Source organism: Gossypium hirsutum, chromosome A10 (assembly GCF_007990345.1).
Source record: "Gossypium hirsutum isolate 1008001.06 chromosome A10, Gossypium_hirsutum_v2.1, whole genome shotgun sequence".
In the NCBI taxonomy this organism is placed as follows: Eukaryota; Viridiplantae; Streptophyta; class Magnoliopsida; order Malvales; family Malvaceae; genus Gossypium; species Gossypium hirsutum.
Genome location: NC_053433.1, coordinates 104,865,722 through 104,921,580, shown reverse-complemented (window position 1 = coordinate 104,921,580; position 55,859 = coordinate 104,865,722). Strand labels below are relative to the sequence as shown.

Genomic DNA, 55,859 nt, shown 5'->3' with positions numbered 1-55,859 from the left:
CAGAAAGGTGCACCATCCGTACTGTATCGCCACATCTTCCCAATGACAAGCTGGTCAGCCCCTACTGTGATGATTTTACATGCATCGAAATCAAGTCTACTTCGGCTAATCTACTTGAAGAAACCAAATATTGCTTTTCTTCAATTGCTTCATCATGTATACACATGATATCCCCACAACATGTTTTATTCTCATTTGACGACTTTTTTTTATTTATAATTAAACTGGTAGGGTGAATTGAAGGACATCAAAGACAATTTAACGAAGAATTGGCCCAACCTTTATGTGAAGAAAAATGAAGAAATCCCCAACCATTTGGAATTTTGGAAACAAATATGGCAACAACATGGAATGTGTACCATTCCCAATGATCCTCATTTCTATTTCGGGGCTAACATGATTCTCTACAAATAGTTTCGTGATATACAAAGAGGTAATTGATTTAGTATGGGTTTGGATGGACGGTGCAGTGCGTTTAATTTACTTTTTATCTCACGCTATAGTATCATTATAATATCTACAGATATTGGAATTACATCCGGAAACTCTAAGTATCAAGTAGGCGATATCCTTACAAAATTGAAGAAAACGTATGGAGTATATCCTCAAATTGCATGCAACCAAAAGCATGAGCTACAGGAGATCCGTTTCTGCTTCTTTCTCGAAGGATCTGCTTTCTACAAAGACTGCCCCAACAAACTGGAGGTGTAGCGACGTAAAAAAAATTAGTTTCGCTTGGTCGCTAATTGTGGCGATTTATTAAATATTTCAAAAACAACTTTTGATTTTATTAGCAAAGGGAGTCGCGACCGATCCTTTTTTATAGGTGTGATCGGACACCTAATAAAATTATTTTAAAACAAAAAGAAGGCCAAATTTAGGTCTACGTGAAAGTTCAGAGAAAAATTGGGGTTCGGGAGTCAGTTACGCGCGAGGAAGGTATTAGCACCCTCGCGACGCCCAAAATTGGTATCTCATAAACATTTGTTGACTTGATTTTCAAAAATACGAGTTCAATATAATATTTAATCGTGATCCGATTGAAAAATGAAAATTTTTAGTTTTCGATTTTTTTTTTAGAAAGGGTGTCCCGTTTTTTAACACAAGCCGACGAATTTCACCCAACATAGCGATGAAATCGATGGCTTAATATTAAATCGGTACATTGCCTTATTTTTGAAATTAATTAAAACATGAGAAAAAATATTCCTAAAGTGAGAAATTAAAAATAGATAAAGGAAGCAAAAAAATGATATCATTAATGAAAAATATTAACATGGAATACTAGAATATTAGAATAACAATAATAATGATATTTACAAAATAAAAACAAATCATGTACTAATAATAAAATAGGAAAAATGATATATTTGGTAATAATAATATAAAATAATAATATGTACATAAAAATACATATATATATATCCATATAATAAAAGTATGTAATAATAATAATATCTACAATAAAAGAAAATATTAGGAAACGTACATAAAAAATATATACATAAAAAATTTACAACAATAATATAAAATAATGATATGTGCAAAAATATATATATACATATGTACATAAAATATACACTAATACAATAATTGTTATAATAATACTAGCAATAGTAATAATTTGTAATAATAATATATACACAATATGGTATTTAAAATATAAATATATGTATATAATAGTATTTAAGAATATATACATAAGAAATATATAACTAATGGCATTAAAAATATATACATAATATATATAAAATACCTAAAAACAAGAAGGGGGAAAGAAGAGAGAAGGGAGGGGGGAAAGGAAATCCGGCCAAGGGGGGCCGGTCACCGGTCGATCGTCGGTCGCCGCCCGTCGTCGGCCACCGCCGGCCACTGCCCACGGTGGCCAGAAAAGGTAAATTTTTTTTAACAATATATGTATATATAAAGAAAGAAAAAAACAACACAAAAAAAGAAAAAAAAGATTCGAAAGAAGAGGAAAAAAGAAAAAGATGCAACCTTTTTATTGATGTTTCTTTTGTGTTCAAAATTTGAAGAGATTTTTGTGTTTTTTTTTTAAATCTTTGTAAAATCCCCCTCATCTTTTACATGATTTTTGAATGGCTTTTTATAGCCATCTTTTACATGATTTTCTATTATTTCTTTTTCTATTTTGTAAGTGGTGGTGGTAGACAATGGATATCAAAAATGGGAGGAAAAATGGTGCAAGTGGGAAAGTGGCTAGGTGGCTAGGGTTTCTTGGTTTTTTTTTGGGGTTAGGTTTTTTTTTTGGGGTTAGGTTTTTTTGGGGGGGCTTAATGGGCTTTTGAATTGGGTTTAATATTTGGGTTTTGTAATGGGTTTGGGTAGATGTAAATGGGTCATGGGTTAAGGGTTTTAGTGGGTTTAGAGGATTGGTTGGGTTTTGATATAATCGGGCCCGGGCAATTTGGGTTTCTATAGGAGGATAATAATTATTGTAACAAAGAAGATGACCAAATTACTTTCCCTTCTTCTCCAGGAATGGCAACCAAATGGAACAGTGAATTATAACTAATTACCAGAGGCGAATCCAGGGGGTTGACAGGGGTCCTGACCCCTCTAAAATGGAAAATTATTATTTTGGCCCTTTAAAAAATTTTAAAATTTTAAATTAGTAAAGGTGAAACTACACTTTGCCCCCTAAAATTATGAAAATTTAATTTAATTTTTTAAAATTTATAAAGATATAGACTATTAAAAATTAAAATTTCATTTTCGCATCCTAAAATTTTTTTTTGGCTCCGCTCTTACCAATTACTAGGGGTATTCAGTCGGTTAACCGACCCGAAATAACATTAACCGAATTAACCGACCCTTCAAAATTTTTAACCGTTAACCAAAATTTAAAAAAAAAATTAACCAAACCGAAATTTTTCGATTAATTCGGTCGGTTAACCGAATTAACCGAAAATTATATATATTTTATTTTTGGTTAAAATAAGTATAAAATTAACCGAATTAACCAAATTAACCGAATTACCCGAATTACCTGAATTAACCGAATTATTTGTATAAAATTATATGTTTTTTATTTTTATTTTTAGTTTTAAATTTTTATTTTTATTTATTAAATTATTTATAATTTTTATGATTGAGTTGGGTACTTGGGTTAATATATATTAGATTGAGTTTGAGTGAATAGTGGGTATTTATATATTATAATTTTATTCATTATTTTTTCGGTTAAACAGAAAAAATTCGGTTAACCGACCGGTTTCGGACCGAATTAACCGTTAACCAAAAATTTAAAAAATTATTAACCGATCCTCGATCGAATGAATTCGGTTAACCGACCGATTAACCGAATTCGATCAGTTAATCGAATTTTTTCGGTTTTACCCAAATTTTGCACACCCCTACTAATTACCAAAGTAATTCCAATGGTCTAAGTTATGTTGACATAAGGTTTAGGGTTATATCCCTTTTCCTCTTACTTTTGAATGTAATGTAACATTTAAATAATTATGGATCTGTTTATGTTGCAGATTTATATTAAGCTTTGAATATTTTCAACTAATTTGAGTTAAAGTTGCTATTTTTAATTATTAACTTTTCTTTTAGTTTTAGTAAATTATTAAAATATAACAATTTGAATTTATATAAAAAAATTGTACAATTTTAATTAAATATATGTTTTATTAAATATTTATTATTTTTAATTGCACCAATAAATGAAAGTGTTACCAGGTTTTTAGAGTTTTTTAGACAATTTCTTTATAATTTAAACTTGGAGGATTCCGGGGTTACTGTTCTTAGAAGGGTGCAGCGTATCATGAGAGCAGAAGGATAGTGGAAGATTAATCATATTTCTAAAAATCGGAATTTGGTGGCAGATCGCCTCGTCAAACTCAGTCTGAGTTGGAAATTAAGTCTACAAGTTTTTAATGAGGCTCCCAAGGAAGTTATTGAGTTACTACATGGGGAGAAAGGAAATGTCTGTTTTATATAGTTGATTTTGTTCATTTTCTCTTTACCAAAAAAAAATATATATATTTTTTTAATTTTGTGAAAATTATAAATTTTTTATGAATTTTTTAAATATTTTAAAAAAATACTTAATTTCGTCCCATGACACAATCTTAATGAACAACGTGATTAACTTAAATGGTGGTAAAAGATTATATGGAAATTGATTTTTTGATAGCTTAATTGATTGCTTTTTTTCAATTAAGATTTCAATTCAGTACTATTTTCAGTTGAAAGCTCAATTGAATATCGAATTATTTTAGAGAAATTTTTTGACATATTAAATATTAGTATTGTAGTAAGATTTTTTTTAAAAAAAAATGGGGTGTCTTTTTCAACTTGCGAAGAAAATAAACATATTTGGCTCTATCTCCTCAATTAATTCCGTTATTTAAAAAAAGAAAAAGAAAAAGAAAAGTAGCATTCAACAAAGCCAAATCCGAAGCATGATTGCATAACAAGACAAAAATTCCAAGTTTCCTATAAAAACCCTTGCATGAATACGAAACTAATACAAGAAGAAAAAACTTGAGAAGTCGTAATTAGAAAAAGTAGAGAAAATGCAAAAGACGCAAATATTGGTGGTAGCTGTAGTGTTAGCCGGAGTAAGCTTGGTAGTTTCAGACGAGGACCTGAAACCCTTGGATTTCTACAAATACAGTCTGCAATGGGGACCATCTGCTTGTTTATATCCTCCTCCGGGAAAGAAGTGTGAAGGGAGACCCGAAGTGAGGTTTACCATCCATGGTTTATGGCCACAATATAATAAGGATACGCCGGTGCCTCCGTACTGTGATGATCTAACATGCACCAACACCAAACCTACTTCAGCAAATGAAGTTGTGGTAAGCAACCCATTTTGCTTTCAATTTCTTTATGTTTTACACACGAGTGTCAGATACAGAATATAACTTTTTGCAACTCAAAGGACGAATTTAAGGGGGGAGTAGGGGTCCAAAAATAGTAAAAAATGTTATGCAGGCCCTTCAAAACGTTTAAAATTTATAATTAATTTATAATAAAATTTCACTTTGGTCTTCCTATAAAGGAAAAAATTAACCCTACTAATAAATTAATACATGATAAAATTATATTTTGAACTCTTACAAATTTATAATCAGTTTCGATTATCCTAAAAATAATTTTAGATTCGTCCTTACACCCTCGATAATAGCAAATTACTATTATGCACACTACAAGTAGGCAATTCACTCAAACTCATAAACCAACACTTATAGCTTAGATTGACAATTCGTGCGTTTTATATTTTTGTTGAATAATAAATAGACCTATTTATGGACCGATTTACTCGAAAAGTGAGAATGTTTGTGCAAAAATATAAGTCCGAAAAATGGGATTGGACAAAAAAATAAGACTCATTTTCTAAACAAGGCGGACCTCAATTAAGATTTTTTACTCGAGCTTGGCCTGACTTGAATCTTCCTAAAAAAATTCTCTACTACCATTTTGCTGTCATTTTGTTGCTGTTTTGATACTATTATCTTGTTTTTGTTTGGATATTATATAACTCTTATTTTATTGTTAATTTTGCTATTATTTTAAAGACATTTGCTTGTTAAGTTGCAACTAACTTAGTGTTATTTTAGTATAAAGACTTTATTTAATGTATTTTTAATTTGTTGGGAAATATTTATTTTAATATTTTTAGTGTATTTTATGTATTATATTTTTTAAATTTAATTTTATATAAAATAAATAATATAAAAAAAATTAATACAAGCCATTCAGGTCAGGGTCAAGTTTAGCATTTTCTATCTGAATCGAACTTGAACAAAATGTTAAATTTATTTTCAGGTTGGACTAGGTCTGAATCTAAAATATAATATTAACTTGATCCATAATCAAGTCTAATTATAAATCACATGCATCCTATTTGACTTTTTTTATTATTTCATAATTAAACTCGTAGGAAATGTTGAAGAAGAGCACATCGCAAAAAGAATTATTGATCAGTGATTGGCCAAATCTTTATGCAAGGCAAGCAAGAAGAGAAGAGGATAATTTGGAATTTTGGAAATACTAATGGAAACAACATGGAATGTGTTCGGATTACCCCAACAAGCCTTCTGACTATTTCAGTGTTCCCTTGAAACTACTAAAACGATTCGAGAATTTAAAACAAGGTAATTACTTACCAGTTACCATACACAATGTTTCATTTCCATTAAGGGTAAATTCTAAAAATAATTATTTTTGTTTACATTAGGTTAAATTTTAGTCACTTATGTTTGAAATGTTACGTTTTAGTCATTTACGTAATCGCGTTGTAATATTTTAGTCACTGAGCCGTTAATTGTTATTAACAGTAAAACGGTAAGCTAGTGTGGTACGTTAAATCATCATTTCAAACAAAAATTTTAGGTTAATTTATATAATCGATCCTCATATTTTTTTCGTTTTAAGCAATTTAATTTTTTTTATATTTTTTAACTTTCTTTTTTTTTCTTTAGTTTACATTCTCTTATGCTTCTTCCTCTATTTTCTTCCCTTTTCTATTTCTTTTAACGTAGTTTTTTTTAATGTTTTCCATTTGTTAAAATTAGTCCTTAAATTTTTTTTTTATTTTTTTGAACAATTTAATTTTTTCGAGTGAGACAAGCTTGTGGATTAGTTTTAACAAATGAAAAACATAGAAAAACTACGTTAAAAGAAATAAAGGGAGAAAAATAGAGGGAGAAGCAAAAGAGAATGAAAAAAAAGTTAAAATAATATAAAAGAAAAAAATTAAATTGCTTAAAATGAAAATAATATAAGGACCAATTATAGAATTTAATATAAAATTTTCATTTAAAATGGTGATTTAACGTGTCATGTCAGCTTACCACTACACTGTTAACGGCAATTAACAGCTCAGTGACTAAAATATTATACCACGATTATATAAGTGACTATTTTAAATATAAGTTATTAAAATATAACCCGAATTAAGTAAAAGTAACTATTTTGATGGTTGACTCTCAAATTAAAGGAGATCAGTGATTAGAGGTTTGGTTTTTGGGCCTCCAACCAGATTTGGGATTTGAACGTCGTAGCAAAGTGGGCGACATTCTGAAAAATCTGCAGCGCAAAGACTATAAACGGCCTCAAATTGTATGTAACAGTAAAAATCAGCTGCTGGAGATTCGTTTCTGTTATAAAGAAAAAAAACCTTTCGACTGCCCCAATTGGGTGGGGAGTAAAACTTGCAATACCCCAACTGCCGACATCTTTTTACCCGATGGTGCTGGATGGACGGATGCTGTGAATTACAATTTCAGTCATGATGGTGGTAATTACATAAAACTAGTTTAGTTTTTTAATATCTACCATTAAGTTTATCCCCCTTATATATATTAACTATATGAATAATGCCAACAAGCTATTCGTTGGATGGCTATAATTTATATGTTGGCACCAGAGTCGAGGTTGGGTCTTTTCCCTTTGAATGTAATGTGATGTATAAATAATTATGAATCTGTTTATGTGCAGATTCAAGTCTGTTGCTCGTCCCTTTTGAATGTAATGTGATGTATAAGTAATTATGAATCTGTTTATGTGCAGATTCAAATCTCTAATGTCCAGATTGAACATATATCAATAAATCTTTAATTTATATCTTAATAACTCTTTAACATATATCAATATTTCACTTGAAATAATAGCCTATTTAGGAATAAAATCAAATAATAAAGTCTTGCTTTAAAAAAAACAATTTTTAATAGAATGATAAAGATTATTTAATTTTCCTTTTAAAAAAGAAAGATTATTTAATTTAAATTTGTGTATAAAAATTTCTTCAACTAAACTTAAAAGTTAAATATTTAAACATTAAACACGATATTATTAAAAGTGGCAATTATAAACTCTAAATATAGACCATAAAACATGTATGAAGAATAAAAAAAATAAAATAATTACCAAAAAAATTATTTTTTAAAATGTAATTAAGTAACTCTTAATAATATATTCTCATTAATTTAATCCCTCAAACAGTTATTTTTACCTAATTGAGTACACCAAAATTGAGGGGGTAATGCTCTTTTTCATTATTATAATCGCTATTCAATACTATTCAAAATTTAATTAATACCTGACACTATTCAATTTTCATTTTTTCATCTCTTTTAATGGTCAATAATAACAAATCATGGTTAATTTATAATTAATATAAATATGTTATATATTGAATTATATATATAATTTTATATATATAACAAAACATATTACTTATAAATTTTGTCTATTTTCAAAGTTGGCATATTTTAAAACAAAAGCACTAGACTATTTATTTTGAAGATATTTGGACAAGATAGAACTCAAAGTTGAAATTGAGAGACTTAGAACTTGAGAGAGCATAAATTTGTTCAAGTTAGAAACGTATATGTGATTATTTTTGAAAGCAATCGAGGGAGTCTCTTGAGTTGCAAAACTAATATTTTGAGGGAGAAACTTAATGGAAGAATGATATACTCTTTGTACAATAGTGAGGTTGTTAAATTGGTGAGTTCTAGACCAGTGTTAGGACTTAAATAATTAATGAGTTCTGGGCAAGACCCTTGCAAATGTAGATTGAGGTTGAATTGAGTAAATAATCTTGGTATTCATCTTTACTTTTACACACTTTTAATTTTATAGTTGAAATTATGACCACAATTTCAAGCACTATTTCAATCACGGTTTATGTTTGCAAATTAAATACCCTTATCTTTAAAAAAAAGAGAATGTCTAGTTGTGTTCGGATTTTAGGTGAGGGAAGGGGAGAGAAATAATAATAAAAAAAAAGGAAATAAAGGAAAGGAGAGAGAAAAAAAAGAAAAAAAGAAATTTTATTTTGTATTATTTTTAATATGTTTAAAATATTATAAATTTATTGTTTTATATATACAATTAAGTTTTTTTAATTGGTGCGATGCATCGTGTAAATTAAAACATATTAAATTATTTTATATTTTCAATAAATTTTATAAATAATATGAACAAATTTTATGATTGTATGGGTTTAGTGATATTCTTAATTATTTTGATTTATTTATTTTGATTTTAAATTTATAACAATATTTTGATTGGTTTAAAAACCTGTTATAGAAACAATATAATAATTTTAAAATTTTTAAGTATTTAAATATGTTATTAAAAAATATTCTTCTCAAAACTATTCTTAAATTTGTAAAATTTTAAATTGTTTCTATTTTTATTTTGCTTTTGCAATAGTAGTTATATTAGTTTAAAACATTATTTAATTTAAAAATTAAGATTCTTATAAATTACGTTAATACGGATTTTAATAATATCTTAAATATTCTTTTTAATTTTTTATGGTTTTATAAACATTTTAAATACATTTTAAAAATATTTTGATAATATTTTTTGGGTTAAAAAAATGTTTTGATAACATATTTGCAACTTTAAACATTTTATTTACAAAAATTATTGTATTTTAATATCTCTCTCTTTTTTTAATGCATCGTTTTGATTTTTTTTTAATATTTTAATTTTAAAATCTATTTCAAAGTTATATTTCATTTCTCAATTGATTTTAGATTAATTTTAAAATATTTTTCAGTTTAATATTTAATTATTTTTAGTATTTTAACCGTACATACAAAATTTAATTTTTGTTTTTTAAATATTTTTATAAGAATTAAAAAAATATTATTATATTTGACTATAACGTAATATTATATTATTTTGTGATTTGTGTTGATATTTTAATTTTACATTTTAATTATAACTTAATGCAGGATTTTTAAAAATTTTTATTATTTAAAATTATTATTAATGCCAACAAAATAATATTTAAAACTTAATTTGAGACCACTATAAATAATTAAAAAGGAGATATTTTAAAATTTTATCTAGAACTCAAAAAAAGTGTTTATATATACTCTCATACATTCTTTTATATAATATATATGATTTCTTCTTTCATGTTATATTATATATATATATATATATGATTTCTCTATCTATTATATGTTGTGTTTAAGGCATGTATTAATTAACATTTCATTTAATATGTTATCATGATTTAATTTAAAGAAAAAATATTTTGTTGGTCTTTGTGATTTATAATGATTTGATATTGAATTATTTAAATAATTTATTTTAATAATTAAATTTTTTTATACAAAAATTAAAATTATTTATATTTTTCCCTAACCCTTAAATAAAAAATAAAAATGTTTCAGTGCACTCAAATCCACGAACTCTTATAGTAACAATAATATCGATGCCAACTAAACTAAAACTCAATTTGCATCTTAGTAATTAAAATTTAAAAATAAATATATTACTTAATTATTTTAATTTTAGTATTAAATCATGTTATTTAAATGGTTTTAACTACACATTCAACATAGTGTCATTTTTAATTCCTTCATATTGTATTTTGTCTATGTCAATTTAATTCATATTTTTGCAAAATTTGTTATAATTATTAAGTTTAATTTTGAATTTTCTACATACAATATTAAAATATAAAATATATTTTTTTAATTAATTAAACTCTAACCTTTTTGTAAGGGCTTAATATTTAATTTATTATCGAGTTTAACATTTTTTTAATTTAGTACATGCATTTTTTTGACCAATGTGTAAAACATAATCTACAGAAACAACTATTTTACATTTGTTTGTAATTCTTATAAACTATCATAAATTTAATTTTAACAATTAACAAAATATAATAATATTAGTAGTAATATTTTTAATTTATACATAATTTGTTTACAATTTTTCAAAAAAATTAAAATATTTCTTTTGTAAGTCTCTTTAAAGTTTCATTTAAAATAAATTTAATTTTTTTATAATTAAAAAAATAATATATTAATAATATTAATCCAAAAACAATTACTTAGAATAATAATTTAAAATTGATTATTATTAAATTAAATAAATTATTGCAAAAAATTTGTAAGGTTAACGCTAGTTATCCTAATTTCAAAAGACGGCTAAACCCTCTAAACCCAATTACCCCAAATTATTCTCTCCCCTTTCTCCTCTCATTTTATCCCTTTCGAACAACTGCCTTTTGAGTCGCCGGGCAATCTCGTAGAGGAAAGACCTCCGTAGCACGGTGGGCCCCTAGGGCGCGTTCCGCCGCCAGGTGGGTTTGCCTTTCTTTCGGAAAATCATCAGGTGAAACAAAATAGTATGGTTTAGTTTATGCAATTCATTTCCTGTTCTTATCATTATTTTCAGAGTCCTTTCATTGTTTTTTAAACTGTTTTTTTTTTTAAATTTAGGAACCAAGAAAGCAAGAATAATGGTGTAGTTTGGTTAAGATATGAAATTTTTTAATAATTCAAAATTGGAACTATAAAGTTTTAAAATGATTAAAGAAGTGTTCTAATTTTTATTTACATGTACAGTTTTTGTTTTTATTTTTAATTATTTGTTCTTTTAGGAATCGATATGCTAATAGCAAGACTATCAACGAAGGAAACACAGCCTTAAGTAAGCAAATACTTAGTAATAATTAGTGGGTTACGGCAATTCCTTTAAGCTCAATATTTCTGATGGTTTTGAGGTATTTATGTTGGAATTGTTTATTGATGATGCTCTTTAGAAAACTGTCTAGCTGTAATTTCTAGCCTATATTTTGAACCATGTTACTCGGGTCTAAAGTACACTTTCTGTGTGTGACACATTCGGATATGGGGGTATGATCCACCAAATATATGAAGATAGAATACCAATATTTGACACTCCCTTTTGAGTCCAAATAACGAAGGCTTCGAAAATGTAAAGAAAATAAAAGATGGACTTGCCCATATATTAAGAGCACATTTGTCCCTTCTTTTGGAACTTGAAATTTCATGTTGGAGGTGTCAAGAATCTTGATGTGGGCAGAGTGAGCCAGAGGGCCTCCCATTTTTGGGCAAATATAATATAGGCGAGATAGATATCTTTTCTTTCTTAGGATGTCTTGGTTTATTGTTTCACTGATATTAGCCTGTTGCTTCCATCATTCTAATCATAAGGAGAAAAAGTCGCATGATTGTGTAAGCGCTCTTTCCCACTAATTCTGGTTTTGCTGTTGCATCAGCTGAACTTAAAAAAAAGCTTGTAAACTGAAATGTTTGCATGTAATAGTGTGAGAAACAGAGTACCTGCTTAGTTCCCAGGATGATTTGCCATTTTGTTTTTCCCTTGCTCGACATTAATCAATTTCCTACATTATTCTTAAATGTAGCTGGCCATGATTCTGCATGGATCCTGCATGCCCTTTGGGGGTGTTTCGATGAGTTCAAGGTTGTCTAAGCCTTTTCCATGTACTTCTGTTTTTGCATCAATTCCTCGTTTTTCTACAACAGATGCATTATATACCCGGAGTTCGTGGAAGCAAGATCAGGATTCAAAGTCCTGGCAAGTTAAAGGTACATGATCATCACTTATGGTAAAACCAAACAATGTTTTCCTACAAAACTCGGCATATATGTATGGTTGATTCTAGTTTGCTTCAGAATTGCCTCAAAATGATTTGTTATTTGTCTATTTTGTGATCTTTGATTTATAGGTTTGCCTCCCTTGCACCTTTCTGCTGCATCAACCCCTCTATTAAGTGGGGATTTAGGTGGTTTGGCTCTTACAGTACCCTTGTTTCGTAGGCGTAGGAGCTCTTCTTTGGTGCCTCGAGCATCAAAGGATGTGCCATACAGTTTCCGCTATCCCCCTATGACTAAGAAGCCTAAATGGTGGTGGAGGAGTTTAGCATGTCTCCCTTATTTAATGCCTCTCCATGAAACATGGATGTATGCAGAGACAGCATATCATTTACACCCATTCTTGGAAGACTTTGAGTTTTTGACGTACCCATTCCTTGGTGCAATTGGGAGGTTGCCAAGCTGGTTCTTGATGGCATATTTCTTTGTTGCATATCTTGGAGTTGTAAGGAGAAAGGAGTGGCCTCACTTTTTCAGATTTCATGTGGTGATGGGAATGCTATTGGAAATTGCCTTACAGGTGATTGGGACTGTGAGCCGCTGGATGCCACTTGCAATATACTGGGGTAAGATTGGTATGCACTTTTGGACAGCTGTGGCATTTGCCTACTTATTTACTGTTTTGGAGTGCATTCGGTGTGCTCTTGCTGGTATGTATGCTGACATTCCTTTTGCCTGTGATGCTGCATACATCCAAATTCCATATGACTAAGGGTGGAATGTAGTGAAAATGTTTTGGATTCAAATTTTTGTTGGTTCTTTTGTATGGAAAACTTGTTGTGGAAGAACAAGGTTCTGAGGATTGGTTAAACTTTTTATAACATGATTCTTGAGTCGCATGTTATTTCATGAGCAGGATTTACATACATGTCCTGCCCTACCTATTGTCCCATCTCTGCTGTTTCGATCTTGATAAGAATTAGTGTAATGTTGTTCCTACGGATATTGCTTGATCGGTGAGTGGTGATTTTAAGTAGTTCAGAATCCACTTTTCTTAACATCCCGTTCAATGTTCTATATGCAAGCAGGCATGTCCGTGGAGAAGTACTAACTTGCAAAATTTGCAAGTATATCTTGCCCAAGCGTGGGAGACATATTTTTCTGACACCCATGCTTTTTTTGCTAGTTTTTACATACATTCATGGGATTATATCCTCATACCCTGCCCAAATGTGTTGGACACAGATACTTGAAGTTTAGGGCAACTTCAGTTTGCTGTGAACTAAGCACTTTTGTCTCCCTGATCGAAATATTAAATCTATGCCCCTACTAAGAACTTGATATAGGCTCAGCTCGGTTACACTTTCATTCGTTAATTTGGCTCCTAAAACTTGATAACATTTTTGTAGTTTTTATCCTTCTGAAAGCTCTGATCAGTCTTTTCCTACAGAAAAACTACTTGATGATAAAGCGAATAGAACAAAATTGTACAAAATGAGTGCAGGTAATGAGTTTTTATGTTAACATTCGAGTAACTGAAATCAACTAAGCTATAATGGAATCAGGATTCTTCATTTTTCCTAAAAAAATTGTGTTTGAATAAGGCCATAACCCAATGCAGCAAAGGATAACTTCCAACAATAAATTTTAGCCACTGTTACTAAGCCGAAAAAAGGGGAGGGGGAATTTGAACCACCACCGTAATCCAGCTAACAGTTATAAATCTTCAATTTGCTCTTGGGAGGTGAAATGTGCCTCAATTTTGTTGAGTGTTTCTTGATCAATTTCAATTTGTGTAAGCATTTTTGGCGATAGATGATATGCTACTTGCCTGGAAATTACCGTAGTCGCTGTACTTTCTTCGTTTAATGCTCCGGGATCTTCTATTTCTGTATCGGTGGACATAATGCTCTGGTTATAAAGCTGCGCTTTCATTTCCAAACATGATTTTAGATCCTCTTCATTTCGAGCTTTGTTCAACTTGTCGACAATATCACTTAAAACTAAAGCTCTTTCAATCCGTGAGCTTTTTACCTTGTTCAACCTACTGTCGAGTTTATTTTGGTCATCTGGATCATTAGCACCATCATTTGCTTCAGCTTTATGAAGCTTTTCTATTCCCTGATCAACAATTTGTTTTATCCTCTTTCTGGCATTATCGGTTCTCACCGGATCAGATTTTTGTGTCAACTTCAGACCTGAAATCATCACCGAAGTCTCATCTTCCTTCAAAGTTGAGCTAGGCTTAGATCCTTCATCCTCTTCAGATCCTTCATCTATAGATTTTACAGAAAAGACTTCCTCAAGTAAACTAATATTTTGTATGTACCGATCAAAAGCATCGTTTTCAATTTCAATATTTCTATCCTTGAATTTCTTCAACTTGGAAAACCTCCAGTCGTTTAAGGCTATAGCATCCTGAAATAGCATACCTTTAAGGCTTATATAGTAATGAACAGAAACTTGAACAAGAGTATCTGTTTACTGTGAACTAAACTTGTACCTTTCGGGTCAGGTGTTTCTTTGATCGGACCTGCAGATTGTCAAATTGTGCAAAAGCATTTGAAAGCTGCTTAAATGAGGGAACCCTTAAGGGAGTCCTGAATAACATTCAACAGGGAAGGAATCAGCAACAAGCCAAACGAAACAAAGTGGGAACCCTGAATATTTTAGGAAAACAAAATGAAAAGGTTTTGAATGGATAGGAAACAAAAGGAATTCTAGAGCCAATTTGATTTCCAAGGGGCCTTAAATAATCAATTATCAGTTGGTTTTAAGAACTTATGCTAGTTAAAAATTCTCAAAACAGTGTTGGGATGGTAGAATAGCAATACATAAAACATGAAAATATATCTCCAGCTAGGCTCATTTTGACCAACATGACACAGCCACGTTTTCCTGCAAGGAACATTACATGCATGCAATACCAAAGTTCAGGAACTGTAGGCTTCCTTGCAGTGACAGTTTCGCATGGAAACTGAAGTTGTCCAGACAGATGTGTAGTTTTCTGCTTTTGTTCATGGTTTCAAATGCAAAAGGAAATGCACATTTTGAACATCTGATTTTTGCAACTTACACTTGAGAAGACGCCTGTGTTGACTTCTGGTCTGATGAAGGAGTGCTTGAAGTTGGTGACTTCTCTAGAAAGGCTGAATTTGACTTTAAAACTGCAATTACAATATAAATCAGGAATTGAGTCATTTATTTTGTTCATTGCTTCATTCCTTAACAATATTTACTCTCAAGTATTAAGAACAATTTCTGCGTTTTTATCCCGATCAAAGGAAACTACTAAACCCCTTCAGTGACAATTCCCGCATAAAAAATATCCCATTTTCCTTTAAGTTATGGACCGGGTTTCATAATCTGGTCAATGAACACCTTAACTAAGCATGCTTTTAGAACAAACTTAAACCTAATCTCAGCATATTGTTAACCTTTCAATAGAATAAATTACCATTCCAACAAAATTAAAACATTTTATCTTGTGAAATAAGCAGCTCATAATAGTGAAAGTCACCCCCTGGAATCGCAACATGCCCAAAAGGAGTGAATCAACTAGACGATTACCGAGAATCCTGAAATCTTTATAATTTGTTTCAAGATGATGTCCATTCTAACTATGGCCAACATAAAATTTACTTTAAATCACCCATTTACCTTAAAACTTCCACTTCTTTATAAGTAACCACAAAATTAGATATCGTCAGGTTACCAAAATAACTGACATTTGACGATAACCAAAGTAGACTCGTTTTCAAGATCATATCCGTAGTAAACATGTCCAACATGAAATTTACTTAAATATCACCCGCTGACCTTAAAACTCTTCTTTATAAGTAACCACAAATCCAGGTATCATCTGGTTACTCAAATGACTGACATTTGACAATAACCAAAGTAAGCCCATTTTCAAGATCATATCCATTCTAATCATGTCCAACATGAAATTTACTTCATATTACCCACTGACCTTAAAACTCTAGTTTCTTCTTTATAAGTAATTACAAAAAGGGTTATCATCCGGTTACCAAAATGACTGACATTTAACAATAACCAAATTAAGCTCATTTTCAAGATAAATTCCATTCTAAACATGTCCAACATGAATTATACATTTTTACTTTATAATCACCCAATGACATTAAAACTTTCACTTCTTTGTAAGTGACCACAAAATCAAATATCACCCTATTACTAAAATGACTGACATTTTAGACAATAACCAGAGCAAAACTCATTTTCAAGATAAAATCCATTCTAGCCATGTCCAACATGAAATTTAGTTCATATCACTCACATTAAAACTCCCACTTCTTTATAAGTAACCACAAAATGGGATATCATTTGATTACCAAAACGACTAGAATTTAACCAAAATAAACTCTCATCTTTCAAGTTTGCTCGGCATACCATGAATATGACACGGATTTTGCGCTTTTGAGCAACAACTCTTGCACGAACGATAGGGGCACCTGCAAAAGAAATCAAAATAATAAGATTGATTTGATGGGAGAACTTTTCAAGCTCAATGAACCACTAAAAGGAAGTACTGTTTTCAAACACCAGCAATGAAGTTTTTAGAACTTCCTCAAATGGATTAAACTAATCAAATATCTAAACTTATTTACAGAGTTAACAAAATTTACCACGGTTTATAGCATATATTTTCCGGGAACTTTTGACCAAACAAAAACCAGATAACAACAATTGACATCCATATTATAATAAATTTGGAGTCTAAATTCGAACTAAGTGTATCCTGCTATTTCATTGGATAATTATAACATTTGTTCTTTTGGGGGGAAATTTTCCACAAAAAGAAATGAAACAAAAAAGAACGAAATCCCATAACTACACATGAAGATAAATTTTAAACAAAGAAATAAAAGGAGAACGAAAGATATTTTCTCCTTTTACCTGGAACGGGCAACATTGCCACATTGAATACATTTAGGCTTATTAAGCCCACGTTGTGTCTTAGGCAGCGTATCCATACGCTGAAACGGCGGAGAAGGATGAGGCAGCGGCGTCGTCGCTGCAGCCGTCGTAGTTGTCGTGGTGGTGGTTGCGTCGGAGGTGCTTTTCGACGCCGATGGCGATGAGGCTGCCATTTTAAAGCATGTGCCTTTCGTTTTCACTCGTCTTCTTCTTTGATGAATTGGAAGTGTGTAACTTAACTGCACTGCACTTCAATTTTTATTTTATTTTTAATTTTCAGAGAAGAGGAAATTGGGGGGATTTTGGAGAGCGTTTGAAATTGGGATTTTTCAGTTTTCTGGGGAGAAACTTTATTTACAAGAGAGCGAAATTAAAATCAAATTAGGGCTTAAAACATGGGCTGGGCCTTTGGGGATTTGGGGATTTGGGTTAAGCTTTTAAAATTGATTGATTCTTCTACCATTGAATTAACCAATAGTAGAAACTTTTACATATATTTTTTATATACTAAAAATTCCTAAAACCTTTAATATTTTAATTTTTACTTTAATAAATTCTTAACTTCAACTTATATCCATGTTAACCTTTTTTTTTTTTGTAATTCATACCTAAATGGGCTTTTAGTTTTTTAGAAAGCTTTTTTATTTACATGTTAAGTTCATGTGGGCCTATATAAATGGTTTGTTTTTAGTAATTTAACATTTTACAATTTTTTTAGGGTAAAGTATATCGACAGTCACTCAACTTTGATTAAAATAACAGAATAAATATTGAGCTTTGAAATGTTACAATTCAATCATCAAATTTTAAAAAAATAAGAAACCTGTAATTAATTACCATTTTGGTTAAGTCTGTAACGGAAAACTGACCTATCATTCCACGGTGTAAACGGTTCCAGTTTAAGAACCCTAGCTGGGTTGGATAGTAAAAGAAGGAGAGAAAAAATGAAGATGTCGACCGTGATTATGTCACTATAGCTTCAGAGGTTCGTTGCAACACCCACCGGTCACAATTCTCAAATTTGACAACAATATTCAAATCCCAAAAGAAAAACCTTAACTCACTGCCAGAAATAGTGTTCCCTTTTCCCTTTTCTTTCCGCATTCATATGTGTGAGTATATTCTATTGATTTTTTGTGTTTAATTTTCTAGAAGGAAGGGGAAGGAAATTTTGAAAAAAATGATGTTTAGTTACTTAGTTTATTCTTGTGATTTGTTGTGAAATTGTGACCGTTTCTGGTTTCCATTGTTGATGTTGGTCATAAGAATTTGTTTCTATTTTGCTTTGTTTAAATAATGGGTTTGTCATAAATTGATGAAAATCGAATCAGCCAAGCAAGTCATTTCTTGGTTTTAGTTCCTTTTTCTCATTTTAATTTCTTGATCCTAAGTTTCCAACTTTCTCTATGTTAGTGGGTGATTGATGATTTGTCATTTTTCGATAACGTTAATAATTATTTTGTTATTTTAATTAAAGTTAAGTGATTACGGGTGTAATTTATTTATTTTTCCTATTAATCAAATCAGAAAATTATTTATTAATCAGTTAAAGCGAATTAAATTTTATTTCAGAGGTTAATTCAGCTAAAACTGAATAATTAGCTATTTTTAGCTGATTTAAGGGTTTTGTGAAGACTTTCAGCCAATAGGAATCTTTTTTTATAGAAAAAAAGCATAACTGAATAATTTGTGGCGTAGCTCAAACACCTACATTAATCTTTTTCAGAATCATAAGAAAGCTGCGATTATATACAAAACGACAGATATTTGTGAGCGTTGATCAACGATAGTTGAATTAAATAATCTGAAATTCCATAATAACAAGGGGTATAAAGAAAGAAGGCACTTTGTAAGATGTAAATCTGCAATTTCTATTCTCTAAATTGATTGTAGGTAGAAACTAGATTTTCAGGCATTAAACTTAACATCTTTCAATTCATGTATTTGATGCATGGATAAGCAAAGAGAGCTTGCCCCCCCCCCCCAAAAAAAAAAAATCAAACCAAGAAATAAATGAGCAGAAGACCCGTAAAACGTACCCAAAGTAACCGATCTACTGTCTATTACCACAAAATAGAATCAAGGAAACAGCCCAATCACTGCTCTTTCCATATCCTTCCTGTTACTCTAAGCTTCAACTCCTTTCTGTCTCCTCCCGAGAAGAACAATGCCATGTTGCGTTGGATGATGAGACCGTCGAAACTGTCACGAACCTTTCGATGACTGTCTCGTATGCTTCTTGGAACCCCTTGCCAAATCAACTTCCTCCCATTCCCACCCACCTCAAGGCTGTAGCTGTAGTTCTTTGCCTCATTATCATCACCCATAAACCGCAAGAATGCTATATAAACGGGAGCCATCCCAAGTTGGAAGGCTTCGAAATGCAGGCAAAAGTACTGACCAAAGCAACTGAAAACCTGAAAATCCAGAAGATATCCAAAAATCAGTCCCCTACCTCTTACAAAATTGTTAAATCAAATCTTCTAAATAACAATATTCAGTCTATTGAAAAAATCATGGCCATTCAGAGCGGAAACCAATGTCATAACAATCTTCAATTTTGTATATTGAAGCCGCTTTGGTAGCTTCGGATCCCCTCTATAACTGTTTTCAATGGTTGAACAATATGACAGCACATTGGTAATGATCATAGAAAATCCTTATCCTTTATGAACGGGATGGACATGCAAGAACAAATTTGCAGTTCTTGTCTTTGCAGAAATGGTAAAATAATTCCTCTTCTAGAAGGTTCTGAGAGAAATGAAATATGATAAGAAGTACAAAGCAAGAAGAAGGTAATAATACCGTCAACATCCATGTAGCATTTTCAACCTCATGCGGATTTGATTTGACATAACGATGGTTGAAGGTGCTGCCACTGTGCATGTCAACTTTGTGATCATCTTTCAGGTGAGCCACAAGAAAAGGAATATCACCAACCACTGTGCATTCTGACCCAGCATAAGGGCAACTATATGGTCTATATGAACACTGGGACTCATGTTTTAGTTTGCTGTAATAGGGATATATGCCTACGCACCCATAACTTTGATATTTACAGGGAAGCTCAAGAGATGCAGCGACCTTCTCCAATGCAAGACATCTAATATTCCCAAGCTCATGTCTGCATGTGGGGCACCGATTGTGCACTCTTGGCTTGCAACCAGAACACAACGTGTGCCCATTTAGGCACTGCACCAAGCAAGAAAACCAACAGTAAGTTTACAGTGCTCATGTTCACTACTAAAAAACAACAGAATATGATATATATATATTTACAACCAAAAAGAGCACGCTAATGCAGTAAGTTCATGCATGCAATATAGCATCATGCCCCAGTGTGAAGCTTTGATTTTCAGTGAGTATTAACATCAACATTGATTGAAATTTCCCTTTCCCTTTTTCATATCAAATCAACAGAAACTACGTTTTAGACATTTATCTAAACAGATTAATTACATGATTCAAAACTACAAATAGCTTAAAAGGTAAAGAAATAATCAATAACTAGAAGTAAAGCAACAAAAAGATCAAGCACACAGGATAATCAAAACACAATACATTCAGCCCTTGTGACCAGTTAAGGTGTGAATATGCTCAATGGCAAGTACGTGCTAAATAGATTAATCTAGTACATATATAGGGTTGGCTAAAGATATCTATAATGACAAGTACAGCTGTGCTATGATGCTTGACAAATGGATAAGGTTATGTCAGATGCATACCCATATCTGACACTCAAATAATGCATCAAGTAAGGTTTTCATGGATAGCAGGAGACTCCCCCGGACACAAATAATAGTACGTAGAAGTCAAACAATTTCTTGAAGGTTTCATCAACTATAAGGAGTCATATGAACAAACCTGATGAATTGGTGGGTACATCGCATTTAAGCAAACAGGGCATTCCAACAGTTCACGAACATTGCTAGACACAATCAAATTCGGTTTTGTTGTAGTTTGAGTAGGTTCGTTCACGGACTCACTATCCAAACGGTCTTCGTTCTGTGGAAGATCAATAACCTCAGGCTTGCTCCGCAAGTCATCAAAAAAAGGATTCCCAGATGCCATGCTAGTATCCACGCACGATTTAAACTGAAAAGGCAAACAAAAACAGCACAAAATCCTTTCAAATTATGCTTGCTATAAAAATGTTTTATCTGAATCCAATTTCAAGAGATTCTATTATCTTAAATGGTTACTCAGAATTGATAATTGGAAAGAAATACTTTCATTTAAATGCCAACAAGTAAACATACTTCTAATACTTCAGCTTAATTTTTCCATCCATTATGACTAAACCCTAATGAAACAATATTCCACTATTTACAACTAATAGGTAAAACTAAAAACAAGTGTGCTTCCTTCAAAAAGCATATGATTGAACAAATATTTGATCATCCATAGCAACTATCTGATGCAATCCCCGAAAACACAAAGATCAACGGTTACGTTTACTTCTTAACAAGTCATGAATGAATCAATAACATAAATGTAATTAGACAAAATTTGATTATTTGAATTAAGCCAACTTATCCCTCAATGCATATCATCAAGATTAATATACAATTAAAAGAAGAAGAAAAAAATACTGATAAAGAAAATTACCATAACTCAGAAAAAAATAATAATCATAAGGGATAAATGTTCTTACCACCCAAATCTTTTAAACTCCCAATCCTTTCTCCCTTTCTCTCTTAAATTCACCGACTGGCTCCGAATTCCTCCTAATCATTGAAAAAGGGAACAGATATTCAGTTAAAAACGTTTGTTTTCGAAAATATCCAACTAAATAAATCATAACTGTCACAAATTACGACAATGTAGGTGGAAATAATGGACAATTTGTTTACTAAAATAAACATCAAAAGAAACCCTAAAAAAGAGAAAAGAAAATTCTAAAATTCCCAAAAATAAAATTCCTAAAAGGAATCAAGAAGGATCTAGAATATTCTAAAAAAGGAAACTTTATAACCAACCGCAGAAAATCCCAAATGAGAAAGAAAAAAAAGAAAACTCAGAAAATCTACCTTGAATTCAAACTCAAAAACCCATTTGAATAAAGAAGAGAACAAATACAGGAGGAGACGGTCAGAAATCAAGAAGAGGAGGAAAATGGTAAAATTTTAAAAAGAAATGGACGAACGTTCCTTTTTTTTCTTTTCCATTTTTAGATTTTTATGGGAAAATATGACAGAAATGGGGCCGGAGAATTTAAAATTAAAGAGAGTGAGAGTGCGTGCGTTTGGGTTTGGGAACTGGATTGGAAGAGAGAGCAATTTCTCGAGAAAATACAAAGGAAAAAGAGAGTCCTTTTTTATGTTTTTTATTTTGTTTTTAAAGGTTGAAAATAAACGTGGAGAGGAGGGAAATTTCTCTGTGGGTTCTACGCACACGTAGGCATTATTAAGAAAGTAGATATTTATGTTTTTGAAAATGAAATGGGAAGTCGGCGAGAAAAACTGTTCTTACATCAGTATTTTTATTTTTAAAAAATTAAATTTAAATAAAAATTTAAAATTAAAATTGAAATTATTAGTATAACATTAAATTATTAAAAATATATAATATTTATGTTTCATACTATCTTTTCTCTAAACATCTTTAATTTAATTTCTTTTTCATAAAATAAATAAAATCCGAATTGGAGTATCAGATCCCACTTGTTTAACCCATGCTTTGGTGAGCTTTGGGTTTTGGTTTGGTAGAAAAGAATTGACGAATTCGACCTGGTGAGGACATCCTTTTCCATGTTTTATAACCGATGGTCGAATTAATCGGTTTTTGATTAATTGTTTAATCGGGGGGAGTTTGAAGTAAATAAATTATTTAAAAAATTAAAATATAATAATAATGAGTTTAATAATTGATTGAATCGATTTTTTTAGTTTAATTCAATTATCTATAAACTATCAATTTTTTATTTCTTATTAAATTAGTTTTCTGATTAATTCTTAATTTAATCAGTTTACACCGATTCGGACAATACTATTTTCTTTTCTTTTAATATTGAGGTTGGGAGTAAGACAAAATAGGTTTTTTTTTTATTGAGGGATCAAATTGGGCTGGATCGTGATCAAATTTAGGTGAAATTTGTCCACTTATACATTTCACTAAGAAAACTATCAACATTTCATAATTTTGTTCTAAGTTTCAACATTTCAAAATTTGAAAATAACAAATAATTTCTTATTCGAATAACCATTGTTCACAATTTCATTAATCACCCGGTTAATATTTAACCTCTATTCTTTTATAAGTTTCTCGTTAAATTATGTTATATTAATTTTTAAATTCTAAACTCTAAAAAAGGTCACTAAAAATCAGTTACATGTTTCACTAAGAAAACTGTCGATATTTGACAATTTTATTCTAAATTTGAACAATTTAGATTTTGAAAATAGTAAGTGATTTCTTATTCGAACAATTATTCATAGATTCATTAATCACCAGATTCAAATTTAACCTATGACATATTATTAGTATGATGTTGAATATTGTTATTTTAATTCTTAAACCCTAAAAAAACACCAAAAATCATTTATATTGTTTCCTTTAGAAAACTGTCAACATTTGAAAATTTTATTCTAAATTTGAACATTTTAGAGTTTGAAAAATAACAGCGATTTCTTATTTGAACAACTATTTTTCACAGTTTCATTAATCACCAAGTTAATATTTAACCTATGACCTATTATTAGTTTTCGTTAAATATCATTATGTTAAGTCGTAAACCATAAATCCATAAACCATAAACTATATTATCAGTCTAAGATTAAGTAGTATCATGTTAACTCTTAAACCTTAAAAAACGTCACAAGAAATCACTTTTACGTTTCCTTAAGAAAACTGTCAACATTTGACAATTTATTCTAAATCACTTATATGTTTATAGGTTGAGTCTAGATTGGGCTTAAGCATAATATTAACATGCTTTATGCTTGCCCAAGCCCAACCCGATCCAAAACATGAGCCTTAAATTTTGCTCAAACCCGCCTATATGATTGATGACAATATGATTGGCAAAATCACTGTTGCTTTGCATGAGGTTTCTACTTCTCTTCCTCCTAATAGTCCCATTTGTAACAGCCCATTTTCAGTGAAATCAGAACAGTGGTTTTGGGACCACAAATCCGAAGAGTAAATTTTATATTTTATTATTATTTTAATATCTATGGTATGTTAATAAGGTCGTATTAAAATTTCGTTAAGAAATTTTGATGTTTGCGTGATTAATTAAGTAAAAAGGACTAAATTGTATAAAGTGTAAAAGTGGAGTTCTAATTGCTAAAAGGGTCATATGGCTATGAAACTTTAAAGTGGGTGGACTTAAATGGTAATTGTACCATTCATAAGGTTAGCGGACAACTATGGACATAATTTAAGTTATTTTTAAGGTTAATAAGTAAGGTTAAAAGGGTAATTTAATAATTAATAAAGTAAAATAAGGTAAAAATTTAGTGTCATCTTCTTGGATGCATTTTCCCACCGAAATTAGAGAAGGAAAACTCCATTTATGCACTTTGAATTTTCGGCTAGCTCATTCATTTGCATGGTATGTGATTTGAATCTCGTTTTTAATTATTTCTATGTTTTTGAGGTCGTTTTAGCTTAATCTAGCTAGCCCAGAGGTCAATTTACAAAATTATTAAAGGTTGAGGGTTATACCATAAATGTATTTGATGGTTCTTGATGTTTAATGGTAGATTATGGATCTTTTTTGTTAAATAAACAAGTTTTGTAAAGTGATTTTTAATGAAATTTACATTTAGGGATTAATTTGTAAAAATAGTAAATTTTCATGTTAAATTTATGAAATGATGGTTTGCATGAGTTGATATAAGCCCTTTATAGTTTCGATTAGCTTGAATAGAGGATTAAAATGTTTAAATTCCAATTTATGAGTTTAAGGACTAAATTGTAAAAAGTTAAAATGTTAAGGGAAAAATTGTAATTATGCATAAATGTGAATTATGGGTTGAATTGAATGCTTGTGATTAATTTAAATACTTAATTGAATATAATTATTTATTTAGATTAAGATAAACCTCAACTGGATTTAAACTAAGGAAAGGCAAAAACTACGGATTAGCTCAATCATATTTCTACGCCTTAGTCGTCAAGGTAAGTTCGTAGTATTTCAATATGTAAATGATTTTTTATTTGTGTACTTATATTATGACGCTTTAAGTATTATGATTTTAGAAAAATATTGTGAATTGCACATACGTGGCCCTGTTTGTATTTGGTACCCCTGAATTGCACATACATGCCCTTATTTGTATTAGGTACCCCTAAATTGCACATACGTGCCCCTGTTTGTACTTCAGTACCCCTGAATGCACTTTCGTGCCCCTATTTACACTTTGGTAACTTGGAATCAAATAGTATACGAATCGTATTTAATTATTTATAGATTAAATGCTATACTATGTTCTTACTAACCTTTAAAAGATTATCAGTTCATGTGGATTGTTTTGTAGATCTTTGTTGCTGAAATTTTGGATGCATCAATCAAACGGCTCACACTATCCATCAATGTTGGTAGTTTTTGTGTCTCCTAGGGTAGTGGCATGTATAAACTTATGTAGATAAATTTGTGGTTGAAATGTATAGAATGTTTTAAAATGGTGTTTTGATGAATATGTAAAAAGTAGCTAAATGTGTTTGTGTTTTGGTGTCATGTATGCATAATGTGTTATAATACTTACTTTAGAAAGTACTTTTGGTCACTTTTGATAATGGACTAGAATGGTTTATTAGTATCATTTGATGGTTTGTTTCATTGAGCTACCTTATGTTGTATATTTTGAATGGCTCAAATGGCATGTTTTGTGATGGTTTAGTAATGGTCAAATTGAGGTATGTTTAGTAAGTTTTTGGAACTAGTAATTAGTGATTGGTAAGTGGCAAAATATGCATGTTTAGGTAGGTCTTGATGATTGCATTTGAGGTGTCTTGACTGGCATATTGGTTAGTTGATTTAGGACTTTTGAATTGGTCATTATATGTATGTTGCGATAGGGTTTTGATGCCTTGATTAGATGTACAAAAGGCTTTAAGGATTATGCATGAATTGGTGTTGGGAATTGCTTGATTTTAGGCAAATTTTAGGTCCACACGGTCTGAGACATAGGTGTGTGACTCGTTTGTCTCCTAAAGGGTCCTTTGCATATAAGTCAGTGAGTTATACGGCCTAACACACGGCCCGGCACACGGGCTTGTGAGGTAATTCCAAAAGTTACATGACCTAGCACACGGGCGTATGACACAGAGGTAATTCCAAAATTCCAAAAGTTATACAGGTAAAAACACAGGTTGGGACACGGCCATGTGTCCCTAGTTTGAAGGTTACACGGCTTGAGACACGGGCGTGTGTCTTAGCTGTGTGAGGCACATGGCCATGTGGCCCCTGTATCTAAATTTTTGTATCTTTTTCCTAGACTTTCCAAATAATTTCAATTTAGTCCCAATTCGTTTCTAAGGTATAATTAAGGCCTCAAGGGCTCGATATAAGGACAATATGTATGTGAATGAATGTTTATTAATATGTTTATGATAATGTATGAATTGTATGTTTAAATGTTCTGTTTGCATGGTAATGCTCTGTAACCCTATTCCAACAATGGATTCGGGTTAGGGGTGTTACACCCTTGCTTCAAAATGATATATTGGACGATAAAAATTATTTCAATTTAAGAAAATGTGAATTGATGTTAGCAATGTGGTATAATACACAAGCTGATCGTGTGTCCCGACGCTTGGTACTTGGATGCGGCCATTGTAAACAACGAAAGCCTTTTAAATACTTGTTCAAAGGTATATATTTTACCCAGACTTTGGTACCTTGGAGTTAACGTAATTCAAACATGAGATTTAGTCCCCAGAGTAAGGATCGAAATTTTGAAATTTATGTTAAGGCTATCGTTGAGGATGTGATATTGAGGACTAGAGTTTTCCCAGATAAGAATATGAATCCTAAATGGATGAAGATTTGGTGTTCGTTGTTGTTGAGCCATTTTTCAATACTTTGGTTGTAACAGTTGAGGATAGACTCGAAAATAGTACCAATGTTTAGGGAAGTACATAATTCGTTTATTCCATATCGAACAGAGGATGCTACCATTACTAGCTAATCTGTTGTGGTACAATCTTGGTGAAATTGCATTTGAAGAAGGAATGGAGAAAAATGTGAATTTCTTTAGTAAGCTTAACATGAGTGTGAGTCTTGAAGGTAGATATCATGTGTTCGATGAATCTATTCCGATTGGAAGCGATTATAGGCCTATAGCAAAAATGTTGTGGACAACTATGATCGAAGTTTTGGAGTTGGGGATCATAAACATTTCTGGTTTGCAACCAATGAACAGGGCCAACCTTAGGGGCTATTTTGAGGTGCAGCCGCCTAGGGCCAAAAGATAAAAATATCTTTAAAATTAATATTTATTTAAGATAAAAAGATTCGTAATATTATTTGTTGTTTGGTATAAATAATAGATTTTTAGTAGGGTAATTATTCTGTCCAATATTAATGGAGTAAAAAACTCAACAAGCATATCTAAACTAATGCCGAGTGTTTTTTAATTATTATTTTATAAATTATATCAATCTAGATAGAATTTTTTTACTCCAGTAACAATATAAAAAACAATTATCTTTTTTAAGAAATTCACAATTAACTTGAGGTTGGATTAATTCGTTGTATAGTTAAGTAAAATAATAATAGTACGTATAGATTTTTTTCTTACTTGAATACATAATTTATGTTTTTTCGATGCATTAAAATCGAAGATTGTGATTTATTGTGATAACCATCACGGCATATCCACTCATAATTGGTTTTTTATATAAAAATCTAATATACAATATTTGTACAACGATGACCTAGGTGTAACTAAAATAAATACTATATATATAATAGCTTAAAACATGCTTTTAAATACTTATACTTTTTGCATATTTGAAATTTAATCCTTTTATATTTCATGTTTTAAAATTTGGGTTCAATTGTTAACTCTGTCCAATTTTTCTAATAAGTTCACTAATATGATATTTTAAAATAGAAAAGATACTCACTTAATAGTCATGTATAACATTATACATTAGACCAAAATTCATACGTAATTTTGAGTTTTGTCCCTTTTATTAGTAGTAACTAATTTTAAAATAAAAAATCGAGAATGTTTTTTTGGAAAACATTGATATTGATGTTATCATTAATGATTTTGCATCTCAAAATGCTCGTAGAACCCATTTTTTATGATTTTTTGTATAACACCCTAGACCCGGTCTAGACGTCCAGACCAAGTTAGAAGAGTTATGTCACCCGTATTCAAATTCATATTATCATATTATCATAACATAGTCGAACGAAACCATTCATTACGTAACATTCGTAACAACAATAATTTAAAACACATGATCTTCATAAATTCCTTAGAACATAAATCTGTAATGGTAATGCTTGAAAGTAAAGATAAAAGTTTGATCGAGCTCCCGCGACACCGACCCGATCAAGATTGAAGTTCACTTGAAATTCAACCGGAAATGAAATGAGTTGTGAAACTCAATGCATAACAGAAGTTTAAGTTATTCAATTGGTATTTATTTACAAAATAGTTCATACTCAAAGATTCGGTTCGATACAAAACTATTTACAATTCAGACTCAGAATAAATCAGTTGTATACAGATATTTACATATGCGCATGTTCATACTTATATTGCAGATCAGTTTCAGATGTAGATATTCCTAAATCCCGTCCTCTACACACCATCTTCGACCATCCCAACACACCGTTAAGGACATTCAATGCCCTCCATCCCTACACACCACAAAGTGTCTATTGACACGTTTACAGTAACACAGCTTAGCTGCTGGATCATAATGCGTCAAAGCGCCTGAGTCGAAATTATTTACATAGTGGCTTAACCAATGATTTAGAGTAGATCACTTCCTTCTTCACAACATCCCAACCCATGCAAATGCAAAGTATAGGTATTCACAATACACTTACAATTATAATAATCATGTGTCAGTTACAGAGTATTAGAGAGTTCTCATTCAATCAAGTTCAAATTATTCATACAATAGGAAATCATCATCAATCATAGACCATATTTACGGCCTTAAAAACGGGTTTTGGGCCTATTTTATAGTGCTACATGGCCTGGACACACGGCCATGTCCTTGCCCGTATGGCTTACACGGCCTGGGCACACGCCCATGCCTTCTGCCTGTGTAGTTCAAACATGTAAACAAGGAATTACACAGCTTGGACACAAGGCCTAGACACACGCCCGTGTGTGTACTCGTGTGGTCCTAATTCATAAACAGTGAGTTACACAGCCTAGACACATGCCCGTGTCCCATGCTCGTGTGAACCCTGCACTAACATGGCCATACATGGCCTAGACACACACCTGTGTGCCAGCCCGTGTAGCCCTAAGTCGATGAACAGTGAGTTACACGGCCCGTGTAGCCCGTGTGGCTCACAGGTCTAGTCACACGCCCGTGTGTTTGGCCCTGTGGCGTCGATAGCCACCATTTTTCGGTGACCAAAACTTGCAAAAACTGAGGTTTTTGGCACGCACCTGGTTTCATTTTGATTGAGAGACAATACAGAGACTACCCGGAACCTAGTTAACCATTCAACAATTAATCATTTGACTAATCAACCAATTATCACAACATTACTACACAATCAATTATGTCAAATAATTCAACACGAGGAAACTTCAACGACTAATGCTTACCAATGATTCAATAGTGTTAAGTCAACACAACAAGCGAAGGGTCGTTTCTCTCTGCACTCATGCCTAAGGGAACAAAACGGCTACTTAACAAGGAGTTTAAGAAAAGTAATTCGACAATTCCCAATTTAACACCATAATAAAAATCTAACCAACCTCGCAGAAATCGAAAGATTCTGACAGAACTTACACAGAGGTTTTTTAGTAACGGAAAGATTTCAGTAATTCTCGATAATCCCGTGTAGAACACACTCGACGAGAAGAATTCAAAGAAGTAAACCCAAGAAAGAAAAAGGAAAATAAACATATAAAAATAAAAATAATAAACGAAGAAGAAAAACTCAGACGTTAACCAAATTCTAATAAATCTTATCTTAACCACTAGTATACCTCTGACAACTAGTAAAAATTCCTTTTAACGCATATAATAGGGTTCGAACTCGAGACCAGATAGAATACAAACAGATGCTTAACTAGTGAATCAGCAGGCTCATTCTGATCATAAGTTCTTACAGAACTACCTTCACCCATATACCACATGGATATTGGGATTGATCTGAAAGAATAAAAATTTTAACAACACAACTCGAACTTGAGACCTTAAACCCAGAAGCAGAGCACAAAACCAGAGATACAGAAATTAATTATCGTAGAATCTCACAATTAAACTCTTAAAATTTTAGGGTGTTACATTTTGTGTTTTGTAATTGTTGACATAGGAGTAGATTGAATGAAAAATATATATTTTTTAAATTTTGTTAGAAAAATATATTATTCAATTAATGTCATAAAACATATTATTTTAATGAAATTATTAGTATATGGTTTTATTTTATTGTATTACATTTTATAATTTTTAAAAGGGTCTGATTTATTGTTTCATCTAGGGCCCAAAAATGTCAAAAATGAGCTTACCAATTAAATTAAGAGATGGTCGTGAAACATGATGCTTATTACGTGGCCAAATATGGGCCTAAGTGGGTCAAGACTCGAACAGTTGTTGACAGTTTCAATCCGAAATGGAACGAACAGTATAGTTGGGATGTTTATGATCCGTATACCATGCTTACCATAGGAGTTTTCGATTATTGTCTCTTGCATGGTGGTGATGTGGCTGGAGATGGAAAAGATACGAGTCTCAGAAAGGTACAGATTCGACTTTACACATATTCTTATCCCCTTTTTTGTGTTGCAACCTAAATGAGCCAAAATAAAAATGAGGGAACTTCAGCTAGCAATAAGATTTACTTGTTCATCTTACTTGAATTTATTTCTGGTTTACACCATGAATCCCTTGTTGCCTCACATGCATCATATTTACCCTCTTTCGATATATCAACTCACTATTTTAAGGAAACAAGTCGTTTGTATTCTTTATGCAAGTCCATGCTAGACTGAACCACCATTAAGGCAAGAAGTTGTGGAGTACATGTTGGATGGAGGTTCCCAAATGTGGAGCCTAAGGAAAGCCAAAGTTATTTTTCGGCTACTTTACTCATCTAACCTTAAAAATTTTAATATTTACAAAAATGACCCTAGTTAAAAAATATTCACCAAAATGACCTGAAATGAACAGTAAATTTAGGTTTTGGGAACCCAATGACTGACATCACCTTGTGTTTTGGCCCCATTGTTACCTGGTGATTGTGCCAGGCTTTAAAAAAATAATTTTTTTTAAGTTTAAGACATGAATGGTCGACACTAGGGTTTTTTTAAATCATATCATATTGGTATACAAAAATACTAGTATTTGAAAAATAAATTTGGTTCTGGACATGTAATGGTCAGCACCATAGTCATTTTAAAAAAAAATTTGGGTGTTGACCAATAGATGGCTGGCACCAAATACATTTTTTGGGTCCCAAGACATTTTTTTTTACTTTAGGCCACTGATGGCCGGCACCAGTGTCATTTAAAAAAAAAATTTTGGGTGCTGGCCAGTAGATGGCCGGCATCAAGTACATTTTTTGGGTCCTAAGACACTTTTTTTTTTACTTTGGGACACTGATGGCCAGCACCCCTTTTTCAAGTCTCGAAAATACTTTTTTTTATTTTGGGACACCAATGATCAGCACCAACTTTATCAGATTATAAAATTTATTATTTTTTTATTTTGGAACACTGATGGCCAACGCCAAGTATTAAAAAGTTAGTTTTCTTAATTTTGTAAATGGATGAGAATTTTTTTTTTGAGAGAGCCATCAAAATGAGAGTGTTTTATAGTGTATCATCAAATGAGTTTTTTGTAGTGGATTGCAAATGAGAGTTTTTTGTAGTGTACAACCAAATTTCGGGGTTGAATCATATACTGTCATGTTTTAACGGAGTTGAATTATATAATGTCATGTAAATCGTAAAGGTTATGCCATTAAGAGTAAGATGACATTTTGCGCCATAGATGGCTAACCGAGATGTCCAACGCAGATGGACATCATCTATGGTGCAAGAGCGTTTATTCTACAACTTATAAGTGGGGTACTGATGCAACGTAAACCTGATTCAAGCAGAAGACAACTAATTGTGAAGAAACTACTATTCAAAATAATTGTTTTATTTCTTTAGAATGTTTGTATTTTTTATATCTGTAAATTTAATATAGTTGTTTAGGGTTTAAGGTTTCATTTTTATATTTTCGTGTATTAATTTCTTAGAATGTTTGTATTTTTTTCTATTTGTAAATTTAATTTAGTCCGTATTATATGTAGTTTAAATTTAAAATTTTCGTGTATTAATTTTACCCATCTATTTGTAGTTTGTTGGGTGTTTAAATTTAATTTAATCTGTATTATATAGAGTTTGAAATTAAAATTTTCGTACATTAATTTTACCCATCTGTTTGTAGTTTGTTGGGTGTTTAAATTTAATTTGTTTGTATTATATAGAGTTTGAAACTAAAATTTTCATGCATTAATTTTACCCATCTATTTGTAGTTTGTTAGGTGTTTAAATTTAATTTAGTCCGTATTATATGTAGTTTGAATTTAAAATTTTTGTGTATTAATTTTACCCATCTATTTGTAGTTTGTTGGGTGTTTAAATTTATTTTAGTCCGTATTATTTTTGTTTGAATTTTATATTTTTGTGTATTAATATTCTAGAATGTTTGTATTTTATAGTATTTGTAAATTTAATTTGTTGTGTACTATTACTTATTCGAATTATATATATTTTTATTCAATATTTTGAAGTCATTTATTCAAACAAATAATTATTTTAGAAAAATTAAATTAATATTAAAAACACAATAATTACAAAATAAAGTAAATATTTACAAATAAAAATCAAAATTGTCGTGATCTCGGCAACGTACCCAGTGCTGGCGTGTAACGATCTGGCTACTTTCATTGGCAATGTCATGCAACTTGCTGAGGCATTGGATAGTTGCTCGATCCGACCTCCGGTGTCCCGTCCAGTGTACTTAGAAAAGTAGTATAATCATATACACCATAATTAGGAGTTAAGGGGTATTGCGTGACTAGAGGTCTCGATGGAAAAATATCTTCAGTAGTAGGTGCACGTGCTTCCCAATCGAGCTCTGGCTGGTATGAGGATGATCCAGATCGTGTCGAATGTTGAGGCTCGGGGTCGTAACCAAAAATATCTTCGAACAATGGAGAAAATTGGGGCTTGGGCTTTGGGTGGTATGATAACGAGCCAGATGTTTTATATTGGGCCTCGAGATCAGGGTTTGAGGTAGAATCAGTTTCGATGTTCTTGAATGGCGAAACTCAGTTACGACGTGGTCGTGCGTTCCTCTGTTTCTATCGGGAAGATTCTGGTTGTGCGTCTTCCGGGATCAACATATAACGACCTTGGAATATAAAGGGCTTCCCGTGTGCTATATACCATTTTGCGTACTCGCGCGTAGGAGAGAACCCTCCCTCTAAGACATACAAGGGAGGGCGCTTTTAATGTTAATCATTTCATAAAAAAAATATATGGTTCGTGTTTTCCGCCCAATTTAAAGCGTCCCGACCCGAAACCTTTTTGTCCATTCCATGGACTTCTTTGATGTCGATGGGAGGGTTTAGGATAAGTTGTGTGCAACCGAACTGCCTCAAAACCCGACCTCCATCGTGCCACTCCACCATATGGAAATGAATCAACATAACATTTGACACGAACAGCTGTTGCTGCTCAGTAACCCATGGTGGTATGATCCCCGCGATCCCTTCTTCGACATATGACATCCATAGAAACTGCATAATATAGATAACAGTTATTAGTTAATTTTCTGTGCAATTATTGTATTTAAAAAAGAAAGATTCGAAAGCGTATTTTATGCCATCCCCAGAATGAGTCTCAATCATTATACGATACACGGGTACGGTGAACAATCGTTCGATTCCTGGTACAGTTGGCCATCTAAAAAAAAGAATAAATTATTAGCTTATTTTTTCCTTGCAAAAATGAGTATACTATACTATATAATTAAAAAACAAATGGAAAAATTGAACTATACAATAGGCCTGACCTATTGGGTCATATCATAGCAGGCCTAGTACCTGTCAGGCTGTCTGCTAGTGCTGGCCACTGAAAGCCATTTGCGAGGCCTGCCACAAGCCTGACATAGGTCTGCACTGTCATGTCTTGTTAAATTTTTCTTTTTTCATTTCAGTTTCAATTTCAATTTTCATTTCTCAATTGATTTCATTTTCATTTCTCATTTGATTTCATCTAAATTTATTTCTTTTCATTTAAATTTATTTCATTTTCCATTTTAACTTACGTTTTTTTCATATTAATTTTTATCTCATTGAAATTTATTTCATTTCATTCTATACTTTATTTTCATTTCACATTCATTTAATATTTCATTTCATCTCATCTCATTTAATATATTTTATCTTTTTCTCATGTCAGGCCTTGGTAAGCAGGCTTCAACTTGGTGCCAGCCAATGTAAGGCCATTTGTGGCAGGCTTGGTGTCGGCCAATGTAAGACCATCTCTGGCAGGCCTTGGTGCTGGCCATTCAAAGACCTTTTTGGCAAGCCTATCACCTCAAATCAATCTCTTTTTTCCTTCTTTAATTTCTATTAAATTTGAATTTCATTCCCTATTTGAATTTTATTTTCATTTCACTTTTTACTTTATTTAATTTTCAGTTGAATTAATATATTTAATGTGTTTGAAAATAAATATGTATGTATATTGTATTATAATTTAATGTGTTTTAAAATAAATATGTATGTATATTGTATTATAATTTAATGTGTTTTAAAATAAATATGTATGTATATTGTATTATAATTTAATGTGTTTTAAATTAAATATGCATGTATATTGTATTGTAATTTAATGTGTTTTAGATTAGGAATAAGAAAATTAGGAATAAGAAAAAAATATGTATTAATTATTATATTTAATCAATTGTATAATTTGAATAAAGTATATCATTTGTATAAATTTTCATATTTTTACAAGAACATGCGATCAATAATATATCATTCGTCGTCTTCGAATCCGACATTACAAGATGATTGACAGGAAATATAGACACGATGTGGGCAAGTTGATCGATTGTGTCCAGATGTTCGACACATAGTATACAATTTGGGTTCGCCCGTCTCATTGACGTTCATTCATTTTGAATTCTCGTCGATTGTGGTCGACCTTTAGGATGTCTACGGAGACTACAGTCAGGCACCATCTCGAAAGCAAGCTATGGAACTTCCTAGTTTCAGACATTGGGGATTACAGGAAATTCGTTCCCTCATATACGCAATGTGTGTTACAATGTGTAGATCTCGTCTATGAATTGTTCAACATTTAAGTTTGCTCTCGCACACGATGTATGAACATGTGCATAAGGATATCGAAGAGTCTGAAATATCCCGCACTCACAACGCCTGTTTCACAGATCAACTGCATACGACCTAGGTGGAAGTCCCGGGTGACGGCCGATGTACTCTTGAACTCGAAAAGTCTCCAAGTTGCTCAAAGACAATTCTGCATTCATTGTTTGACCCTTCAACTATTTACCACCATGGCCTTTTAAATTGCCCCAACGTACACGTGCCCGGTCTTGATCTGCTTAGCTTGTCCCAACCTAATCCTAAGCATCAATGTGGCCAACCTATAGAATATTGTCGAGAAAACAGCAGAAATTGACAGATGACATGTGCGCCTCAATACAGAGTTAACCGCCTCTACCAGGTTGGTCGTCATCTGCCCATACCGAAACCCTTTATCGTAACTTTAAGTCTATTGTCAATTCTTCATGCTACCCAACCATGTCTAGAGATTTGTTGGTAAATATGACATCTGAGATTCAAGCCTCGTGAACCTCTGCCTAAATCTTTGCAGTTCTAACTCATAAGTTGCATATGCATTTTGGAATCAGTATTTTAAAACCTTACAGGCTGATAAAATTTGAAAATGAATTTTTGAAATAAATACAAACAATATTTTTTACCCATGTTCATGAGTTCTTTTTTCCATTTTTTATTCTTATAATCTCTGTGGAAGTTTTCCGCAATGTACTGAATACAATAAACAAACCTCCACGGAACCCCCGATCACCTTATCGTAGCAAGTAGTCCTTTCAATCTGTCTGATATAAGGAAAATGTTATCTTCTCTGACAATATGCCTCTACAGATTTCTGAGGAAAAGTTCTCAAGACTCGAAGCGCTCACGCTCCACAATGGCGAAAGGGATCGGAAGTACATATTGGATGCCATCTTATGCAACATCAAGAGTATTTGCATGTATTTGTCGTACAACCAGGTCCCGCTGTAACGCCTCAAATTTGAGGGCTAGAATTTTTAAGTTTTTATGGTTAAGGTCAGTTAGGAGATTGCGCTATTGTGTGTAGTAGTGCATTTAAGTGTCAGAATGGGCCTGCTGATCTAGGGATGAGTGAATGTTAGTGTACCTCTGGGTTCTAGGTTTAAGTCATTGTGTGTACATTTTGGAGGATACTTTTATTTTTATTATTATATTTTGTTTTTGTTTTAATTTAAAGTATATAATTATTTATTTTTTATTTTATATGGGATTTTATTTTTTATTTTTTATTCTTTCTGCTGGAAACGTCATTTTCTTCTTTTCTCTAGCTTTTTCTTTTCTTTTTAGAAATGGTGGCGTGGGGATTCCGAAGAGCTATTGATTTCCTGTTCATCGGGTCGAGTTTTAGGCATCTCTGATTGCAAAATAGGTGTGGGTTTCGTATCCTCTATTATTCTATTTGCAAATATAAGTTTGACTTTGTGAAAAGTCGACACCATGTGTGTAGGTGTTCGCAAACTTGTTAGTTTTGATGTTGTATCATTGTCTTATGCTTAGAAATTGTGTGCTTTGGCATATTTTGAACTATCGAGGGCGGGAGAATGCTTCATGGCTAAAAGCATATTTTTGGGGCTATTTTTAGGGTGGTTTCGTGACCATACAGTCGTGTGGCTGATTTGGGGATTTTTTCGATTTTCACACGGCCGTGTCCCCTGGGCATACAGGCGTGTGTGTTTGGGAATTAGGGTCTGGGTGATTTGGTGTCACACGGCCTAGCCACACGATCGTGTGGCTGATTTGGAGGATTCCAAACGAGCGTGTGTTTTGGATACACGGGTGTGTCTGGTGGGCACACGGGTGTGTGAGACCCTCACACGGCCATGTCAGCCCTGTATGGCCAAAGAGTTACACGACCTGTCTCCACAGCAATGTCCCTGGTCCACACGGGCTTGTGCCTCAGTCACACGGCTGCGTGCCTCTCTTCATACGGGCGTGTGCCTCAGTCACATGGCCATGTGCCCCTCTTCACATGGGCCTTTGACGTTCCACACAGCTTAAGCATTTACACAGGGCCAGAACACACAGGCGTGTAGTCCTAAGACAAAAAATTTTAACTTAAGTGTGTGTTTTTGTTCTGGAAAGTGTTTATGTACCTTGACCCTTAGCTAAGCTTTATTGAGCGTGTTTAAGTTTCGATATCTGTAACGATTGTATGAGACGTCTGATTCTGAATCTGAACTGTGGGGTGTGGTTGCATAATTGTTCTATCTGATTATCTATTAAGTGTCACTGTTCTATGAGTTTGTGTGCACACATACACTTGCATAAAGTATTTTGGGTGGGATTGCGAAGTGAAATGATTCTAATTTTGATCTGATCCGGTAGTTCAACTGCAGGCTTAATTGTACAGCAGTTTACTGTACTGTACGACGCATACATCGGCTTTGCTGCATACCATTATATGATTTGGCAATGTAACTGCATGTTAATAAGCATCGTTGCTAGGCAACCTGGGGTGGCAGGTTATTGTTGCCGAGCAACCCGGAATGACATTACATGGTATGTAGGGTTGGATGGGCTTTTAAAAGCCCTATGTGGTGTGTTTTGGTTGGATGAGCTTAATCCGCTCTTATGGGGTGTGATCGAGGGATGAAGAGGTGTATTGGCTGGATGAGTGGGTTTTTATTGCTTGACTACTTTTCATACGCATCTGTTTGAGCATTCTGGGTGCTTGATTATCTGACTGTATTCTATCTGACTGAAAACACATATGACTGAATGTTTTGGGTGTGATATGGTTTGTGTTTGAAATGTTATGTTCCGTTAGGACGTAGATCACGAAAATACCTTCTGTTTCAGTATATATCTGTAGTTGTTCGGTATTGAATTATGTATTTTATTTCTATTCTTAGTCTTGTTTTGAACTCACACTGAGCTCATGTAGCTCACCCCTCTTAGTGTTTCCCTTTCAGGTACCCTTTTCTGTTTTCTAGCGCTAGGCTCGGTATGCGAAGGTCTCAAACAGTCTCACTTGGAAATAAACTATCAGTTTGTGTTTTCAGTTTCTACCTTGTTACTCAGTTTTGAAATCTAAGGTTTTTTCTTTAAAAACTATGGTACAATTTCGTTTTAAGTTTTATTCGTTTTTATTCTGATTATTTATACTACCTTAACAGTAATTTTACTGACTGGATTTTAAACGACAAGATATTACAATTCAACATGTCAATTGTTTTGTAAAAATTTACCTACGATCACTTCGGTGATCAATGTGACATCTAAGATTCGATATAAACTTCTAGGTTAGGTCTAGGGTGTTACATTCATCCACCTGTACCATCGGCTTGCAGTGAGGAAAGGCCTTAACACACGGCTCGAACGTCCAAAATAATCGATGAAAAACTCGTTTCCCCAATTTTCCCCGTCTGAGCCTTTATGCGGTAGTATTTGCAAATTAGTCATTGTCCCAGGCACATACTCCCGCATCCAGGCTATCCACCCTTGAATCTCGTTGTATTACGCATCCGAGTCACCATACAACTTTCGCATCACCATTTTCTTTGCCCACCATACTTTTTAGTACGACACTTTATACTTGGATCGAGCTTGTATGTCTGCAATAAGGACCGACACTTGAATGGTGGGCGACTCTTTAACCAAAGGGATGATGCAGTTGCATATAGTTTTTGCATCTAAATTTCGATGGTCTTGTGACATATGAGTAGACGTGCATGTGTGTGGACCTTCTAGTTTTCGTGTTATCCACATCTGTGTCTGTTGCATTAACATGGCTCGAACATGCCAATTACACCCACTTGAGGCTTTCCAACATTCTTCTACGTACAAAGATTGCGTCGACTTCATTACTTTATAATCCACACCTAACATCAAGATAAGTTGTTTTATAGCATGTAAATAGTCTTTTTTGTTATCGAATTGTTGTCCTATGAACAACTCTTCATTATCAAATTCAACATCAAGTAGGATAGTCGGCACAATGTTTGTATATTCCAGGAACTTGCGTGCAAGAGTCGCATCAGGATCCACGTCAGTCATGAAGGACCCTGGATTATTTCTTATAACTATGCCAGGGCTCGTTCTTGGCCGAATAGGGGTTTGCATTTTCACCCTCCACCGAGCCTTCCTCTTTTATTTCTTCAGGGATGTCATCTAAATTGGGGTCACTGAAATCATCGTTGGGATCACGATAGGACTGATTATTATTACCGGACCCTTCATCACCATCTTCTATGGTGGCCAACACCTCTAGATGGATCTTTAAATGAGTACATGAGTTTGGAATGTTATACAAACATCCACCAGTGTTTGGATTTTTAGAAGTTGGCATTGACCGTCCACAACCCGACTAATCTTCCCAGTGGACGTTAAGATCAAAATCAATTCTAGAATGCTGGCTTGCTGGAATTACAACTTGTATGAGATCCAGTTCAGCTATCTCCATGAACAACTCAATCGGGCTGAGATTATACATCTCAAGAGGCAATAAATTGCTATCATTGTCCTTAGATCATCATCTTCAAGCTCCATTTCTGAGAACTTGAGCAGATCCGTTGAAACCAGGAATTTGTAAAACAGTCTCAACATTTACTTCCTGTAACAGGTTGCTATTTCTGTACTGATTTTTCGTTTTAAATCCACCAGCAAAACATGCTTGTTGAAGCTCATTGCTATTTTTTCCTACTTTGAAATACACAGCCTTCTTCAGTTATATTTATCATTTCTCCATCGAAATGAACATAAACAAACAAAATCTGGGAACTCATTTTAAAAATTTTTTGCTTCCTTCTCAACAAAGAAAAAATTGATATTTTTAATTTCGAATTTTCAACTAATAAAGCAAACAAAAAAGCAAACAAAAACTCAAATGGAAGAAAAACACCTATATATATCTGATAAATTTGGTGTCAGCCATCTGATTCCCAAAATTAAGAAAACTAATTTTTTAATACTTGGTGTCGACCATCAGTGTTCCAAAAAAAAAATTAATCTAATAAAGTTGGTGCTGCCCATCGGTGTCCCAAAATAAAAAAAATTATTTTCAGGACCCGAAAAAGGTGGTGTTGGCCATCAATGTCCCAAAGCAAAAAAAAAAGTACATTGGGACTTAAAAATGCACTTGGTGCCTGCCATCTACTGCTCAACACCCAAATTGTTTTTTAAATGACACTGGTGTCGACCATTAGTGTCCCAAGGTGAAAAAAAAATGTCTTGGGACCTAAAAATGTACTTGGTGCTGATTATCTACTGGCCAACACCCAAAATTTTTTTTAAATGAATCTGGTGCCTGCCATTACATGGCCAGAACCAAATTTTTTTTCAAATAATGGTATTTTTGTATATCAGTATGATACGATTCTTAAAAAATACCTTGGTGTTAGCCATTCATGTACCAAACTCAAAACGTTCATTTTTTTTAGAACCCGACACAATCATCAGGTAATGATGGGGCCAAAACACAATGTGGTGCTGGCCATTGGGTTCCCAAAACCCAAATTTATTGTTCATTTCAAGTCGTTTTGGTGAATGTTTTTGAACTAGGGTTATTTTTATAAATATTAAATTTTTTGGGTTAGATGGGTAAAATAGCCCTATTTTTAAAAGAGTCTTGGCCACTTTGAAGTGCTTTTCCAATGCTCGGCATTGGTTCGATGAAATTCACAAATGGAATAATCGGACAACAACCGTTTTAGTCATTGCGATCTACTGCATTATAGTTCTTAAACCAGATTTGATTATTGCCAACAATGACTCTATATAGTATCAAGTAATGATCCTCCAATGGAGAAAATGACTGCGGCATCCAACTCATATCGATGCGAATCTATCTGTTTTCAGATCTGTAACAGCCGATGAATTGGACGAAGAGTCTGATACTTTCCCGTCTTCGAAACAACCCGATGTTTTTCATATAAGAGATTTGATCGATTGAGAAGTATTACGGGGAGAGTTTTGACGGTGGTTGGTGACATTGCAACACAGGTTGAGAGGTTTTAGTCACTGCTAAATTGGTGAGACCCAAAAATAACACTAATGTTCCTTGCCTGTTGTCGTGTTGGATCTTTCATGTTATAACATTTATTTAGTGTTAATGTTTTTCTTATTTTTGGAGGATTTTATGTAATGAGGCTTCCATTTTAGGAGAACATGAGCTAGATGTACCTTAGAATTTTTAGGAAAACAAATGCGATTGTTAACAAAGGGAGAATCTTTTTCTCTCACCTCCTGTAACACCCCAAACCTGGCCCAGACGTTACGACCAAATCCGGCGTGTCACATTGAAGTGTTTTTCGAAAACCATGTTTTCATTGAAAACCCTTCTTGATGTTTAGAAACTTTTACCGTTTAAACTTATATAAAACCTTAGCCTTATTTTTTTCCAAAACGTGATTCATTGTAATAATCAAAACATTGTTAACAACCTTGTAAAATCTTATGGGAAACTTTGAAAACTTATAAACCTTTGTAGTGGCAGAAACATGTTATTTTAAAAACAGTTAAGTATCGAGAAATCAAACCTTCTTTGTTATGGCTTAAAGTGAATGGATACTACGCACCAGGTAGGATTCAAGAAAAGAGGAGGTGAGTCAATTAGACTGCTTAAGTAGCTAGCTCTTCCAAGATCCAATCCTAGACATGTACACATCCATTGCCACACTTAAAGCTTATTACTTGTCCACGAACAACAAATTAAGTTTAAGTCTATTTAAAATATTTATTTCCTTTAAAAACATTTACGTTGCGGAAGCTTTGCTCGATTATCGTGATATTTTAAAAATAAGTAACTTTTATAAAACGTGCCCTAGAACTAACCAATTTAATAACTCAAAATATTAAAAATAATAAAAAGAGCGGCCTTATTACAACTTAAACCAGAATAAAAATAATCAAAATAATAAATGCGAAACTTATTTTAAAGAAAATAGAAACTTAATCTTCGTGGCCACTCTGAATCCCGCCTAGCTTCAAGTCCACCAACTAGGGCTCACCTGCAAGGATGGAAGAGAAAAGGGGGTGAGTTTGGAAAACTCAGTGTGTAAAGTATCCCAACCAGAGCCCAAATCAGTTCAAGCTTTACTGGGCCTAAGCCCTATTCAGAATTTAGTGTTAACTGGGCCCCCATATCAATATTAATCTAGGCCATAGCCCCTTACAGTAACAGAGTATACTGGGCCTAGCCCATATCAGTATCAATCTGGGCCGTAACCCTATTACAAGTCGAGATATATTGGGCCTTGCCCATATTAACACAGTTGGGCCCATTTCAATACAGTTGGCCCATAACAGAACAGTCTCATATGATTAATGCATGATAACCCCATCCAACCCTGCAGTTGCCTCCGTCCATCCCTACACTTCCTGTGGGGAATAAATCACCCACGCCATCCCTACACTTACAGTGTTAGCACCGATTGCGGCACTAACTATAATCCACAGCAAAGCTGCTTATATCAGAATATGTGGCACAGCCACCAGAACGGATTCTTCCTCCATAACAAAACCCAACCCCATGCAACAGATATACATGTCATGGAATATAACAAACAGAATCAGAATATCATGCATTTCAGTCAAAATTAACCCTAGGGATATAATGGTCATTTTGCACCTAGGGGTAAAATAGTAATTTTCATACTTAGGGGTAGTTTAATAAATTTTACTATTCTAGAGTTTACATACATATTCTAACCATTAACACATTAACAGAAGCACTTACCGAGCGTTTTTACCGAATTGGGCCCGTTGGTCCACTAACCCGTTTTCGGCCCATTAAGCCCAAATATACCGAAGTGCATGAAATTACGCACTCTGCAATCATACTACTTGCGATTACCAAAATTAACAACCAAACCACCTCACGAGCGCTCGCACGCTCGCAAGTTCACAAATGCCGACTTTTTGGCTTTTCGACTTTTTGGCTTTTCGGCTTTTACCGATCTAGTCTATGAGTGGGTGTCATTTACACACCTGTTTTATGACGATTTGTTGACGAGATCCACGCACGAATTGCCTACAATTGTATTACTACCACGTTAATCTAACTATCGAAAATGAACTACATATTAACTCCTTACCATATTCGGCCAATAACACCTTAGGCACTAGCGATCCTACCTTTGTCGAAGTTAGCGACTAGGTTTAGATCCAGTTGTTCCACTTGTCCAAGACCTTGATCAACAACCTCTAGATCACACTATTATCAAAATAAAGTAATTATCACAACCCTTAGGGCTATAAACCCAAATCGACAGCCTCCCTAACCTTTAGGGGTTTCGGCTTTTTCTAAAGTACGAAATAAAGACTAGGTTGGAAAGACTTACCACCGATTCCTTCAATCAACGATTCCCCTTAATTCCTACTCGATTCTGATGCAGTTCTAAGCCCTCAAATGATAACAAAATTCGAGCCTTCAGTGATCTTAAAATTTGGCTATGTCCCAATGGCTATGCGTTTTCGGCTTTTTGTAACAGTGAAGAAAAGATGAGGATTTTGTAATGGCTTTGTCGACAGAAACTTGGGGTTTAGAGGACTAGAGAATCGGTCAAGAATGATGAAGAGAAGTAAAAGATTTGGCTAGGAAAAATCGGCACAGAAGAAAATATAGGCTTTCGGGATTTCGGCTTTTTATGGCAAATGGTTATGAAGGTTTAGAAACGACTGATAAAAGATAGAAATGTACAAGATGATAGGAAGATTCGGCTATAGAGGAAAAAGAAAAAGAAGAGGAGAAAGTAGATGGAGAGAAAATAAAAGAAAAGAAGAAGGAAAGAAAATGGAAAAAGAGAAAATATCAAAACCCAAAGGAAATATTCTAAATACCCCAAATATATACTGAAGAAAAAAAACAATCAAAGGGAACAAAAATCAGCAATGGCTAATTTACTCAAATCCAAGAGACTAGCCGAAAAAACTCCCCAACTAACACCCCATAGTTGGCTTAAATACTTACCCCACCTCTTTCCAATTTGAATTCCATTAAAATTCATTCCTTAATTTTTGCCAAAATTTTAATTTGAATTACACCCAAATTCTTTCCCCGTACAGTAACCTGCTTAATTCAAATTCCAATCAAGGTCTAGGTGTTTCAGTCCAGTTCAAATAGCTTACGTGCGTGAACTGCAGCTCGAACCCCAGACCTCCGTCCACCTTGCGCCCACACCCGTGCTGCTGGCCACTGCACCAGGCTTCCTTCCTTTCCAATATGTGGTCGCAATAAATTATAAACCTTACCTGCTTCAGTTCTGGCCCACTTTAAAAATAAAACAAAATTCACCCGCGTACGAAATCAAACCTGCGCCCTCTCCATATGTCCAGCACGCTGCTGCCACTGCGCCACAGGTGCTCTTTGTGTTAAATTATACCCGTAACTTCTCTTAACCTTATTCTAGCCGTGATCTGCATATTAAAAAAAAAACCCAAATTGCGCACGCTACGCCTTGAACCCAAGCTCCTCCCACGCCTGCTTGTGCTAAAACTCACCCCTATTTTATTAATGAAGCCTACTGCCCAGATTCCCTTAAGAGGCCAAATTAAAACAATTTTTTTCCTAGAGTTTAAACACCAAAACAACAATACTTTTATAAATATATATATATTTTTTTATTTTTTTCTATCTAATAATAATAATTTTATAAATATATCTAATAATAAAAATTTCAAATATCAATAATACAGTAAATAATAATAAAAATTTTCATAAAAATTTTCAAACATACATACAGTAATATTTTTCTAAGAATAATAATTTTATCTCATAATACTAATTATCCGTAATAATAAATATAGTAAAAATTTTCTAGTAGTAATTTATTTCAAAATTTTTTTCTTAAACGATAATATTTAAAACCTCTTAATTATTCAAGTTTTCTTCTATCTGAATCCTAGACTCAAGGCCCAATTCTTTCTAGGCCCAATTTTTGGGGCGTTACAACTCCCAACCATGAACGCCCTAGCTCACCTATCCCCATGGAGCTTGAACGAGTGATAGAATAAAAAGGGTGATGATTTGACCTATCAATGACCTTGAGATGGCAAAGGAGGAGAAACCTGAAGCTTCTTTCAGAGACACATTGAGAGGCAATTCTAAAAGCAATAATATTGATTTTGAATTCGAAGAGGATGACTTTGATCTGGCGCTTGATGATGTGATTAGAGGTATCCATTGGTCGGCCTAGGTCTAACTAAAAATTTAAATCCGTTTGTTAGGTTTGGGTATAGCCTTAAAACAGGCCTAAAATTTTGTTCGAATCCGATCCAGATAAAAAGTTAAAACTTGAGCTTGGTTCGACCTCCTGTATTAAAAATATATATTATTTTTTATATAATTTTTTAAAAAATAAATGCATAAAGAATACTATTAACATTAAAATAAATATTTCCTAATAAATTAAAAAAATTTAAAAATATATGTATACTAAAATAACACTAAAATAGGTGCAATTTAACAAGCAACTGTCTCTAAAAAATAACAAAATTTATAATAAAATAATAATTATACAATATCCAAACAATAAAAATATAATAGTGAAATGGTGACAAAATAGAAGAAAACAAGAAGAAAATAGCATCAAAACAGTAAAAAAAAGCCTTTTTTTTTACAAATTTGGGCTGGGCTTGAGCTAAAAAAGCTTTACCCGAGGTAAGACCTGTTTTTAAACAGCTTTATTTTTTGACCCAAACTCATTTTTTGGGCCTATTTTTTTTATCTAAACTCTCTCACTTTTGGAACGAGCCTAGATGTAGCTTAAAAATGTTTTTTTTTTGCCAAAAGGAAATTAAGTTTGAATAAATTTGTTTATATGTTATGAATTTATATCAAATAAAAAATTAGTTTAATATTAAGTATTATAAAATACATTAAATTTCACTTTTTAAAACATTAGTTTCTAGTGCGACACTTGTTACTTTGCGATTTTAATTATATTAGTGAAAATGATTAAAAAATAATTGTTGAAATTTGACTTCCTTTTCAAAATAAATTCACAAAATATGTTTTACTTACACTAAACAAAATAACAAGTAGATAAAAAACGATTTTAAGAGTGCATGCTTCACGTAGTATAAATAGCATACAATTTTCTTTTTTTTTAAATTCATAATATTGAATAAACTCATTAGCATTAACATAATTTTATATTTCTATTGTCGTTGTTGTTCGAAAATAATTTGATATTTCTTTCGAAGAATTATTATTTTTAATGACTGATTCTTTTTATATATAATTTTGACTTAGAAAATTTAATTACCTTAACAGTTATATTGAAGTACTATAAAATTAAAGTGTATTATAGTTCAATACATTCTTTACAAAGGAAATAAATAAAAAGATTTCAAATTAAAGAAATTTATGAATTGATTTGTATTTGTACAAAGATTTTTTATTGAATTATATGTCAATACATTAGACCTCTATGACCATAAAAACCATCGACCTCATTTCAAAGGACAGTTTAAAACTCAAAAACACTTCTCACTACAGCATCTTTCCTGGTAAACTACCTAAAACTCAACGTCTCCTTGCAAGAGAATTATAGTGCATTTCCAACAAATCATCAAGTGAGACCAAGGACCAGCCATTATCCTTTTGGGCAAAAACTTTCTGGTGAAGTGATTCAACTATTACACTTATGTTACCCAAGCCATATATCTGTTGACCATTATGCATTCTTCCAGGCTTGGGCTTGAATACCATCTCATACTGCTGTGCATAGGCCTCAACTACCTCCTTCAAACTCATCTCAGGAACACCATCTATCGGGGCTATAGCTGGCTGTTGTGCATGTGCGGCTACTCTCTGCTGAGCCTCAAACTACCTCTACTCAAGCACCTTAAGATATGTAACATTCTCTCTCAAACCATGTTGCACTACTGGTACATGGTCAGCAGCCTAAACTATCATCTCAATACCACAGTTAAGTTGATTGTGGATGCTTTCATTAGCCAAAAGCTCCTGTGGCAGAAGCCCTTTCCAACCCATGTGCCAATTTTTTATCTACTCAAAGTTGGGTTTTGAACACAACTAATGATGCAAAACCTGCAGCCACTTTACAAAGAAAATTTTCTCCCTCAAATCAACCATGAGATGACTGGGAATTGAAAAGGCCCAAGACATAACTGTTGAGTTATATCAGCACTCAAAGATCAAAACAAAGAAAATTTATGTTTGAAAGATGAAAAAAAGAAGTAAAAACTCAAGTTGGTTGAGAGAAAAATTGAAAACTCTTAATTACTACAATAAGCAACATTACAATATACATAAGTAGTTTTATTACATTGGAAGAAAACAAAACATTGCTTGTGCTTGTATCCAAGCTATAAAATCAGCTTAATGGTAAGCTAAGAGGCTACTAAATCAGCTAAGTACATGACTAACCTTAGTAAAAGAAAAATTACAATCAAACTAAAAATAAGTCACATGTTACAAAAAATTTTAATAACCAAATTGCACATTGGACATTTGCATGTTGCTGCATTGTTGCCAACTTTCAACACTCCTCATTGGCTACTAAGCAGCAGACGCCAATTTTTTCTCAAATATTCAAACCTTGCATTAGCGAGTGGCTTGGTTAGAATGTCCACAAACTAAGCCTTATAACTGTAATGAATCAAATTGACTTCCCTTGATAGTTATGACTCCCTTACAAAATGATACTTGATCTTGAAGTGCTTGGTCTTGCCATGAAACACAGGATTTTTGGCAATAGAAATAGCAGACTGGTTGTCCACTTTGATCTTTGTTGTTTCCTTTTGATCAGCATTCAAGTCACTCAAAAGTTTTCTAAGCCAAATGGCTTGATTAACAGTAGTAGCAGCTGCAATGTACTATGCTTCTCAGTGGATTGTGCTACTGTTTGTTGTTTCTTAGAAGTCCAACAAAAGACCCTTGAACCTAGAGTGAAATAAATACCCCGATGTATTTTTCATATCATCGGCTGATCCTGCCCAATCACTATCTGAGTAACCAAGCAACTTCAATTCTTCAGCCTTCTCAAATTTCACTCCAAAGTTGAGAGTTCCTTTGACATATCTTAGAACTCTTTTAGCTACTTTGAAGTAAGCAATATTGCTACAGTGCATAAACCTTGATAGAAGGCTCATTCCATACATGATGTCTGGCATTGTTACTGTCAAATAGAGCAGACAACCTACGAGACTTCTGTAGCCCTTCTTATCTACTCGTTTATGGTCACTTTTGCAGAAAATTTTTTCTCTTTGTACCATAGGAGTGCTAGCAGGTTTGCAATTTGTCATGCAAAACTTGTTTAGAATCTTCAATGTAAATGTTTGTTGACTCATAAAAATCCCATGCTCATTCTGATTCACTTCCATGCTAAGAAAGTAAGTCATCAAGCCTAGATCAGTCATCTCAAAAACATCTTGCATCTATTTTTTGAACTCCTCAATCAGTTCACTTTTGCTACCAATAACCAGTAAATCATTCACATATAAGAATACAATCAATAAGGTCTCATTCTCAACCTTTTTGACATAGAGAGTAGGTTCACTGACACTTTTCTCAAAGTCAAGCTTTGATAGATATGTGTCAATTCTGTCATACCAGGCCTTGGAGCCTGCTTTAAGCCATACAAGGCCTTTTTAAGCTTGTAAACCTTATGTCCTTCACCACATAACTTGAAACCATCTGGCTTCTCAACAAAGATCTCTTCTTTGAGAAATCTATTCAAGAAAGCATATTTGACATCCAGCTGGTGCTTTTTCCATAGCTTTTGAATAGCTAAGGCAAATAGCAGCCTTATGGTGTCTAACCTTACAATTGGTGTAAAGGTTTTTGAAAAATCAATGCCATATTGTTGGCTATACCTCTTCACAACTAGCTTTGCTTTGTTCTTATTCAGGGACCCATCTGCATTGTGCTTGGTCCTGAACACCCATTTCACACTAATAATTTTTCTGTATGCTGGCCTATCAACCAGCTTCAATGTACCATTCTTATGAATCATTTCCGTTTCTGCCTCCATTGCTTCTTTCCAGCAATCCTCTTTTGCAGCGCTATCAAAGTTAAAAGGCTCAATAATGGTCATGTCACATCTTTGATAGATGTCTGTGATAGTTCTTATGCCTCTGATAGGTACATCATCATATTCTCCCTCAATTTCAACTTTATTCTCAACATGCTGCAAATCAAGATCTTGCTGGTCTCAGACAAGCTTGCATTTATTCCATCCCATTTTCAACAACCGCCCTCAATAAATTTCATATCTCTACTCATAACAATCTTTTTAATGGATGGATCAAAGACCCTATACCCTTTCTTTGTGCTACTATAGTCAACAAAAACTCTAGGCATGGACCTTCTTTCTAACTTGGTTCTCTTTTAAGTTGGCTCAAATGTGTAACATATGCAACCAAACACTTTCAAGTGTGAGACAGTAGGCTTGTGTCCAAACCAAACTTCAAATGGTGTTTTGCCTTTGACTTTATTTGTTGGCAATCTGTTGAGTAAATACATAGAAGTATTCACTGTCTCAGCCCAAAAAATGTTAGGCATTTTTCCTTCAAACAATAAACACCTGGCCATATCAAGAACAATTCTGTTCTTTCTCTAACAAGCACCATTCTGCTGTGGTGTGTAGATGGTGGTTAACTGATGTCAACTTCACCATAAATCTTCTGAAACTTTTGAGATACATATTCAGTCCCATTGTCTAACCTCAATACCTTCAGTTTACAACTTGCTTGATTCTCAGCTAAGGCATTAAACTTACAAAAGATATCAACCACTTCTGACTTTTGTTTCAAAAAATTCACCCAAAAAAATCTGGTGCAATCATCAATGAACAACTCAAAATACCTGCTGCCATTCAATGAAGAGGTCTTCATAGGTCCACAAATATTATTATGGACCAGTTGAAGCCTCTCGTAAGCTCTCCAAGCTTTGTTAACTGGAAAAGGTAATCTGGTCTGCTTGCCAAGCTGACAAACTTTACGTACTTCATTTTTAGGTTCAATATTGGATATGTCTTCAACTAGATTCATCTTATGTAGCAAACCAAGTGACTTGTAGTTCACATGCCCCAACCGCTTGTGCCATAAACATGACACATCAGTTAGAGCAGTATATGCCTTTACTTCTAACTAATTAACAACTAAAGTAAATGATCTATCATGCACAGCTATTGTCACTAGCTCTTGACCAAAAAGATCCTTAATCACAAAAGTTTTATCTTCAAAGATAATGGAGTGTACCCTTCTCTAACAACTGACCAACACTAAGTAAATTCTAGACAATATCATGTACAAAAAGAACTTCTAAAGTTGTTTTGTTACCTGATTAAGTGCATATCACAGCTTTGCCTTTGCATTTTCCATTGGCCTCAATGAACTCACTATTCCCAATTCTGACCTTAGACACAAAGCTGGCATCCAGTTCCCTAAACAAGCCTTCATCTGATGTAATGTAATGAGTGCAACCACTGTCAATCAACCAATTCTTTCTGACCTTGCTCGAACTTGCGAAATAAAAAGTAGTAAAAATATGCTCCTTTTGAGCTTGAACATCCTCAACAGCTTAAGCTTGATTCTACTGTTGTAGTTGTGTTTTTGCTTTGTTTTTACAGACTTTTTCCATGTGACCAAGTTGCTTGCAACTTTTACACTAAATATCAGGCCTGTACCAACAATATTTTACCAAATGAGTTGAATTCTTGCAGTGAGTGCATAGTGGAAACTTCCTTTTTCTTGCATCATTATTTGGTTTCTCTTTCTTTTTGGACCAAGGCTTCTTTCCCTTGTAACTCGAGCTTGAGTTTTCTATACTTCTAGCCTAAAAGGCTCATTCAAAATGCTCCTCCATCTTGTTTTCCCTTCTCTGCTCTTGTGCATAAAGAGCATTTATTGGCTCTGTCAAGGATATGGTTGACTGGTCTCTAGACTCCTCCAAGGAAGAAGTTTTTGACTCATACTTCTCTAGAAGGGTTGTAATGACCTTTTCAACTATTATTTTATCACTAAAGTCATCCCCAATAAGCCTAATGTTATTAAATGTAGCCATTATCCTATCAAAGTACTACTTAACGGATTCAGTCTCTTTCATATTCAGATTCTCAAAGTCCCTCCTCAAGTTGATCAACTGCTGCTGTCTGGTTTTGTCTGACCCTTGAAACTCTTCCTTAAGTCTGTCCCAGGCCTGCTTTGGAGAGTCACAAGCCATAACCTTGTGAAACTTACATCTGAAACTCCATTTTAAAGGCATGACATAGCCTTATACTTTTTGGCATAGTCCTCATTATGCTGCCTAATCTGAGCTATGGTAGGATTAGCTCTCAAAGGTGGTGGTTCTATGTCAGTTTGAACAACACTCCACAGATCATGAGCCTACAGGTATGTTTTCATTTTCACATCCCAAATGTTGTAGTTTTCACTAGCAAAAATAGATGGTGGTGGTGAGAAACTCATTCTTTTTCAGCAACCAAAAAACCAACAAAACAACTTCTATTTCTTTTCTTTCAAGCACAGGACACACAAATGAACAACACACAGTAAAAGGCCCTCAAACATGATAAGCTCTTGATACCATTTGTTGAGTTATATCAGCACTCAAAGATCAAAACAAAGAAAGTTTATGTTCGAAAGATGAAAGGCAGAAGCAAAAACACAAGTTGGTTGAGAGAAAAATTGACAACTCTTAATTACTACAATAAGAAACATTACAATATACATAAGTAGCTTCATTACATTAGAAGAAAACAAAACATTGCTTGTGCTAGTACCCAAGCTGTAAAATCAGCTTAATGATAACCTAAGAGGCTACTAAATCAGCTAAGTACATGACTAACCTTAGCAAAACAAAAATTACAATCAAACTAAACAGAAGTCACATGTTTACAAAAAGTTTTAACAACCAAATTGCACATTGGACATACTTAGGCTCGACCTAACCCAACCCATGAGCACCTCTATAAAGAACATATAAAAATATTAAATGTGTATATATAATATACAACATAGAGGTGTTCATGGTTCGAGTCTAAGTTGGGCTTAAGCATGATATTAAAACGCTTTATGATTGCCCAAGCCCAACTCGATCCAAAAAATGAGCCTTAAATTTTGCTGAAGTCTGCCTATATTTGTAAGTGGCTAGCCGAAGCTCATTTTTAGGCCGCCCATATTATTATTTTTAATTTTTTAAAAAATATATATTTATTTTGTTATAGTTTTATACATAGTCATATTAAATTTTTTTAATATTTACATTATAGTAGCATTATATATCACTATAGATTTAATTTTTATGTGTTATAAATTACGTAATATAAAACATTAAAAACTTAAAAAATAGATTGGGTCAAGCTTGAGCCTTGGAAATTAAGTTCAGGAAAATTTGTCAAATAATTTTACGTAGAAGCATCCAAACACCATAAAATATAAGTTTTTTTAGAAAAATTAATTTATTTTTCAAAAATCATTTTCTCAAAGTTATTTTTAATGAAATAAATATACCATTAATTACAAATATTTTGCCAATACTCCATTTAAATTATTTTTTATTTTAATTTCATACATATCTCAAGTGTTATTATTATTAATTTCTAATTTTATGGTTAATTATTTATTGTATGTTATTTTTAAACATATGTCTATATTTTAAAGGGTAATCTACAAAAATAGTCACTTTTGTTTGCCTCAGGTTATATTTTAGTCACTTATGTTTGAAATGTTACGTTTTAGTCACTTATGTTATTATTTTGTTACAAAGTGATCACTCTACCGTTAGGTTTCGTTATCTCTCTAACGGTAATCCTACGTGGCAGTCCAACTAGATTTTAGGTGCCAACTTGGATTTCTAAATAGGATGAAAATAGATTTTTAATTAAAAAATTAATTAATTAAAATTTTTAAACCTAAACCTTAACTAAAAAAACTGTTCATCTCCTCTTTTCTACTTTTCTTCCTTCTCGTCTTTTTTTTCAATGGTTTTTTTTCATTTGATTGGAAAAACTATTTATTAAGATCAAAATAGTTGAAATCAAATTAACTGTTTCATAAAGATGGATTCAATGGAGGGTTTAGGTATTTCCTCTTTGCATTCCTCTATCTTTTTTATTCAATACTGAAAAACAAAAGATTGAATTTTTATTGTTTAGTGAAAACTCTAAATTAAAATTTGAGTATTTTTGTTCATCAAACAACAAAAAACAAAAGACAAAAAAGAGAGAAAGAAAGAGAGAAGCTGTTCACTTTAGCACAATTTCTGTCTCTTCATCAATGGTGGTTTCGGTGGAGCTTTACACAAACCCAATACTCACCCAACGAAATATTCTCTCTTTCATTTTTATTTTTCTTTTGATAGAAAAATGAAAGGAAAGACCAAGTAAAATTTTTTTCTCTTCTAAACTCTTTTCGATTCCAAATAAGTTTTTTTTTCTTTTCATTTTCTTGGTTTTTAAGGGAAAAATGAAAAACCAAAAAACCATTGAAAAAAAGAAGAGATGGAAGAAAAATAAAAAAGGGGAGATGAACAGTTCTTTTTAGTTAAGGTTTAGGTTTAAAATTTTTAATTAATTAAATTTTTAATTAAAAATCTATTTTCATTCTATTTAGAAATCCAAGTTGGCACCTAAAATCTAGTTGGACTGTCACGTAGGATTACCGTTAGAGAGATAACGAAACTTAACGGTAGAGTGATCACTTCGTAACAAAATAATAACATAAGTGACTAAAACGTAACATTTCAAACATAAGTGACTAAAATGTAACCTGAGGCAAACAAAACTGACTATTTTTGTAGATTACCTTATTTTAAATATATAGTTTTCACACACATACATATCTGATAGAGTTTCTAGTTAATTATAATGTTTTTAATTTATTTTAACAATTTAAAAAGTTTTGTAACAATTTATAAAAATAAGTTATGAATATGAGATGTTCTAATTAAATTCTGTGAAATTAGAAACAAGTTAATTTAAGAAAAAAACAAGTTTTAAAAGTTTAAAGATAATTTTAATCATAAATAAAATTTCTTATTTTAAGAAAAACCTTAAATGCATTGTAAATAAAACTGGTTTCAAATTTGAGAAAGTTATTTTAAATATAAAGAAAATATTTATATTTATTTTAATTTAAATGAAATATTATTTATTGATTAAGATGTGGGCTCAACAATTATATTGATTGAGTCATAAAATGTGTCCACTTATTGTAATCATGTGATGCCACTTACCTTATTTCTTAATTTGTTTGTGTATCTTATTATATTATATATACCCTCATTTTTAAGATATTTTATGTCCCTTTCTTGTAATCATATCTTAATTATTCCCAATTTCTCTATTCAATTGAGATTTCTTTTATATACAATTACATTGTAATTGATATAGTTTTGCAGTAAAAATATAATTCATTTTATTTAAGAGAATCTCTTAAAGTTCAAAGAAGTCTCAATTTAATTTATATTCTTAACAAAAATTTTATTTCTCAAAATGATTAATTCTTTACTCTCCAATAAAAGATTTACATTTTGTGATTTAAATCTAATGAAAATTTAAATTATACAATTAAAATATAAATTAAATTTAAAAAATTAGATTATAAAATTAAGAAACATATTTTTTTCAATTGAATTAATACTTCCGAATATATGAGAGTGAGAAAAAGATTAATCTAAAAACATAAAAAGAAAAAAAATAAAAATATCAAGCATTGGCTCAAAATTATCCCACATAACGGAGGTTTAGAAGTAAGCTATATCCAGAATGAAGATGGTTGTCAATGATTAGCGGTTGGTGAGCGGCACGATGTGTTGATTTTTGTTGAAAATGAGAATTAATTTGGTGATTTGAGAATAAGAGTAAAGGCATTTATTCAAAAGGTGAGCGGCACGATGGTGTTGATTTTTGTTGAAAATAGGAATTAATTTGGTGATTTGAGAATAAGGGTAAAGACATTTATTAAAAAGATCTTAATATTAGAATTCGTCTCTAACTATAATTCGACTTGATCTCTAATTAAGTATTGTTGTTTGATTTAGAAAGAAAGAAATTTAAAATGAGTTATTAAAATTGTTATGTATTTGCATTTGATTAAAA

The 55,859-nt window shown here is 32.6% G+C and overlaps 4 protein-coding genes and 1 long non-coding RNA gene across 5 annotated transcripts; 2 read left to right on the top strand and 3 right to left on the bottom strand.

The window, feature by feature from the left end:
- Window positions 1–4,456: 4,456 nt before the first annotated feature.
- On the top strand, window positions 4,457–7,482 carry LOC121207579 (uncharacterized). The gene is made up of 3 exons (XR_005902662.1): window positions 4,457–4,832; window positions 5,918–6,131; window positions 7,019–7,482. It is a non-coding gene; the product is annotated as an uncharacterized lncRNA (long non-coding RNA).
- A 3,094-nt stretch (window positions 7,483–10,576) lies between these two features.
- LOC121203539 (protein TIC 20-I, chloroplastic) lies at window positions 10,577–13,280 on the top strand. The gene is made up of 4 exons (XM_041078584.1): window positions 10,577–10,580; window positions 11,023–11,124; window positions 12,303–12,365; window positions 12,506–13,280. Exons 1-4 carry the CDS (start codon window positions 10,577–10,579, stop codon window positions 13,141–13,143), a joined length of 807 nt encoding a protein of 268 aa, XP_040934518.1. The 3' UTR covers window positions 13,144–13,280.
- A 644-nt stretch (window positions 13,281–13,924) lies between these two features.
- LOC121207578 (uncharacterized) lies at window positions 13,925–17,655 on the bottom strand. The gene is made up of 5 exons (XM_041077907.1): window positions 17,292–17,655; window positions 16,785–16,846; window positions 15,448–15,538; window positions 14,875–14,971; window positions 13,925–14,789 (listed from the first exon to the last, which is right to left on the bottom strand). The coding sequence occupies exons 1-5, from the start codon at window positions 17,483–17,485 to the stop codon at window positions 14,088–14,090; spliced, it is 1,146 nt and encodes a 381-aa protein (XP_040933841.1). The 5' UTR covers window positions 17,486–17,655; the 3' UTR covers window positions 13,925–14,087.
- A 1,507-nt stretch (window positions 17,656–19,162) lies between these two features.
- Window positions 19,163–22,703, bottom strand: LOC107916315 (E3 ubiquitin-protein ligase DIS1). The gene is made up of 5 exons (XM_016845510.2): window positions 22,343–22,703; window positions 21,967–22,039; window positions 21,177–21,407; window positions 20,118–20,504; window positions 19,163–19,729 (listed from the first exon to the last, which is right to left on the bottom strand). Exons 3-5 carry the CDS (start codon window positions 21,381–21,383, stop codon window positions 19,409–19,411), a joined length of 915 nt encoding a protein of 304 aa, XP_016700999.2. The 5' UTR covers window positions 21,384–21,407; window positions 21,967–22,039; window positions 22,343–22,703; the 3' UTR covers window positions 19,163–19,408.
- A 24,614-nt stretch (window positions 22,704–47,317) lies between these two features.
- LOC121208074 (uncharacterized mitochondrial protein AtMg00810-like) lies at window positions 47,318–49,194 on the bottom strand. The gene is made up of 3 exons (XM_041078582.1): window positions 48,719–49,194; window positions 48,454–48,589; window positions 47,318–47,605 (listed from the first exon to the last, which is right to left on the bottom strand). Exons 1-3 carry the CDS (start codon window positions 49,192–49,194, stop codon window positions 47,318–47,320), a joined length of 900 nt encoding a protein of 299 aa, XP_040934516.1.
- Window positions 49,195–55,859: the final 6,665 nt, after the last annotated feature.

What these genes read in the sequence shown, in the direction of transcription:
- LOC107916315 (XM_016845510.2), bottom strand. Translation starts at nt 21,383, where the DNA reads ATGGCATCTGGGAATCCTTTTTTTGATGACTTGCGGAGCAAGCCTGAG. An exon ending in TGTACCCACCAATTCATCAG is followed by an intron (nt 20,505 to 21,176) that starts GTTTGTTCATAT and finishes TGCTTGGTGCAG; the next exon opens with TGCCTAAATGGGCACACGTT. An exon ending in ATGCTACATGGATGTTGACG is followed by an intron (nt 19,730 to 20,117) that starts GTATTATTACCT and finishes CTGGATTTTCAG; the next exon opens with GTTTTCAGTTGCTTTGGTCA.
- LOC121208074 (XM_041078582.1), bottom strand. Translation starts at nt 49,194, where the DNA reads ATGCAAGATGTTTTTGAGATGACTGATCTAGGCTTGATGACTTACTTT. An exon ending in GATATGAAAAATACATCGGG is followed by an intron (nt 48,590 to 48,718) that starts GTATTTATTTCA and finishes CATTTGGCTTAG; the next exon opens with AAAACTTTTGAGTGACTTGA. An exon ending in TCAAGATCAAGTATCATTTT is followed by an intron (nt 47,606 to 48,453) that starts GTAAGGGAGTCA and finishes GAGGCTCAGCAG; the next exon opens with AGAGTAGCCGCACATGCACA.
- LOC121207578 (XM_041077907.1), bottom strand. Translation starts at nt 17,485, where the DNA reads ATGGCAGCCTCATCGCCATCGGCGTCGAAAAGCACCTCCGACGCAACC. An exon ending in GGCAATGTTGCCCGTTCCAG is followed by an intron (nt 16,847 to 17,291) that starts GTAAAAGGAGAA and finishes TTTCTTTTGCAG; the next exon opens with GTGCCCCTATCGTTCGTGCA. An exon ending in AAATCCGTGTCATATTCATG is followed by an intron (nt 15,539 to 16,784) that starts GTATGCCGAGCA and finishes TTGTAATTGCAG; the next exon opens with TTTTAAAGTCAAATTCAGCC.
- LOC121203539 (XM_041078584.1), top strand. An exon ending in TTCTTTCGGAAAATCATCAG is followed by an intron (nt 11,125 to 12,302) that starts GTGAAACAAAAT and finishes TTTCTACAACAG; the next exon opens with ATGCATTATATACCCGGAGT. An exon ending in AAAGTCCTGGCAAGTTAAAG is followed by an intron (nt 12,366 to 12,505) that starts GTACATGATCAT and finishes TTTGATTTATAG; the next exon opens with GTTTGCCTCCCTTGCACCTT.